This window comes from Anneissia japonica, unplaced genomic scaffold, assembly GCF_011630105.1.
Source record: "Anneissia japonica isolate Jap-2015-1 unplaced genomic scaffold, ASM1163010v1 scaffold1785_len1016330_cov206, whole genome shotgun sequence".
Lineage (NCBI taxonomy): Eukaryota > Metazoa > Echinodermata > Crinoidea > Comatulida > Comatulidae > Anneissia > Anneissia japonica.
Genome location: NW_022694363.1, coordinates 543,093 through 606,091, shown reverse-complemented (window position 1 = coordinate 606,091; position 62,999 = coordinate 543,093). Strand labels below are relative to the sequence as shown.

Sequence of the window (62,999 nt, the reverse complement as noted above, 5' to 3'; positions counted from 1 at the left end):
CAATTAATGTTATGTGTGTGTTATGGAGGACCGCCCCCGGGTGTATGTATTCGAAGAGATTGTTTCTAATCATGAACTCATTAGACCTTAACTCATCAAACACTTTTTTGTAACTTACCAACACAAGAAACTGCGACAAACAGGCAAAATAAAGAGACAACCCGTAACAATAGCCGTGGCTCCATATTGTAACAAGTAAAACACAGATCGTAAAATGGTAGACAAACTGTATTCCCGCCTAGTACGAGATGCAAAACGCCTGTGATAAGAGAAGGACTTTGCTCTCAAACTACTCAAAACAATCGAATACCAATTTACCATGTCAATAAAGGTTCGCGTTACTCACTGAGGTTTTTAATTTCGTATTACAATACTCAATGAAAAGTTGTTTTTTGTTTTATTTTTAAATATATACAGTATTATAAAAGTTGCTTTGGAAAATAACTGAATTCTAAATTAGCATCACACCTTTTCACAAAATTAATTATCAGCAGTCGTCTGTCAAGTTTCGTTTTGCTACTGGTTGTGTTATTTACCGCCCGGAGTAATGACTAATTTTAAACAGGTCTGGACCTATCTAACTAAAAACCACCTCCAAATTAAGACAATTTTCAACATTTAAAAAAAAAAAATAATTATATAGAATATTTAATATAATATGTTCAATTCTAAAATTAAAGGATCATTGAATATCCTTAATCAACTCAACTATCTTATACCCCTGTGTGAATGGAATTGCCTACACGATCAGATTATTAATAACCAAAAAATGTTTACATACACCTGTTAAATATACCAATCCACGGAGTTAAACTTTAATCCCAATCCAAAAACGAGTGTATGCAGAGTTTGATAGTGTGAAGCGCAAACACACCTTGATGCAGAGGACAAGGAAATACCAGTGAGCTTTCGATTGTACGAAGCGGTAGAATCTAGAAAGTAATGACGTCACAAATACGTCTCTAGGCGCGAAAACGTTTTAAGTTCTCCTCGTCGTGTGGATTCTAGGACAGAATTTGGCCAAATCTGCGTTGTGCAGAGAACGTGAGACGGTGCACCCAAGAGTAGCGTCTTCTAGCATTCAGACGAGATGAATTTGGCAGATCCAGTAACAATATGCCATAATATTTTCGAAGGAGATTATATTGTCAATAATTCTATACTTCTATATGCGACTTATTAATTTAGATACGCGATTGCGTTTCTAATTAATGATTTTCAAGACCCAGCTTATCATACACCACTCATAGTTCTTGAATAAAGCGTCGCTCAGACAACCACACCTCTGTGAGGGCGAAGTTCCTATGCGGGCATTCGTATTTAAGCCAAAATAACAACAACAACAACAACAACAACAACAACAACAACAATAATAATTAATAATAATAATAATAATAATAATTATTATTATTATTATTATTATTTTATTATTAATCCTGGCATCAAGTTTTCTTGTTCTGATTGTTTAGTGCCAATGATAAAAAAGGTGTAGTAGCTGTGGCGGCGGTAGAATATATTTTCTGGGGGGGGGGGCGAGCTGTCCGACAGGGGGACTAGAGCTCGTGGGCCGGAGCTTGTGGAAGATTTTGTGAAGGTGTTCCCCTTCAAAATGAGATTATCCTGTCAAGTATCAAGTTTGTTTTTATCAAACCACAACACAATTCTATGCTGTCTGAAGAACGTTATCCAAACCACAGTATCAGTTATAAAATTGAAGCTTTTTGGAGTGTAATGTTTTCTGTCCATACTACCCAGGAAAGTCCCTAGAGTCCAATCCATCACATTAAGACAGTTAGTTGGAAAACAAAGGTAAACATTCCATAAATGTTTTCCTCTTATATAGTTTTCTTGTCTTTTCAAGGGTAGGGGGTATTGTCTTTCATTAGGTATGGCTTTAACATTTGTCAAAATAGAAATTATTCAATAGGGCACGACGCCATATCAAGTTTTGCTTGGGTACGGACGTTCATAACGAACAGATATCTGGAAAGTCACTTTTGCCTGTTTACAAAAAACAGCGTAACATACATGTCACATACATACATAAACACAAAGGGTATCCTAAAGGTTCCTTTGCTTGAAAGCATAGAAACTAAAAACAAATTGCTCGTTTGTGTTGAGCTTGTTTTCCACTAGGCGAATTTATTCGCGTGAATCTCGAAGGCGTCGGTTCAGTTCCTGACCTCCGATTGGTTGCGCACTTTTTTCCGCTTTGCAAAAAGTAGAAACTGTTCGAACTACCGATTTCGCTGATGCGAAAACTCCGATAGAAATGTGAATGCGAGTAAACAGACGCTTTTGACTCGCGCGAATAAATTTGCAAGTGTAAAACAGGCTTAAGGCACTATACAGTACACCCACATCACTGCCTTGCCTCCCCACCCAGCTAGGCCAAGGGAACCTAAGCCTAGGCGATCCCCGCCCACTCACAAGAACCTGTGCACTCATGTTCATCAGCACATCATGATTTGATCTTAGTATTAATCCATGATTTGATGTTGCTAAGAGAAATTGATGAAAAAGTAAAATCAGATTCTTTTCTGATGCTGTTCCTAATGTCATGGTGTTTGGAGTGACAGTAGTTTGAGATGATGACGTTACTTGATATTTTGTAGTAATTGAGACATACATATTGGTGAAAAAAAACACCAACAAAATAAAGAGACTGGATGACAACATACTATTTTTGTTATCTATAATGAAGAACATTGTCTAATTGGCATATCAACATCTGTACAATAAAAGCTAAATACAGAACATCTGTACATAAAGGCTAATAGAGCATTGCTACAAGACTCTTTATAAGAGCATTTCATTAAAGTTTTGGATAGAGGTTGTACATCAGACAAACTCTACTACTCTCACAATAGCCTACATAGGCTCTCCATACATACTCTACCACTCTCATCATTGCCTTATTTAAAAACTATTACAGCAGTATTTTTTTCCCTCATAAACATGACCAATGCCTGTAAATATAATAAATAACATTGAGTTACATATGTGGCAAAAGTCAGCATTGTTAACATGTCCAAAACTTGCTCTCTATCTATTATCTCTATAGCTTTCACATGGCAAACTCTGCAAGTAATAAATGCATTGCTTCAAAATAAAACCCATTGAGCTTTCCTACATACAGTTGCTCATTTTATGATCAAATTATGCAACAAACTTAATCATAACACAGGCTAATCAAATCCAACTTTAGGTCTATGCCAAAGCACCACCCTGCATCAATTACACTCACAGAAATTACAGCTTTACATAATTCAAAGCAATCTGCAGAAACTAATTTGGGGGGGGGGGGATAACAAACGTTGAGTGACAAGGGGCATATATCAATCAAAATCTGTTAGAATACTGTAATCAGTAATACATCATTAATAAGTCATAAATAAACAATGTTACTTCCAACTCTTAACATGTTTCCTACAGTTCTTCACAGTCATGTGTTGTAATGTTATTTGTATTTATATTGACCATCATCAAAGGAGAACATGCAAGCCCAAACCCATTTCCAGTATTTAACAGATTTACATGAAAAGAACCATATAAAGAGGAATTAGCTTGTAGAGAAAACACACAATAACTAATTCTGCTACTCATAATCAAACGTTTATAACACAATAACGTGATACAAAGCACGGCGTTGCATAATTGTCATCAATGATGTCATATGTGACATCAATGATATCATAATTGTCATCAATGATGTATAAAATTGTCATCAATGATGTCTTAAATGTCACCACTGAATTTAGCACTATCATCAATGTCATAATTATTGTTATCAATGATGTCTTAGCTGTCATCAATGATGTATAAAATTGTCATCAAGTCAATGATGTCCTAATTTTCACCACTGATTTCACATGGTCATTAATGATGTCATAATTGTAATCAATGATAATTTCAAGAGCTTACATTCCTGACACTGAAACAGAGAACTGACCAAAATTGTTAAAACAAAACAAAGTGTTAACTAATTAATTAGGGTTTAATTTTAAAACAGCAATATATGTGAAGATTGCACAACTTGCTGACTTATCGTCCAAATGCACTGCCATAAAATCATCAGTTGATCGCAGTACATCATTTAAAATACAAAAATGGCCTTAACTGCAAAACTCTGTACTGCCTAAATAAAATCGGGTTTATTTTTTAAAATAGAAAAGTCACAAAATCTTACACTATAAATATGAGCACCTGAGACCTAGCTTATGGTTTCAATGAACATAGATCAGCATCAAATTCAATAATATGCAATTTTAAATTCTTAGGATTTAATTTGTTGAAATTATTTAGCATTAAAAATTGTCAGTAAAACTGTGTTTTGAGGTGGAATGTAGGGATTGTAACATGCCACACTTAACAATTACAATACATTACAATTGCTTTTATATTGGCAAAACCAAAAATACATGCATTCTGAGTTACCATAAAAAAACAAAAGAAAATCAGAATTAAAAATTGTCTACAGTTTACCATGGTAATGACCTCTTTGTAGGTGTTGATTCTGAAGAGTAAGCATTGCCTGTGTTTGTCTGACACTCTTCGTAATTATCTGGGTTTTTAGAACCAACACAATTACTACTAACAAGGTTACTTTAAATCAGACAACATAAACTTTAAAGTAGAATTAGGAATACAACATTAACCAAGTACAGAAGGCAAAAAATACTGGTGATATTTTTAAGACCGGGCACTCACTGATTGTCGGTAGCAGTCTAAATGCATCGTCATTAAAAAATATCCGTTGCACGCGCGCTGTGGTGTTGCATTCTATAGGAAATCAACTCGCCTAATGACTGTTTGAGTCATGCTTTTGAGTACTTTACTGGGTGTGGTGACTTGGTCAAATAAAACAATGATGTTCACAGATTAATCTGTCCATTAAAATAACCCATCAAAATATTGTAATCACAATATCAAAAAAGAAATAATGATAGAATGCAACGACATAAAACCTTGTACACCTTGTTGATGAATGATACATGTGCATATATAACAAATAAAGGAAATGGAATAATGGAAGTGCTTTGACATATAACTTGTTTTATACTGAATCAAGTTAATCAAAATATTCAAATGTTATACTATCTTTCCAATTATAGTATTTAGTGTTAGTGTATAAATTGCTGGGCTGTGTCAATTAAATGGGTTGCATGTAATTACTGTTAATGGCAGGGCTGTACCAGTCTGATGACGATATAGCAAACAAAGCACTGTAAATTGTAGTACTATAAGGTTTTCTTCACTAAAGAGAACTGTGATCGAAAGCCAGTGTCATGTCGAATAATACTAGTACCACAATTTCCAGTATTTCATTTAATATTATTACCAGTTACTGTATGACCAACAACAAGTAGGTAAATGACAGAAAAAGTGTTCAAATAATTACTTGAAACCTTGTACAACATAGAGGGCAGTGCTCAAATATGAATTGAAACCTTCTACAAACTAGAGGGCAGCATTTATGGATGCCAACACCACCATTTTCACATGGTTTTGAAGCAGTGGAAGAGCTGGCAGGAAAGAGTTCTCTAAATTGATGACCATTTTCTGATCAATGACAACAATTTAAATGTTGAATCAAGATGCGAAAGCAATTTGGAGGATTCTTTACTGGCCTCTAACAGAATGGTCACTTCAAAGACTATATATATATAACAAAATTAGGTGGAGAGAACTGCACTTGAGTATTATACCAGCAATTCTACTGTTAAATGAATCACTCTTTTAAGATCAATTTTGAGTACAAGTGATGCTGAAGACCCATTCAGTAAGCACAATACTATTTATACCAACAACTGTTTTACAGTTTATTTCAACTGATTCTTCCCTATGGAAATGTGTGCAAGATGACAAATGGCAAAGGGTGGATCACAGCAGTGGACCAAGGGAAGGGATTAAAAAAGGTTAACATTTGGAAGGGGGGGGGGGGGTTTCACCTGAGATGCGGTGGATTGACCAAACCAGTGCAACATTATTGCATAAGTCGTTTTGACTTTATACAATTTGACTTACAAGTTGCACCCACAATAACATATTTGCACTGAGGTTATCTAAGAAATGACTCGAGGCAATTTCAATTTTTAAATTGGGTAGTAGTCTGTGATTGGTCAGCTTACACCCAAAATACTTTATCTTCAGATTAAAACAAAATTATGGTTAATTTTAACCAAATCTGACCAATAATAACCAACATGAACAAGGTCATGTGATATCCATTGACCAGCGCTAAATATACCAATAAAGCCAGTGTTGTTGGTACTCCCCAACTAAATCAGAGTTAAAATTCACTGGCCAATCGGAGCAGAGCCAGATAACGTGTCTACATTTACTGACCAATCAGAGCAGATGCAGGTCATGGCTTGCCATTCACTGACCAATCAGAGCATAGCAAGGTCATAGGTCAGCATTCACTGACTAATCAGAGAAAATGAGATGACGTATTACTTGTGGATTTTATGGACATGTAGTTATCACATTCTCAACACCTATTTATATTCCTATACACATTGTTTATTACCACCACCATCTTCATTACCATCTGTTTTTATAAAACATTTAACACGCCAATAAGTTGCCATGGATTAAGATAGATATGATGATGTTTGGCATGTAGTGGAAGTCAAGAGCGACGAATAGGTTAGCTTCATCTTGCTGCTCATCAGGAATTTCTCACCCCTTAAAGGCACAAAGCCACCTCACACCTCATGAGGGCGCTGCTCATATATATTCGGCTGTTGAGCAAGTTTAAGTAGCAATGAAGATGAGTTGCTTGTGGCATCCTGTGACAATATGACAATCATTGCGCCTCAATTATTAAAATGTGTTGCCACTTGTCATCCAGTCAATACTTGCTTACTTATGTACTTGCAACATGTTACTACACATCAACAACAAACCAACCCTGCAACTCATCTGGGCTCATGTCGTGCGACTGCCACAATCATTTAACCAAGCTAGTTTATGTAACGATCAATGACTAGCGACAGGGCTTTGTTGTACACATACTCCCATCATAGGAGAGTCTTCTTTCTGTCTCTGTTGAGATTGTGACACAGAAGTACCGCCACTTAAAGCATACGGATACGCACCAGTAGTTACTGATCCTGCATAATTCAAAGAGTGTGTATGATTGTGCTTGTTTGTACCTATATGTGGCGAACTTGCACTTTGATAGCTATTTAAACTGATGCTCATTGCTGCTGTTTGAGAACACTGTGTCTGAGAGGATAAACCATGTGATCCCACAGTCCTACTTTGTGAGCACATGTTGTAAACGTCTCTAGATGGAGCAGCTGGTGATGGGTAGGCATGGTTTTTGCGTGAGGTGTAAGCAACATGTGAAACAGGTTTAGCTATATCTCCTATTCCACTCCATACATTGTGGGAATTCATTGGATGCCCTTCAAAATCCATTGTTGAGTTCTGTGAACTTTGGCCACCAGGATTACTTGGCCCATACTGGTTGGATGGATCAGACCTTGCACGACCTCCTGACCCAGAGCCCCCTAAATATAACAAAAAGAAATATATACATTTAGTATGACAGTGCTTTAATTCGATTTAAATGGAGATCAGAACTATACGCACATTATATAACACCTTGTTAATACACTATTAACACAAACATGAATAACAAATGAAGGGAGATGGTAAATGAAGGGTGTCATGGTAAATAAAGGGGAAAATGGCAAATACAGATGATAAATGAACAAAATGGCAAATGAAGGAAGTGCCAAATTATGGGGATCACAAATACAGGATGAAAATGGGAGTGAAAAAAATCAGGGTAAATGAAGGGATGAAAATGTAGGGATGACAATTGAAGGGTTAACAATTGATGGAGGGTAAAATGAAATGAATGACAAATGAAGTAGGTGAAGGAGATAACAAGGAGGCAAGAAATGAACGGAATGACAAAGCAGTTAGTGGAGCAAGACCATATACAAGCTACCTGAACTTGAACCTGATGATCCATCAGCTGGTGGGGTATCTGCTTGATCCATTGCTGGACTTGTTGACGTACTATTACTTGTGTTGGTACTTTCATCTGTTGTACGCTTGAAGAACGTATGCTGCAGAGCATAGTATGGCTTTATACGCTCCACTGAGTCGTAATCAAGCATCCTAAAATGTAAACAATCATAATGCAGTGAATATCAACAACATAGGAAAACACAAGTTAAAAATAAAGACTAAGTTGTTAACTGTGTAAGACTAATATGGAATTGTGGAATTAAATATGTATTGTCCCATGCTAAATACCAAAAAAAAATCATAAAAATATTTTTTGAAATTAACTTGCCCATTTTGAAGTAACATAGTTATCAACTTGAACATAGCAATTAGTGTATTTAAAAAATGTCTACCCATCAGTTTACAGTGAAAATGATATAAACACTTCCAGTCACTGGAAGTGTTTTATTATTTTCATTATACTTTTCTGGTTTAAAAATCAGGGTACACATTTTTTAAATTCAATAATTTCAATGCACGAGTTAATAATTTGTATGTTATTGCAAAATGAGCAAGTTGATTTCAAAATAATTTTTAATGATTTTTTAACATTAGCAAGGGACAACACATCTTTAACATAGGAAAGTATTACACACATTAGCATCACTCTCTGCTTATCGATTGTATAGATTTTTAGAAAGATTTAAGTCTATGTGTGTGAAAGACAGTTGATTACAATATCTGTGTAATACAGTATTTAGCATGCATCCATGTACAGCTCAGGCCTTGTCCACACTATCAAAGTTTATTTGACAAAAACATGTAACAAACTAAAATAAGTCATGATGACATCACATCAACACCAAATTATAGGCACATCATGACTATGGGCATACAACAGATTTTTGTCAAAGAAAAGTTTATAGTGTGTATAGAGATTAATATGTTAACGTGTGTGAATGGGGTGCAAGCCGCTACCTGAGGTAAAATAGTGTATAACAGGAAATAAACACAGGCATATTTCATTTATGCATAACAAATGAAATACAAAAGAACCGACATCTAGAGTACTCAATTTGTCAAGGAAGTAAAAATTAACTACTAATATGGAATATGACCCTTGGAATTGCGTAAGGCATGTAAGGATTGCATGTGTTTATATATGTTGAATATTCTATATTATGTAAACATACAATATTTCCTGTCAGAAATTTCATTTAGAAACAAAAAAAAAACACCCACTTCAATCTTGAGTTTAGTATGACTGGCAATAATATGGAATTGAATTGTCCATGTTAAGTCCCTGTGGCTAATAAATATGGAATCTGTATCTTTAATTCTGGAATTGGCCAGGATATTCCCTATGGCTAATGACATGAAGATATCCTTGATTTTGAATTAGCTCAGCCAAATCCCTGTCTCTAATATTTAAAGTCTGCCTCCTGAATTCTGAAATTGGCCTGGGAATTCCTTGTGGATGATTGATACTGTCAGGAATTTTTAAGCGAAATAATTGTTGCCTTTTTTTGCTGCTGCTCTGTGAATCTTGTATGCAGTCACAACCTTTAAAAACTGTTGATATCAACTATTAATGTTATCACTTTAAAAAGCTGATAATATCAACTATTAATGTTATCACTTTAAAAATCTGATAATATCAACTATTAATGTTATCACTTTAAAAAGCTGATAATATCAACTGTTAATGTTATCACTTTAAAAAGCTGATAATATCAAATATTAATGTTATTACTTTAAAAAACACAAGCTGTTAAATCTTACTTTGTTATCAAATCCTTGAATTTGAGATAGTCTTGCTGGGTGTGGCCAGGTTCCCCCGCCCTTCGTCCACCTGGGCCACCTGACTCCACCCCAATTATCTCGTGCAACTTCCTGCTCCCTGGTGCCTTGTACTGCAATGAAAATGGTATTTTTTTTTATCATTAAATGTATATCATCATAAAACTCCCATCACTTTGAGACATTTACCTTTTACTCTTAAGCTTTCTCCACACAATCAAACTTTCTTTGACAAAAAACTGTTGTATGCCCAAATATAGTCATGATGAGCCTATATATGGTGATGATGTGATGTCATCATGACCATATTTAGGCATGTCACATGTTTTTGTCAAATGAAATTTGATAGTCTGGACAGGGCTTTAAGCTCACTATGAAATTTGATGTGACAAATAAATGTAATATACCATATTTAGGTGTAGTATGACATTATCATGCCCATATATGGGCACATCACACAAATTTGTCACATAAAATTTGATAGTGTGGACTGAGCATTATTCACTTTTACTGACAGATCAGCAGCAGCAGCAGCTGTTCTTTTACATTTAAGTGTGCCTTGGTATTTGAATAGTTTGTGACCCAGAACCAGTATATCACCTAAGATCACATATGCCTGGTTCTCACAAGAGCCCTAGTATCCTGATCGGGAGCTAACTGTTAGCACCTGCGTGAAAACGCCCGTTCGGTTAGCGCTAACTGTTAGCAGTATCCGGATACCGGTATCGGTTAGCAAGTTGAGCGCATTTTTTATCATCAACCAATCACGCGTACGCGTTTACAATTTCCAGTTTCTTATTGGGCAGTGGTTCGATCATCATATTTTTGGTATCCAGATCTGGATTTTTTCGTATGGACGCACAGCAGCTAACGGTTAGCAGGATCCGGATCCTGCTAACCGTTAGCAGCCGTGTGAGAACATAGCCATAGCTGATGGGAATCTAGCAAATGGTTTGATGGACTTTTTTTGTAACACTTACCCTTTTGTTGTCCCTGGTCTTCTTTAACACAAATGAGCCATCTGCTAACTTGTCAAAATACTTCCTTGCTTTGGGTGCATTATCTAATAACTTCTTCGGTGGCATTCCTAGTACTTCAATGATCTTATTCATTTGGTCATTCTACAAAAACATTCCAAAAAAAACATTGCTTATGGTTGTATGGCAGTTACTAGTATCAATCAATTCTATTTTGGAAACACATCTATACATAGTGTTTCTATCAGGAAAATACAAAATCGTGGATAATGAGCTGTATTTATGTTCATACTTACCTTTTTTTAAAAGTCATTATTTGAATTAAATATCCTATTTAATATAACAAATTGTTTATAAAAGATAAACAAATAAAGTTATTTAATCACAATGGCTTGTCTCACTATTCTCAAATTTATCTTCTATTACATCAAACTTACTGACATCACCATAGCAAATCGTATGACAAAAAAAGCTTGGTCTGAAATTGCTGATAAATGATGGGATGATGTTTACATCCTCTGCTCTAATTTCTGCGGGTTTTTCCACTTCTTTGGTTGGCTTTAGGATTTATTTGATTTAGGGTGTAGGGCTACTGGTTTCTTGTTATCATGTACTCTTGAAAAAGCACTCCATATGCTTATAGGGTGTTGTAACAAGCATGTATATTAATTATTATTAAGCAGACTGAAGCATTGAATGATAATGATATTGTACCTCGTTAGATCCACTAAACAGTGGTTCTCCAGTGTGCATCTCCACTAATATACAGCCTAGACTCCACATGTCAATTGCAAGATCATACGGAATTCCTAGCAAAACTTCAGGTGAACGGTAAAATCTACTCTGTATATATTGATATATCTGCAGGAAAATAATTACACAAATCAAGTCAAGTTTATGACAATAATTTTAAATAATAAAATTGTTAAACTATCAGTAATACAAATATTTTTCACTCACTTGTAATGTTGTGTTTCATTTAGAAACCAGATACATTTAGTTGACATTTTTATCTTCCTCACAATGCTAAAATACTTTTAATATCATTTTATCAGGTTAGGTCAAGTAAACAAAGAACCTATGTTCCAGAGAAGGCTTTGGTTATATGTCTCATATTTAGGTCTATGTCACACCTTTTTTATTTTTAAAAAATTTGTATTGGTTGTTGTAAATTTTATTGTTCAATTCTGTGATTTGGGAAGTATAGGATGATGAAATCAAATATTAAAAAATAAACCAATTCTAGTAGTATCACACCATATGGAATATTCATAACAGCTGGGTAGCGTTTGCACACGCACCATGTGAGTATGATTATTAATATTATTGAATTTGTCTGTGCTTTTCTCTATCCAGCACAATCTCAGCTCCACCCACTCACATCAAAAAACACACATCATTAAAGTGCACAGTATGCAACTACTGTATCAAATTTAAGCTATTAAAATCTGACAATTTCATGGAGTATGTTTAGCATTTTACTGTATAATAAGGTTATGATTGTAGGTGAACATTTAACATTAGTTTAGGTCGTGAACATACAATTCTATTGTGAAACATGTGTACATGTTTAGTAATTGTGTACTATGTGTTTAAATACACTTATTTCAGGCATTGAATGTTTACATGTGTCTAGGTTTTAAAACATGCACATGTTTTTAATGCATGTCTGGTGTAATGTACTTAATGGGTAGATGGGTTTAACAATTGTAAAATGTATTACATTTTTAGGTAGAAAATGTGTACAAATGTGTTTAGGTTGTAAAGCACGTACATATTTACAAGTGAGCATAGTAATGTTTGTTTCAATGAGGGCTTAGTCTGAGCCAAAATGTCAGGCCATTAAATACTAATACGTCAACTTCCATGCCAAGTTGTTCGAAAGATCAACAGCTTTTCCTTAACTTAGGATGCGAAACATGTACAAATGCATCTAAAAATAAATTCATTTGTATTCACTGGAAGCCATCAAATACTGACACTTACCCTGTGTCCCAGTTGACATGAGCTTCCAAAATCCACAATTTTTATTGCACTTCGCTTGGGATTACACAATAAAATATTCTCTGGCTTAAGGTCACAGTGTATAATATTAACTTCAGGTGTTGCTAAAAATAGCAAAGCTGTACACATTTGCTGCGCAAATTTTCTTGTAAGATTAAGAGACACACCACGAAAGTTTGTGTTGCGTAGCAAGTCATATAGATTGTATGATAAAAGTTCAAAGACTAGACAAAGATGATTGCGCCACATGAAATGCCTCTTCAACCGAACTGTAATATAAGAATAGTAATATTCATAATAGTCGTAAATAATAACCAAAATAATATTGACTTTAGGTTAGCTTCAAGACTTGCTCAATAAATAAAAATTGCAATGGTACGTAAAAAAGAAAGAAAAAAAAAACTGAAATGTAACAATCGTTTACAATACTCAAAACACAATCATTATCAATGAAAATAGTACTATTGGGGAAAATAATATACAAACTTATGAACTACAGTAAATCTTTGACAAAAAAAATGAGACCAAGTTCTTCGTCTGCTGGTTGAGGAGAATAGCATTACCAAAGAGTATACAATTCCAGATTTGTATCACGCAATGGAACGTTAAAAAAAGTCCTACCATGAGATAGGGGTGCCCTGTTTAAGAACATCTTTTACATTCTTTTGAAAGGCGCCCTCTACAGTAGTTCGTGGTAGTAATTTTTTTGTGTCATGATTGCGTTGCAACGAAACCCAGAGAATCGCACCTCTTGCACTTCTACTCTTTATTATTATAATCACTATTATTATTATTATTATTATAATTACTATTATTATTATTATTATAATTACTATTATTATTATTATAATTACTATTATTATTATTATAATCACTATTACTACTATTATTATTATTATAATTACTATTATTATTATTATTATTATAATTACTATTATTATTATTATTATAATTACTACTATTATTATTATTATAATTACTATTATTATTATTATTATAATTACTATTATTATTATATTATAATTACTATTATTACTATTATTATTCTATACCAAGAAAGTACTGTACTTCACTTTTTGGTAGTGAGAGACAATGTGGATAAAGTACTCAAGGGCTTGAACCAGCAACATTTTAATTGAAAGCGTTTCTCAATACAGCACGGTGGAGTTTACAGCCCTTTTTTGATCTTGGGTCACATAGCCTTAAATTCTCTCATTACTGTATACTATATATAAACAATGTTGGTTGCATCATTCAATATTAGTTTATCTTCAGACTTCACTGGCATTTGGAAATCAGCCCAACCTATTCATCCAGTCACTTGATCAGTATGTTGTAGGAGTGAGCAAATTAAATGAACGCACCATTACATGATTATACATCCAAATTATGCATTAGGTTTTGCAGTAGCCAATCAACATGGATTAATAATGAGCAGTGGTCAACGAAGCAGTTCCAACAGCCAGATATGAATATGAACATTAGGCATTTGAGGTCATGTGAAGAAAACATGACAAAATTGTATAAAAAAAAAACCACAATCAATGGCGATAAAAACATATTGTACAGTTATAGATGTCCGATATTGTTTTTAATATGACAGTCACTGCTCTAATCATTTTAGTTGGAGTCATATACAAAAACTACTTTTATTGTTGACATTACTATTCCTGTTTTTTATTTTTATAATTACATTTCCACACTTTACTTGGAAACACACATTCTTTCTTTACTACTGTATTACGTCTAAAATTAAGGAAGCTTATTTCTAGATACAGTAACGATCTTTGAAACAACCATACAGCAAAGACAACTCTTCCTTTACTACTACATCTAAAAACTATTTTACATTAGCAAAGTGAAATTCCAACACATGCTATTTTATGCTACAAAAGAGCAATGAATATAGGTCATGTCAAAATACTTGTAGTTAAGTTTGATTTATGCTAAGAATATGAAAGGTATTATCTAGTCTATAGATTGGAAAGGAAATATTTCCATGTTCCAATTGGCAATTAAAAGTTAATGATCAAACTGAGTTTAATTACTTCAAGAAATACCACTTGATTATCTTTAATATTTTACAATAATTGAACAAATAGAAACTTACCTATATAATATTTATTTTCTGCATCATGTTTATTCATAAGCTCTAGTAATTTGACTTCAATCTGTGCTTGGTTAAGGAAAGGTTTCTTATTCTTGATGATCTTAATTGCTACACATTCTTGTTCTGAGAGGTCATAAGCTTTCACAACCTAAAAATAAAGCCAATTGATTATAAACTTTACATTAAAGCATGCTTTTGAAAATAATTAACATACAGTACACATCAAATGATCAATGTCGGTCTTACAGATATCAGAATGCTGAGGTGTTTATGTGTTTGACACTATTACCTCAGTTATTGAATCAAACACCCATCAACACATTTTTCCACAGAGAGGTAACTATGTGGAAAAGAGTATTGTGGTTATCATTGCTCTGGCATTCAATATACTCTTGGGCAAACTCTAGAGCAATGTGAATAAAGTGCATTTGCCAATAACACAGTAACCAGTGACAGATTCGAACCATAGATTTGTTAATGCCTCTATACAAAACAGATAAATGGTATTACAACACTGCCACTTTCTTGATATATGATATATTACCACAAGCCAAACTAATAAGTAACATATTGTAGATATTAAACTATGTAGAATGCTTTTACTTAGAGTTAAATTTTGTGAATTTCTATCTACATATAAATACCAAATATGCAGAACTTAATAACATGCATTTGGAAGCAGGTATTAAATATTCTTGTGATATTGCTTACCTGACCGAATGAACCCTTTCCTATAAGTGAGTCAATCTCGTAGCGATCCAGGAATTTCTCGCCATTTCGTATAATGTAATCATAATTTTCATCATCGTATCCCTCATTGTATAGCCGCCTCTCTTTTTTATGGCCAGCATCTTCATTCCCAGGTTGGTGGCGTCTTTTCTTCTTAGCGTAATACACCTAAAATCATAATAATATTTAAAAAATTAAACCTACTTAAAGTCTGAAAAAAAACCCCCCAAAATCTGAAAAAGTCCTGCAATGGATTGCAGTATTTATAGGAATTTACCATCTATTATTATATTGGGTATTGTAGTATTTGTTACCGCAGCAACTTAGGAAATATTGAAAATTTCTTCACAAAACAGAAAAAACATGTGTACTATTTAAAAAATTAAAGAACTATAATATATTATATTGGTTATAATGAATTTCATTGACTTTTTTTTCGCATGGCTACATAGGTGAACAGACAACACCCTGCAATATTAACATTAGTCGAAACCATTCATTCTCATATGCAGAACAGCAACATTCATCATTTTGATGTTAGGTTGACGCTGGCTTGTTGCCAATTCTATGATGTTTTGAATTGCAATATGTACAATGCTACTGCCTTCAACAACATGGATCGAAATCTCCAACACCATCACTTGATTAAAAGCAAACCATGCACATAGCACGTACTACATGAATGCATTAGTAATGCAGCATTACTAATGCACAATGTCACTGTGTGGACTTGGTTGTGTCATTATGTTATTAATTCTAAATCTAAATTTTTAAAATAAAATAATTAATTTAATTTCCTCTAACAACACACATTAAAAATAGTATAATTCATGAGCATGTGTTTGATACTTCAATAATAGATACTTTTCAAATTGAAATATAGAATGACTACTATAACCACTATAGTAATGAATACCCACATAGCATTATCCTTTCACTTTTCTCTAAACTACTGTAATACCATTATGCACTGCACCTACACAGGTATATTTACTAGTGTGCCTCTAATTCTAATGCCAATGTTCGTTTCTTATTAAAGCGTGGGGTGACGCAAGGGTCCAAGGAAACTTGATAAAACTCATCATTTGCATACCTTAGATCTTACATCAGAGGTTAATGGTTTTTTGAAAGCCGAGTTCTGCACGAATAGGTAGACCACTCGTCGATACAATACCGGTAAGAGCCCTATATAATTTTTTTTTGTTCTCGTTCGAACACACCAAGTATCGAAATGCACGCCATCGTTTCAGGATTCAATATTTGGACATTAATTATGCCAAGAATGATGATGACATAATGTTGATTCGTGATGATGACATAATTAATGTTGAAATATTGAATCCCGACATGATGGCGTGCATTTCAATACTTGGAGTACGTATTATACTACCATACACTGCACTCCATACACTGCACTCCATACACTGCACTCCATACACTGCACTCATTTTCTGAATATGTTAACATTTTTGTTTACTACTGCAGTACGTTCACCTCTTATTATTTATTGTAGGGCTTACAGTATTTACATAATGATTTACTTCAATGTGATTGTTTATTTCACAAATTTCATGCACTAATTTAATGTTATAGTAGGTCTCTTGACAGTGAATTTGGTGGACTGCACATTCATGATTGTTTATAAATAAAAGAAGATTAATAAGCTACAAAATACTGCATGTTGATGTCCAACTATATCGTCCAATGACAGCTGATGTACATCAGTATTTATTCACAGTTTATTATTCACTTCTAATCTATCTGTGTTTACAGTACTATCGTTTTATTAAGGAACTAGCCCATTGGATAATTTTTCAATAATAAAGGTACTCACTTCATTTATATGCTTGTAAGTTTTAATTAAGTCTATACTTAATTTCCGTAGAGGAGCCTTTGCCGGATCACGAAATGTAGTCGGCAATCGTTTCTGGTTGTCCGTCATGTTATGTGATGACGACGTGGAACTTAGATGCTGTGATGTCATGACAGTTACAGTCCCACACAGAGGTGCATCCTCATCGTACGATGCACACCGCCGTGACGAACCTGTAACAAAGAATTCATGTAAAAAGTAATGAAATAGGCTGAAATTAACATTTATTGAAATATCAATTAGCGATTAAGTACAGGTAGTTACCAATTCTAAGCAACATCATCTGTATGCAATCTCCCACTTACCCTAGGTGCCAAACACTAATATTATCTTATTCAATAACAACAAATACAAACCATCCTCATCTCTTACAAATACCAACATATTCTACAACCCACTTTAATTCCTCTGTCACCTTATTCCATCAACAACAACCTACAGTATTGCACCTTTCCATTGTGATCCATTTTTAATTCCAGCAGCCTCTTGGGAGAATGACTAATTTATAATGTTTGTCAATAAAGAATGATTCATAATTAATCACACTACTGCCAATGACCTTGAATGTGACTCACATATTCCATCTATCACCAATATTATTATAAGAATTCTATTTCTGGTTTAAATTATTCAAATCCAAAGAGTATGTAGCTTAACACTTAGTTTATGATGGGAATAAAGTGTTCTTACTTAAGACATATAAAAAGTAATGAAAGGATATTAGATGAAGAGAACACCCTTTCTTACATTACTGTATGAGAAGGAATATACCAAAAAGTAAAGAAATTATGGATTAATCTTTTTAATTTCTCCTGCTTCAGAAAAAATAGGCTCCCAGCGGGAACGTGTGTCTATGCCCTATACTGCCTTAATAATGTAGGTATTATGTTTACTAACAAAGTATCCACATGGGCATTTGGATATCAGGATATATGTGGTTTACTGTAGTGATTTTTTAGTGAACTTTCTAGGACAGGTCTTATAATCATTTTTATCTTCAGCTCATCTGATGGATGGTGTTTGCAGTGTTTTTTGGAGGTGTGTGGGATTTAGCAATACCCATCTCATGACTCATCCCACCATTTCTCTATACCAGATTTATTCAATTTTACAGGGTTTACCGCTAGACCAAAACACAGTTCCCCTGATGGGGCATAGACATAAAACAAACCCTAAATTAAATAGGATATATTTTATTATGATTTTATATTTAAATATTAAATCAACTTCGAGTATTAAAATACAATAGCTTAGAAGTAACCTCACTGTGGCACCTGACATTCAATATCTTTTAAAATATTCACATTATGCACACCTGACTACATTACTACAGTATATATCCCATATTAAATTATACAGTATTACAATATATACATCATTTGACCCTTGTATGACCTGTTATGCCTCATTGTACAATCTCTAATGAAATCATGTCAACATCACTGCATGCTTTATCATGACTAAACAACCTCTTACAATACTGTATACAGTACTATTGCAGGTCTTGAAAATTCATATTTTGACATATCGATTGAAGATGATATACATGAACTTTCACAAATGTACTTTAAGTTTGTTCTTATTTAATTTTTATAATAGATATTCAGCAAACATTAAATATTCTACTGTAATCTAACTTTTGATATTGAAACAATGCAGTACATGTTTTGAATTATTTTGACTTAGATAAGTACTATTTTACTTGTCATTTTATAATATTTGTTACATAATAAAATTCTTCAAATGTTTATGGTTTTTCATATTTTGTATTCATATTTTACCACTTACGGCCTTGCACGGCCTTGATGAAAAACACCCTTGGGTGATCAAGTTTCCAGTGTTAAAATAAAGTACCTGTAGTTATTATTATTATTTTTATTATTTATTTCTTTTTTTTTCTTCAAATAATTATCCAACAGCAAAAAGCCAATTGTAGAATATCTTAAGTTAATATATTAATAATAATAATGTTATTTATATAGCGCATATTGCACATTGCTCCATGTGCTTTACACAGAAATAATATACGCCAACCAAGAAAACATAAATAACAACAAAATAAAATAATAATAATAATAATAATAATGGTTGCATCTCTCTACCAAGGAGTGCAAGTGGGTACCTGGTAGGTTCGAACACAACTGCGCTGATTACTAGCTGCAATATTATGGAATTCTCCCCAGGGAGCTGAGTGTGTGTTCCATACGTCTTTGATCCAATGACCGGGGTAGTAATGTGAAGCGCTTAGAGACTTTATGCATGAAGTGCTATTTAAGACCAATATATTATTATTATTAACAATAATATCATAATCATGAGAATTTTTCAATTCAATTAAATTCAAAGCAACATCTATGTAATTCCTTTTCAATTCGTACAAAAATATAATACAAGATCATAACAAATTCATGAGAAAAGGAAAAAGGCACAGACCCAGGAAGAAAATCATCTTGTGACGAGTCAGCCTGAAACAACAAAAAGACAAAAGGGAGACAAGAAAAACAAACAGAAAAGAAATTTCTTGAGCTGGATAGAAAATGAGTTTTTATTAATGGAATCGACAACTAGGGGAGGTAGAGAATTCCATAGCTTAGGGCCAGTAAATCTAATATGTTGAAAATAGTTAGTCTTATAATTGGGAATGTATACATCAGCTACCTTGAGTACAGTAATTATGTAGAGAGGAATTATATTTGAAGATATCACAAAGTACTTATGGTAAAATTGAGTGAGAGGATGCATACATAAAAATACCTTATTGGAAAGAGATATCAGGGAGTTTGAGCAAATTTAAAATGGAGAATAAACTAGAGGAATGAGAATAATAACAATGAGGCTAAACTACTTCTATTCCTAATTAATGGTTGGCCATTGACTCCGAGGAGCTCATCCACCCTTTGTTCAGCTTTTGGTTTTCTTGCTGCTGGGTGACCATAAACACCCTCCCCTCAGCAGCCACTAAGACACATCTGAGAGGGTTGTCAGGTTAGTTGCGACATTTCGACCGGATGATGGAGTTTAATGTCATACACAGGATGTTCCTAACTACGCTTACATGTACGCTTAACTACAGTCTTAAATACTGTACTTTACTCTTAACTACAATATGTAAACTACATTATCCTCTGTCAGACACCATCCTGGTTTGGGACTAATTTATCAACCATAACATTAGTCAGTCAAAAAATGAGTTTCAAGAAGCCTAAGTACTAGCCTAAGTACTACTATAACTAGGCCTAGACCTATGGTTAAGCTAGGCCTGCCTGGCTTAGCCTAGCACTGCAGCAGTTAGCCTACGGAAACACAATGCCTATTAAATTAAATATTGTACAAACAAATCTTTTATGTAAAATTTAGTGTCTGTTATGGCCTTTGTCAAAGATTTGGCTTGGCACCAATGCAGTTTTTGAAATCTTTAGGCCTAAGAAGCCTACACAGTAGGGCCTAGGCCAGCAAAAAAAAGAAAAAGAAAAAAGAAAAAGCCTGTGATGTGATGTGGTGCGTTGTTATGCCTGAACTTGTATGTAATTAAAAGAATCTTGAAAATGATCCAAAAAAACACCGCAAACCCCATCCAAACCTTGTGATAGTGATTGAATCAATATAGTAAAGGACTCAACTTGGTATCTTAATAAAAAAAAAATATATAATTTACGTTCATAACAACCTATTTTTTTGGCGTAAAATCTTGATTTTTTGTTAAAAATACCTACTGTAAAAATACACTGCAAACCTCCAAAAACACCTGATGTTAGCATGATGCAAAGTAGCCACAAAATATACAAATACATTACTTGCACCTACAGTTAGGCTGAGACATGGTATGAACCACTTCACAGCCCGTCAACAGTGTTAGAATGGAAAAGTGATTGAAAAATGGAAGATGTTTGCAGGAAGACTATAGGCCTATTTAGAGAAACAGAAGATAAATGCAGAACGATAAAGTAGTAAGATAAATGGATGGATATACTGTAGAAATGGATAACTTTGAGAAACCCACAGTGTAAAGTTCATTTAGGTGATTCTTTCACAACTCTTTTGTTGAAATTATTGTTTACAATTAGGTTCAAGTACAACTTTGTATCCTAATGTTATGATGTAATGAAGGAAATGAAATTCAATTGAAAGGAAGGAAACATTAATGATTGTGGACACACAAAAGGATGTATCTTATCAAAATCAATCAAGATTATAGACTAATAAAATACATGAAATATATTAGAGTAGTTAGTACAGTAATTTTAACAGAGAATTAATTAGTAACATTTCCTCAATCAAAGGATGGATTAATTAGTAACAAATGATTGGATATGATGAACAAATATGGCCTGATTTTACTTTAATTCTGTAGTAGTAGGGAATAAGTAAATACAACACAATATACCTGTATAACCAGATGGGCGATAGAGATATATGCATATATCCGTCTTATATTGCGTCATATTTATAACTCATCAGGAACTGTGAAAGAGTTACAATGTAGGTTGGTGGTACTTGTAAAAAAACATACAGGTGAAAGAACAGGAGGAAGGAAATTGTAGGGAGTGAACAACATTACAGTTGGTCACTTGTGGAACACATAATATAGGTGGGTAACATCTCATATAAGTGGTGAAAATAATATACAGAAGGTAATGAACAAAATGAAAATAAATAATGAAAAAACATACAAGAGGAAATAATAGTACAGTTAAGAAGTAGGTCTACATAGTTAAATATGGGTGTATAACATAGTACGGATAACATAATACAAGGAGCACATAATACAGGTGGTGAACATAATACAAGGAGAACTAATATAGGTGGTGAACATAACAAGTACTCTAGCACATAAAGGCTACGTTCAGACTTGGAGATAAGGTGGGCTTGAGTTAAGCCTGACTCAACATTAAGCCCGGCTTAACCTTGCTGGGCGTTCAAACTAGCAGGATTAGCCAGGCGCGAGAATTTGCATAATAATGAACCGTAACCAGGAAATGTGTTTCAAAACATTGCTCGCGAAACATTCGCTAGCTCACAGCATACGTAATTAAATGCTGATTGGTCATTTTGTTACCCGAAGTCAATGCAAGACCTCCCCCGTAATGATTAAAGCGCGGCTTAGAAAAGTTAAAAACGGTGGCACGCTAGGCCTAGTTACTATAGGAACACAGCCACCTAGTTCAGACTGGCACATGGATAAACCCGGTGAGTTGAGCCGGGTTTATCCACCTAGTCTGAACTAGGTCAATATAGGTTAACATAATACAGGTGGATTACATATTGTAATACAGGTGGTGAACATAATATAATGAGCACATAATACAGGTGGTGAATATAACACAAGCACATAATACAGGTGGTGAGTATAATACAAGAAGCACATAATATAGGTAGTGAATATACAGATGGAGTACATAATACAGGTGGTGACCATAATACAAGGAGCACATAATGCAGGTGGAATACAGTAATCCAGGTGGTGAACATAATACAAGAAGCATATACATACATAGTACATAGGGGTTGAGAATAATAAAGTAAACAACACTGTAAAGCTGCATTCACATTGGACCCAAACCAAAATTCAGACAGCATTTCAGAAGTGCTGAACGCCAGTGTCCCTATTCTTACACACTGATTCAATTTTATAATTGATTCAGCCTTTTGATTCGAAAATTTTGATTGCAGTTTTATACGGTGTCTTTTTCATTAGCAATAAATACTAAATTCAAAATTAAGATCAACTAACGTACTCTTACTATTAATTTATTGGTATATTTCATGCTGTGCTTTTGTGGTGTATTAATCTGATCCTGTTGTTTTTCAGTTGGGCGATAACCGCTTTTGGCCAGCACTGGCCTTTTCAAAATTAAGCTACAGTATGATTAGACTTGATTGTTTATCTGATTGTGGTTATCTGCCCTTCCTAGGTAGCCTATTATACTATATACTGTACCAAAGTTAACGATTTTAAAAATTAAAATGTTAAAAATAATGTTTTTATGTGATATAATGTTTTTCAAGAAAATAAAGATTGTAATGTTTTACTGAAAAAACTGGTCAAGAATTCAAATAGAGAAAATGAAACGGTACCATACAGATACAGAACATAATGCAGGGGTAGAACACAACATATGTGTAGAACATAATATTAATATTATGCAGGTGAAAATACAGTCTATTTACAAATAGTGGTGAAAAAAATATTAGAAAGCAGAGAATTTAATAAACAGGTGGTGAGCATAATGTCATTAGCAGACGAAATTGATAATGACCACAAACAACTCCAATGTCGTCACCAGTGGATGAGATAAATTTCCTAAATGTATTCAAATAACGTCATAGCAAAGTTCCAAGAAAGTTATTTAGCTTAACTGCACACCACTCTCACAGCGTGTAGGATCAGCCTTTGACATTTCCATGTTGGGAAGGAAGCTAGACTATGCTGGATTGTAAGTAGAAAGCAGGCATGCTAGGCATGTACGCAAAGCTAGCTTGGAATGCACGGTATCTGGGTCAGGTAGGAACCTATGAGACCAGGCCTAGACAAACTTATTACATTAGTTAATTAGTAGGCCTACAGATAGTAACCGCATCTGGTTTTAACGTTGGAACAGAATACAAAAAGTAATATTTCATTGTGTACATTTAATTCATATTTGGCATTCTTCAGGATGTATTCAATGACAATGTTATGAGATACAAGCCCATACTTAACTAAATTAAGAAAATGAGTATGACATGATACTTTAAAAAGGATTCTTTTTATAAGTTTACCAATTATTGCACTAGTATAAACTTATTTCCAAAAGGGTAAATGTATCTTTGGATTGTGCTGAGGTTTAAAAAAAAAAAAATTAAAAAATAAAATTCACCCTATAGTAAACATAAATTTTCTGATTTTGAGTACGTGAAATACAGGCATTTCCCTGATAATAATATTTAAATTTAAATAAATTATTTTATAGCAGATAAATGTGTTTAAAAGCGAAAATATGATGGTGTGGTGTACGGACATGTCCGGTACGCCACTGCATGTGGTGTACAGGACATAATTAATAGCCTAATTACTTGGAAATTAATTTATTTAAAAAATCCATAAATTTGCTATAGCATTATTTATAGACTAAATGCAGAGGATCTGAAGTTAAAAGTTTTTGCCTTTTAAAATTTGGTTATAAGGTTAATTTTTACACTTCTATGTGGCGTACGGAACATGACGTAAAATCACCATCTAAAAAACGTAAATTATTGCGCATAAATAAAGTCACATGATCGAGACTAAATGTTGGCGTATATATGTAACAACAACAACATTAACAACTGTGTATAATCAATTTATTGGTAAATAAATAGGAAAATGAATAGTTGTTTTAAAAATAGTAAAATAAAAAAAACATCACTTTTGTATAAAATGGCTAAAAAATATACTTCTAATAATTTTCATGAAAAACTTGATTGTTTTGTATACTAGTGTTATTTGGTTATGCAATTCATTATTTAAAAAAAACATAAAAGAATAGTGCAAGCCATATGTTTACCAATAATTATTATAATTATAATGAACAAAACTAGAGAAAGAATGTTTTTAACTTTATTATTTTTAGAAGTAGTATTACTGTAAACTTGCCACAAAATGATGTACACTGTATCATACGTACAGTCACAGTACACAAGCATTATGTTTTTGTGGGAAATGTTAAATTGTGTGCATGTTAAGTAATAAGGGGCTCGAGTCTTTTGAAGGTGGCAAGACCACCAGTGGAGTGGTTGAGGACCAGTTGATATTGATTTACTGGTCCCTAGTTTTAATAATCTTTGGGCCAAATCATACAATTTACAAGAAAAAAGCCTAATATATAAACCAAACCTGAAATCACTGTAGGATACATTTTTTAATTGCAGTCACAGTTTGACCTACATTTTATGACATCAAACTTTATTTATAATCTTTCTTATCACTTACGTTTGGTATTAATAGTACAATTAATGTTTTTTTAACTAACAACAGGAAGTGATATTCTCATTGTATTTATTTTGCATAATTTGAGAGAAATAAAGAGAAAACATTTTGACATCTGTCAACATGATTTATCATCTTCTTCATCAATGTAATATATGTTTAATCTTAACAATATTTTAAGTTCAATAGGAAGTTTAATTGCCATTTCGTACAATTTTGTTGTTGTGTATTCAGACTAGACACTGTTATGATCATCGCAACCAGTGAGCGCTTTCAGACCAAATCAGACATAAGAAACTTTATATTGGAACTGGAGGTCAAACGGTACTAGGGCTCCGGTGGGTAGACCTATATTGACTGACCTCAGTTAATCAGTGCCAGTGTAATTCATTGCGATTGAATTCCGTGGTAATCAGGAGTAATAAAGATTGTAGCACACAATCGCAACGGATGACAATTGTGATATCGATTACTTATCGACTTTTTTTTATTAGTGACCTTTTACACCCAATTTCGAATTACAATTGGGTGCGATAAGGTGTCGCATTTACTACAACAGATCGCAATGAGGTGCTAGTCTGAATAGGGATTCAAATATGACACAAAGCAGTTACACCGACATTTAAACGGTTGATTGACGTTTGCTGCTGATCAGCCATCCTTGTTGATCCATCAGTTAATATTGCAATATTTGTTGGCTACCAGCATCTTCCACTGGAATCCACAGACAAAGTTTCCATGGTAACCTTAGCTTGTGACTATGATGGAACTGGCTGAAGGCCCAATATACCAGCACAGTTACACAATTACATAAACTGCCTACACAATGTACTGTCAATACAGTATACCGAGGCATACAGTAATTAAGTTTTTCATAAATTATTTATATGTACTTGCTTATTTTAAAAAATGTTTTTTGAAATTTTATTTTCTTTTAACTTATATTTTTTGAATTCTTATACTATAACTCAAAAGTTAGATTTTGTTTCTTGATCTAACACAATGTAAAACTATATGTACATCAAAAATCAAATCGTTCTATTTATATTGCGCCATTCCAACAGTGGACAGGATGTTGCTCTTTTCAATAACGTTTTCCTCCCCTGAGGGTCACTTCATGTCCTCTGCAGCCGGTAAACCGGCGCACCTTTCATCTGTCCTCGACAGGAGCAGAGTGGACCAGTACACCGGGGTACCCCCCTACTTGTCTTGAATTATACATAGGAAATAATTGTACAGTAGTAGTGGTTGTATTTTATTAACGGTGAGTATTTCAAAGCAATGTTATTGTTTACTTTGTATTGTAAGAAGACACAAACCTATAAAACAGAAAGCTTGTAACAAGTACTGTAGCCCTGATGAATGAGAACCCTGATGCAACAAGCAATTAAACAAGTAGGAATACCAAAGTGTACCCCCATTGCACTGATGCAATGAGTACCCCTGATACAACAAAAGCCACAGGTGAAACAAGTGTAAGACAAAATGAACACACTGCTTCAACGAGTATCTTTAAATTTAAGTAGTGCTGTACTCTGATGAACAAGTAATGTACTACAACTAATGGTGGTACCTTGACAAAATGAGTACCTCAGACGAAAACAAGTGTACCCCCAGCCAATATACAGGCAAACAAACAAATAGGCGACACAATTACCACAACCAAGATGAAAAATACAGTAGCTCCTTATGAGCACATGATCCTGTCATTGTACCAGCAAAAATACTCACTACTAAATTCAAAGAAACTTTAAAGATTATTCAACAAAAAATAAAAATCTACAAAATAATTCATACAGAAGCACAATAAGCACCAAACCAAAATATTAATTTATAAGCATTTGTTTTAGAAATTAACTATTTTATATTTGAAGGTCTTGTAACATATTAATAATAATATGCGTTGGATATCTTCCATTTATGCAGGTACCACCTTTGCAACAATGCTGAATAATTCAAACCCAAATTAACTTTTTTTTTAAATTTAATTTTCACTTTGAAGGATGTCCTTGTATATTTTTGGAGAACACAAGCCTATGTAGAGTTTTTGCTGAGAAATATTTCAAGTCAGGTAGTGCACAACTAACAGTTCAAGTTAAAATTAGTGAAAAATGCAAGGCAACCATCCCATGGCAAAACAATGTAACTGCAGTTCAGTTATGTTGTTTTACCTTGGAGCAGCCGAATGTTTCTTGCAACCCACATCATATTCTCATAATAAATTTCGACGTATTGTTCCAATACAGCTTAATCAGCTCATTTTTTTTCCAATTTAACAAAATTAATTACTTAAGTAATACAATTAAATACAGTAAACCTACCATATCGTTATCATTTTTATGAATTTTTTAAAATTAAAAACCATGTTTTTTGTGTAGATTAGATTGGGGCTAAATGGACACAATGTAAATGAACTGCACAGACTTATATTTTCATTTCCTAATATTAATGAGGATATTTTTAATGATCCTGTTGCAATTTAATCAAAATTGTTCTGAATACACACACCAAAAAGGCATGGGAATAGAAAAACTATTTTTCAGGACTAATTTGAATATGGAATTATTATATTAAGGTATACCACCGTAGTTCCTCGTGTATAGTCCCACCTCGGGTATAATTCCACCCCCGACTTTACGCCCAACTCCGCGTAATGGCATTTCCCCGGGCAACATCCCAGGGTATAATTTAGGTGTAGGTCGGCAAATTTAACAAATGATCACAAAATATAAAGGATTTGGCTACGAATTCGTCAGACCTGAAACTCTTCCAATTGATTACAGTAGACCGGACATTTGGTCGCCATAAAATTGAACACAAAGCCCATTCTTGTAAATTCTTGTTGTTTACTGTTGCTAAAATAAACAAGCTCGCTAACTGCAGCCAAAAATAGGCAAAACCGCGGTCCTTCCCTAAAGAGACACGCCCAGTGGGCTAATCGTATCGTTTATTCACAGCATAAAGACTTGCATGTTCCACAGGGACTTTAGCTGCTAAAAATAACTTCATGCATTACAAGTAGGCGGTCTTCACATGTGATGGGTGATTGGTTGGATTTGTTGTTGCTGGGCAAAAATAACCTACGACGTCAAGAAAGTTTATGCAAAGGCTGGCCTAGCTCGAGGTAGCCTCTTTACCTAGCCACTTACAGGTAGGCCTACTAATTAGGGTGCTCCCTTCCCTTTGATGTTCTAGTAAACTCTTATTTCTTCACCAGATCACCGGAATATAGTTTTAGATAGGCCATTAAATCGTAGGGCAGTTGTTCAAATGCTTCTGCCACCTTGCAAAACAATCATCATTTTTGATCTGTTCATGCACACAGTGACCCCCCCGGGTATAATCCCACCCACCAAAATCGGGCAAATTTTGTGTTCATATGGGTGGGGGTGGGGGGGGTGTGGGATTATACCCAGGGGACTACGGTATCATTTTACATTTTAGTTTACTAAAAAAAATTAAAACATAAAATTTACAAACTGATTTCAATGTTGACAACAATCTTCAAAAACATTCACTTTAAATAATAATATCAACATGTTTGTTTAATCATTAATTATCTTAATCTATAACTACTTGGTAACTAATTAACAACAAAAGACATTCAATAGTATGTACAATTATCAATAGCAGTAAGGTGGAACAAAACTGTACAAGTCATAAAACTTCATTCATGGCTTATTACTTAATATAAAAGTATCAAATATAAAAAAAAATCATAGTATTTTGTAGACAGATAGGCACATACAGTATTAACCACAAAGCAAGAGCAGGTCTTATAGCTTGAATTACTCCAATGTATTCATAGGTGTTCACATTTGAAAGAGAATAAGATATTATTAGAGTCCACATAAAAATAAATTTTATTTTATTGAACAATGGCAGGAAATCTGTCCCTGTCAAGGGTAACATTCATTACATTGTTTTACTTTCTTTAATTTAGAGTATTCAGTGACAGGAAACATGAATGTTTATCTTCGTAGTATAAAAATTGTTTAGGTTTAATTGCATTATTATTAGTATTTTATTATCAATATAATATCACGGCCTTGCAGAAGAACACCTTCAGGTGATACAAGTTTTTCCGTGTTTAAATAAAGCCGTTGTTGTTGTTGTTATTATTATAATGAGTAACATTCATTCATGTTTCAACAGCAGTCACTGACAGGAAACCCGTCACTACAATGTTTAACGCCACATTAAAAAAACTTTCAACGTAAAATGTTCAAAATTGTTTAGGGATCAAATACAAATTAGGTACACTGTAGGCTTTTAATATACAAATTATTGATATGTTGAGTACCAAATACTGATCTGGACAACTGTGGTACAGAGCAATCCAATTATCAACCCATTTGACTGTGATTCAGAGCACAATTTACTGATCAGGTTGACGGTGCTGAGCACACACTATTGATCTACTGGCAATGTTGAGAATGAAATACCGACCTGTGGTTCAGAGCACCAATTACTGACCTGGTTTCAAGAGTATGCTGAGCACCAATTACCAATCTAGCTGACAATACTAAGCACCACTTACCAACCATTTACTCTGTGGTGATCAAGGTCTTTTTCGAATTGAAGGACCAACAACCAACGAACCGACCCAACCTAGTTCTGTTTGACAATTCTGATTTACCATTTGCAGACTTAGTTGACTGTGGTTCAGAGCCCCATGGGGTAAAATCTTGTTTTGTTAAAAATACCTAAAAAAAAAAAAACCCTAAAAAAATGGCCTTTTTACTCCAAAAATAGGCTGTGACAAACATAAAATTATGATTTTTTTTACTAAGATACCAAGTGAGTCCAATACTACATGATTCAATCACTATCACAGGGTTTGGATGGGGCTTGCACTGTGTTTTTGTAGGTTTGCCAGGTTTAGCAATTTTTTTATACAAAAAATGGCCTTTATAGGTTGTGACGAACATAAATTTATGATTTTTTTTTTTGAGATACCAAATTGAGTCCTATACTATGTGATTCAATCATTATCACAAGGTTTGAATGGGGTTTGCACTGTGTTTTTGGAGGTTTGCGGGGTTCAGCAATGTTTTTATACAAAAAATGCATTTTTACCCAAAAAGTAGGTTGTTACAAACAGAACATTATAATTTTTTTTTTTACTGAGATACCAAGTGAGTCCTATACTACATGATTCAATCACTATCACAGAGTTTGGATGGGGTTTTGCACTGTGTTTTGGGGGGTTAGCAATTTTTTAATACAAAAAATGGCCTTTTTACCCCAAAAATAGGTTGTGACGAACATAAAATTAAGATTTTTTTTATTGAGATACCAAATTAAGTCCTACAGTATACTATGTGATTCAATCATTATCACATGGTTTGGAAGGGGTTTGCACTGTTTTGGGGGGTTTGCAGGGTTTAGCAATTTTTTAAATAAAAAAAATGGCCTTTTTACCCCAAAAATAGGTTGTGACGAACTAAAATTAAGATTTTTTTAATTGAGATTTATACCAAATTGAGTCCTATACTATGATTCAATCATCACAGGGTTTGGATGGGGTTTTTTTCAGAGGTTTGCAGGATTTAGCAATACCCGTGATTATAAAGGAACCATTACCTAGTTCAGTTTTGGGGTTTAAAAATAGACAATTTAAATGTTATATAATTATCATTGAAAACAAATCCTTGCTCATTGACAAAGATACTTCTTACAAATAAATCACAGTATTAAAAATAATATATCAAGATATGAAAATCTGAATATAAAGTTAATGAAGAATACAAATTGCTACATCTAGATACAACAGCAGCTCAATAAACTTATTATTATTATATTATTATTAATATTATTATTAGTATTTTTTGTCAGTAAAGTAGGCTAACATTTAACAGCAAGTACAAACAAGGATGCAAAAGCTTTAAAGTGTTGTAATATAATTATAATTTTTAGCCAACAATTAGTACATTATTATTACAATAGACCTACTGTACTACTGCATTTAGAATGTGTCATCTATTAAGTATATCACCAGGGGGAACGTACATTTTCCCCAGTATTATAATGCATTTAACTACAATAAGCCATCGGAAGACTTTAATTACAGTATCGCCAAATTATTCAAGGCATCATTTTGTGGGAAAGAAAGTTGTTCAGTTCATTTTTTTTTACTAAACAGGTTACAAATACAATATTGAATGCTTGTAATGGAAAATTTGCAATTGGAACGCAATTGACTTTCTACCTCTTGAATACGGGACTTGATTTTGATGCGCGTTTGCTTCTGGCAGCATTATTATAATGCAGACGAGGTTAGCCACATTAGTCTATCCCTCCGCATATCATTTTGTCTGGTCTAATAGGTCAAAGGTTACTTTCCTGTCTGTCTATGCAGGCAAATCAATAGGGATCATCTCATCTCTCTATCCAAGTTCTGAGAAAATTATAGCAACAATAGGGATCTTCTCATCTCTCCAAAATATTCAGCAAAATTTATTTTAATATTAATCAAATGATGTATTAAAATGAGAGCTTGGAAATTATAACAATAATAACACAAATTTGCTAAAATAAAAAAGGAAATGTATAGTTATTAATTATGGAAAGAAAAAGAAAAACACAAGACATGTGTTAAAGAATATTGATACAGTAAGAAACATGTTTTTATGGAAAGCATTAAGTTGGCCGTACAGTACTAGTATTTTAAATTGTAAACAAGAAATTACAATACCATTTAAATGTAGTGAATTTTATTTCAATGTTATTTACCATATTTGAAGGTAAGCTCCCATTCAAACAGATGTTCAACGAAGGCATTGGATTTCAGTAAACAAAACAATTGTTTATGAAGACCCATGACCTAGTTTTAATCAGTCAAAATGAACAAAACTATACTGTAATTACATAATGTGTATGCTATGCTATGTACAGTATGTGTTCCTTAGTGCAATTTTTAATGAATTTTAATGACTTTTTTGTACTGTATAAGTTCATTGTTTATTAGTAAATTGCAACATTGCTCACGTGTTGAAAGCTGGTAAACTATATTTCAATATTGTTTACGCATTGTTTATCAGCCCGAAGATCCAGCCTACGATCATTGCAAAGCTAATTAAAATAACAATAGCTTTCGTAGTGGTTTGTAGCTACGTTCAAAACGTACCTACAAGCAGATTACGAGAGGTTACGCGCAGATACGAAGCGATAATTTGTGTCTGTACTGAAGGTTGTTACGAATGGAACGATTTTTTTTTTACTGATTTACCAAGTGAGTCCTATACTACATGATTCAATCACTATCACAGGGTTTGGATGGGGTTTGCACTGTGTTTTGGGGATTTTGCAGGGTTTAGCAATTTTTTATACAAAAAAATGGCCTTTTTACCCAAAAAATAGGTTGTGACGAACATAAATTAAGATTTTTTTTTTATTGAGATACCAAATTGAGTCCTATACTTATGTGATTCAATCATTATCACAGGGTTTGAATGGGGTTTGGACTGTGTTTTTGGAGGTTTGCGGGGTTTAGCAATGTTTTATACAAAGAATGGCATTTTTACCCAAAAAGTAAGTTGTTACGAATGGAACATTATAATTTTTTTTTACTGATATACCAAGTGAGACCTATACTACATCATTCAATCACTTTCACAGGGTTTGGATGGGGTTTGCACTCTGTTTTGGGGGGGTTTGCGGGTTTAGCAATTTTTTAATACAAAAAATTGCCTTTTTACCACAAAAATAGGTTGTGACCAACATAAAATTAAGATTTTATTTTATTGAGATACTAATTTGAGTCCTATACTATGTGATTCAATCATTATCACAGAGTTTGGATGGGGTTTGCTGTGTGTTTTTTTTTTTAGGTTTGTGGGGTATGCGGGGTTTACCATATATTCCGGTGTATAAGCCGCACCTGTGTATAAGCCGCCCCCCTCCAAATTAGGACGCGAAATATCACAATTTTTTGTGTCACCTGTGTATAAGCCGCACCTATTTTTAAGCTCCAAACTGTTTCCATAATGTTAAGTTTTTAATTATTTTGAAACATTGACATTATTTATAAATGTTCACATAAAGAAATTTCACCTTTTTCAGCCGATTATTAAACAACAAACAACTGGAAATGCATGTAAACTGCTGGCTACCGCCATGTTAACAACGTATTCTTGCTCTAGGCAGCCGGAACTAGGGAAATCCCCATTTTTTGCTAGACGGTAGTGCTACGTTAAATTTTCAACATCAGTTTAGTTTATTAAAATAAAACACTTACTGAGTATATTTATCTATTTTAAACAATCATTCTATTTTATTATGTTAACCAATAACAGTCGGTATTAGGCTAAAAATATTGGTAATTCTAGGCCTATCACTACTACTCACAGCCCACTGTGCGAAGCATGCACCATCACGCACCACGTTTTATAAACAAAAACAGAAAACTGGAGGAATATCGTGGATACAAAGTTCACACATGCCCAGATGACGTATGCCTTTCTACAGTTAAATTCCAGTAAAATAATTATTACAACTTCAAGAAAACTCATGTTTTTATAGCATAAATTAATTTCACAAGTTTATATTCTAAAATTATAGCGGTAATATTCTCTCTATTACGGTATAAGCCACCGGGAACTAGACGTCGAGCTGCAAGTTTCACCAGCCCACGTGTTTTGTTGTGACATCGAAAATGAAGCTGCTCACGTGACCTCGAGTCAAGGACTCCCGAAAAGTAGTTTAATATTGTTTTGAGCGAAGCGGTTTCTAACAGAAACATCGTGTTTCAAAATTGTTCAAAAAGTGAACATAATTTATGAAAATAATAGGCAACCAAAACTATTGCTTGAATGTCGTAGAAAATGTAGTAGGAATCCTAGTACAGCACTGTAGTGAGTATAATTACAAATACTAGGGCTACAAACCGGTCCTAGCTAGGCTAATTAATTGAGCTAGCACGGGCCTAACCTAGACAGACGGCGCCTGATTTTTGCCGGGGCTCGCGATCTGAACTTTTTTTGGAGTAGGTTAATGGCCAGTGTATAGGCCGCACCACAAACCTTGGGGGGGGGGGGGTTGGGGAAATACATTTGCTGAATAAATGGTCTCTCTCAACATAAATTGTGTATTTCTTTATCAATAATCCTAAATTAAGTAATTTACTGTAATCACTTAATGATTCAAAATGTTTAAAAACTGTCCCATAATTGTTCCATTCTCAAACTCCATTCAGCCGTATTGAGGCCCAGCCTATTATAGGCCTATCCTTGTTTGTATATAAAAATTACATTCCACTCATTACGGAATATAGTTTTTCTAATTATACTATTATATCAACTTTTACCATTCGTGACATTTTTATTTCTTCTTTATGAACTATTTATCCCCATTTTCTTCTGGAAAGATTTAGTACTAAAGTTATTCATAAAAATACAAATAAAAATACAGATACCACAGCTAAACCCTGCAAACCTAAAAAAAAAAACACCGCAAACCATTTTTTTTACCCCAAAAATAGGCTGTGACGAACATAAAATTATGATTTTTACAGAGATACCAAGTGAGTACTATACTACATGATTCAATCACTATCACAGGGTTTGGATGGGCTTTGCACTGTGTTTTTGTAGGTTTGCAGGGTTTAGAAATTTTTTAATACAAAAAATGGCCTTTTTACCCTAAAAATAGATTGTGACGAACATAAAATGAAGACTTTTTTTTTTTTATTGCAAATTGAGTCCTATACTATGTTATTCAATCAATATCACAGGATTTAGATGATTTTTTGGAGGTTTGCGGGGTTTAGCAATACCCGAATAATCAGAGTTAAAAAGAAGCTTTTAAACACATAATTATATTGTAAGCCAAGGGACACGTTTCTTGTATAATAAAAGTAAAAGGTATAAACTCTAGCAAAAAACATATTTAATATTTTAATATCTCCACTAATACTGGTCCGATTTACATAATTTTTGTTTTAAAATGCTTCATTTAGTTATGTCTTTCTTTTAATTTTATGTTTTTAGCTAATCTAGGCTAGCTAGCCAGCCAATGCAGTGGCAGTACAGCAGTAGGCCTATTTTTTTATGGTTTAGCCTTCTTTTAATCTTCTTAATCTTACTTTTTTATTTTATAGGCAGCGTAAGAAGGCTACATGTTGTTTCGTTTAGTTGACATTATTCACACACACCTCAAAATCTTTCTCTCTGCTGCAGCAGAGTCAAAGGTAGGACCTAGCTAGGCCTACCGTACGCGCGAATACAGTAAACAGCCAAGGGTCGCTAGGCCCAACCTACCGCCATAACATACCCATAACACAGCCATGAATCATGATTATGAAAGGTACAAACAGGCAAATCAATTTCAAAATACAAATCAAAATCAAATTAACTTCAAATTCTGATATATCTGTATCAGGTCTAGAGGTGTGTGAAACTTTACAAAAGCATAGTTCATAAGAAAATGATTCATTTTTGACTTGTTTTTGGTAAGCTTTACCGAGTACTTCGTTCAACAAAACGATCAAAACAATTTACGAACGACGGGGCGCCCTCTGCTGTAAAGTAGACCATAAACACGACAAAATAAATGAAAAATAACTCACCTTACGTACTTCAACATATATATTATCATTCCATGTTATTTATGTATTCCCTTTTGTAAACCTTTCCAGTTTTAATATCCGAAATCACACGTGTATAAATGTCGGGTCATTCAGATAATCACAACATCCAAATGGCGCGCGAAATGAATCTTGAAATTAGTTGACTTGCAGTTCAAAAACTTACTGTTTAATCCAAAAAGAGTAGGAAAATGACAGAGAAAGTTATCCAATTAAATATCTTTGTTGACAACACACATATATCAAAAAGGAATATCATCAGAAAACAACATGGTTATTATCCACTTCGTATAAATTCGAAGGACCCGGTTCATGAACTTCGTCGATTGCACAAAAATGGCGGCCAGAGTTCGCGTTGTTCTTTATTCGAATATATGCAAATTACTTCCCATAGAAGAGTGACTGACGCTATGGTATTTTCGTTACCATAACAGTGCCACTCAAGTATCGGCGTCTTTGTTAAGCAAAGTAGCTCCGCCTACCTATTACGTATTTCAACCAATCGCCTTCCAGCTTTGTTGCTTCATGGTGAGCCGTCCATTGAAAATAGCGGGCTCTCACCATTCTAAATCACATGACCCGATCTCTAAGTCATGCAATTCACCGGGAAAAATAAACTGCAAGTTCCTATCTTCAGTTGCAAATTGGAGCTTTACTTTCTGGTACTTTATACAGCATTCCGATACAACACAGGAAACACATATAATTTACAGACTGAAGTATAATTCATGATGAACCGACGTACTTTCTTTATTGTTACAGTATTTATTTCATTTTTGTTTCACTTTTAATAATACAAGTAGGCCTACAAAAAATAAATGTTAATACAGGTAGTTACAATTTTATTACAATACAAAAACGTATAGAAAGAAACACTAAAAATTCACTGGATAAAATGAAATTATACAGCTTTTTTTAAAAGGACCTCATGACTTCAAGATACTCATTTATTCTGGAATAAACGAAAACCACATACCGTATTCAAGACGGGACTGGTCTGCCTAATTATCTTTTGAAGTTTATGGTAGACTACAGTACCTAGCTACCACAAAAGACGACCTAAGAAATTCATGCTCTACTTTTAGATGGTTGATGTTTTCATTTAATTTTATGCATATATTTTTATATATTGAATGTTTGAAAAATATGCCTAGGCCTTTATTTCGAAATTCCAGCAATGTGAATTTCAGTACTGCATGACATTTTAAACCAAGCATGTATTTTCAACAATCAATCAAAAATATTTATATAAAATAGTAAAATTTACAGATGAACAAAAACATTCAGTGTGCTTTTGGCAGGGGAAAGTGGGGTAGTGCAGCCCAAACTTTTCCCCTCTAATTTTTTTTTATAAAAATTCTTAAAATTGAGAAAAAAAAAATTCAAATTCAAAACTGAGAGTATGCCATTTTCGGCCATCAAGAGGTACCATAATCAGAAATTTTCTAGCTAGTGCTAGACTCTGTCTGTGAACTCAGTTTCCTGGGAACCTCTTCGAATTCCTGTTCGAATAGAGTACAGTATTATTTTCCTGTTTAGGAATTTAAGTGTTTTTTTTTTGTTTTTTTTTTTATGGTCAAACACAACAATAAACTAATTTCACGATTACAATCATTATGTCCTAGATATAATCAATGCTCATTTCGTACCAGTTGATTCACTGTATACAAAACTTTATATTCTGCTGAACATCAAGAAGTGTTACTTGCTTGATGTTTTGAGTCGGTTGGTAAGCTTTATAGCTTATGTGACCACTTTAGACCTAAATCAACATTTTCGGACATCCAGTCCAGCCCTGGATTTATATAGCTTAAATTTACATCCCCTGGTCCCTCAAGAATTTTCAGAAAATGTAAAAAACTTACTTATGTTGGTATTGTGGAGAGCATTAATAATTCTAAAAACCTGTGTTCAAAACATAGGAGTGACTACAGAAAATGCTCTGCAGGAAACTAATATATATGGGGCTAGCCATGCTGAAACCAGTATCAGTGACCAAAACAAGAAAACTGACTTTATAATATATTCATATATTCTTATTCTGCATATTAAAAAGCTTTAAAATGATCGGTCATTTACTGGAATTAACTTACAATGCTGAAGTTATGAGTAAAAGTATTATATACAATACTACCACATTATTATGCTAATTACTTTAACATTTAGCAACAGTTCGCCGGTTTTGGGATGGGAAGTTAATCTTTCTTGGGTAAGCAATAAAAAATGACATTCACAGATGCAGTATTGAAATCAAAATGGCTTCCAGAGCCGCAATTGGGTATGAATTCAAAATTGCTCCAGAGACACAGGTAGCTATGTAATCAAGATGCCTCACAAGAATGAGGTAGTTACTTAATCGAAATAGCTACCAGAAACACAGCCACATATTCTTATGCGATTATATTGATCATTTCATAAATGTTACAAATTAGTGGTTGAGTCCGGTTCGATTTGTAGATAAAAAGACCAGGCAAGTTGTGCTACAAATATTTTTCACTTCTTTTTTGGAGGTGGTCTGAAAGACAGAAAAAAATTTAAATTTATAAAATACAAACATAATTGGAAGTTAGCTTACCAAATTCAATTAGAAGCAATACTTACGTACGTGTGCGCATGTCTAAATCAATAGACTGACCACTACGGCATAGCCACTGTCCAATACTTGTACTAACAATGACTACTCATTCAATCAATCAACTGTATACATACATATATATTTAAATTAAAAATTGTATACAATATACATATGTAATATTATTAAATTAGTGTATAATAAATACATTTATATACAGTAAAACGTCCATTTTACGTACCGCTTGGTACCAAGAGGTGTTCGTAGATTGAAAAATTCGTAAACTAGATCGGGTGTCAGTTTCCAATACCTAGGTCTAGCTATCGCTTGCCATTAAGCGCCGATAGGCTGACGGTGGCCAGCCTAGCACAAACCGACAGTGCAGCAGCATGGTCTATCGCGCATGGAGCCTAGCTGAATTTACCTTCGATAAAAACCAAATTATTTTAATCGCTGGTATTCTTCTACTTAACAAAATGTTATTTTAACTCTTATTCAAACATCTGTATGTTTTATGGACCTTTATATCAAGTTCCTTCTAGTTGATAGATTGCCGCATTGTATTGTTTACAGGCATTTCGCGATCATATATCATATCACGATGTCCCCAACACTCTCGTTCATCATCGTAAACATGTGCGCTCAATCCAACAACACTTGTGTTGGTAGTTCGTTGCTCTGGTTATGTTTATTACATAATTATAGTGATCATTATACCAAAAATGGAAGAAAAGATCGAACTATTAATAGATAGATACAACAAACTTGATTTTATCAAGAAAAATATAAATTATCACTTTGTAAAATGTGCGCAATCGGACTTTATGGTAATTAATTGATTGGAGATGACGTCATCAGGGGCAAAGACCATTCATAAAATTGACTATTCGTAAAATAGACATTCGTAAAATGGACGTTTTACTGTAAAAACAATTATATATATTTAAAATATACATTTGAATTAAAAGTTGAAAACAGAATTAAAAGTATACCTGTAGGTACCAACAACAACAGCATGGTCTCTTTCATAGGGTTCAAGGGTCAACTGTTCTTGTGGTTTTAGTCTTTCTGCTTGAAGTTTTTTCACTTCCTCAGCAAAAACTGCCTCTGGCTGCGCTGTTGAGTCGATGCAATTTGCCTAAACATAAGGTAAACTGTAACATTAAATGGCCAAACTGCACTGTAGAATCCATTCAGTACATTAAGGGTAAAATAAATCACCGATATACCGATCCTCTTAAACAGTATCAGTAAATATTATAACAGCTAAATTTAGGATTATATTCAGGAGTTCTTTAAACAAATTTTTATATTGTAAGCATTCGATATTTGTGAAGGGCCCCATTTGACAGTGATTATGTTCACTTTTGGGGTGTCCTGTCTCATATTTTTTTGTGCTTGTTCCTTGCTGTTTCTTTTATTGTAAATTTTAGTGTTTTCAGACAAACAAATAAAATGACATGAAAAGTGTGTTTGAGAAAATGTACCAAGAATAATTATAAAATAACCTTGATAGAGATGACAAAATTGCCTTCATTTTTTAAGAAATGGTGAGAATTAATGGCAACAATTCTAGCTTGGTCTGGCTGTGCAACATCAGCAAACACAGTATCAACCATTCCTAAACAGGAAACACAAGAAATTACATTATATTCAACATCTTATTGTAATATCATTTACAATGAACAAATTATATTATTTACATGATGGAAGTTTGTTGTAGCAGTTCATACAGCTTCTACATACACCGTAATTATCAAATATTGAGGTGTGCTTTAACAAGGTATTTTACTGCCACTTTTATATCTCTCATTGAAAGAGATAATTTTTAGATATTTTCTGTAGATTAAATGTTTTGTATAATAGTTGAGGTTCTAAAATAATCAAAAGAACCGGATGGTCCATCGTCATTTGAGATGGTTTCAAATTAATAATACAGTTGAACTTGCTTAAGTCGAATCCAAAATGGCATTCAAATATCGTTTAACTTTTTAAAATTTGACTTGCAGATCATTAATTAATGGAAAACACAATTTAGCATGTAAAATAGGATCAACTTAAAAATTATTCGAGTCGGGCAAGGTTGACTTAGGCAAATTTAACTGTATACATTATTGCATTTTGTATAGAATTTTAAGGAAAAAAAATGTTTTTCCTACCAACAAGCATGCGGTACTTATGTGGATGGCGGGCATCTTCAATGATTGGAATGACATTTGTGCGTTTCTTTGCAACATTTATTAAATCTCGACCTGATCTGTGAGAGAATTCTACAGCATATACAAGACCATCCTAAAATAAATTGAAAAGAAACATCATTAAATTTGCAATGGTTTTTGTCAAATTTTTCTGTTTAAGAATGTGGGGGGGTCCTTCTGGTGGTGATTGGGCAGTACACTGGGAGACAATCCCCTACTATTTTCCAAAGAGTGTACTGCGTTCTTTATTGTCCACATGGGCCATGAATTCACACGGGACCAACAGCTTAAACATCTCATCTGGTGTGCCATTGTAACTTGTATTTCAGCCATCCAGCTGAAACACTTGTATTTCAGCCATCCAGCTGAAACACAAGGAGAGGCAGCGATGGAAATTGAACCGAGGATCTAGAAATCTCCTCAGTTCAGAGCACACATAGTAGCTACCACCAGATTAACCGACTGAGCTAAGCTGCTATCTCCGACTGAGCTAAGCTAATCCTCTAGGTCAGTATATATTCAGCAGTGATACTTTATAAACTAAAAATGGTAATGACAATGGCTGTGGTAATGGTAATGACAAAGCACATATTATAGACAATCTCTATGCGCTTGAAATGCAGTCTTAAAAAAATAAAAATAAAAAGCCAAGAAATATCCTAAAACTTACAAAGGGAAACAACCGTAGAGACCAAGAGAAAGACAGCAGAAGGAACCAGTGACACTGCTCTGGATTCTCCAGAACCGAGTTCCTAAATAAGGGCTCGCTGGAACATGAATCTCTGGAACTAAGCATCATTACAATACTTAGAGAGTAGAGATGTGTATTTTTGTTATTAGAGAAAAATATGTTGCTAATTACTAATTCTAGTTTTGTTAAATTCAACGACAAATTTCCAACAAAGTACTTACAGGCCCAACAATATCAGACACATGTGAAACTGTTGTACCAGATGCAGCCCCGAGGTACAGCACCTTGCTTCCTGGTTTCATGTGAATCTTATCAATACCGCCCAGGATTGCTGCTGCCAACTTTGATCTGAATGGATTCCATGCTCTGTATTCAATCTTTCCCTCTTCACCAGGTTGCTTAAAAAAGGACAAAAAGCATTGAATTCTCTGTTAGCCTGTGGTAACACAGCCGCTATAACATATTCACAAATAAGTTGCATCCAAGTTAAACAAGCTTTCAATTGAAAGTAATTATTAAATCCTACTTCTTCATACACATCATATTTCTCACCTCCACTGCAATTCTTTTTTCACCGTAGACAGACTCGCCTGTTACCATGTTACGTGTAACTAAGGCATCCTCCTTACCTCGAGCAATAAATACTCCTACAAAATATAAGAAAAAGTGGTGAAATGCAAAACATTTTAACCACATTTACAATGAAACTGTTGTTTGTTCTGAAATATTCAAATTAAATTGGAAGTATGTTAACAGGCCTACTACAGTATTCAAACAAATACTTTTTTTTCAAATTGCTTCTTAAATCATATATGGTTCAATTGACATAATGCCCTTTACCTTCTATCCTATGAGGTTCAATAGACACAGATTTGCCAGCACCAAAACCACCTCGGCCACCACGACCTTAAAAAAAAAAAGAAAAACAATCAGAAACATGGTATATTTAACTAAGCAAGTGATGATTACAGTTTCTTGAAAATCATTTGGGAAACTTATCAATTAGATTCTCGGCAGCACCATACTATAAGAAAATACTCTTACTATATCTGTTTCAGTTATTTGGATATTATTAGCCATTTCATTTCATTTTCATTTCATTTCATTTCTTTAGGCACGAGGGCCAAGGATATGCCAATAAGTGAACTTAATCACTGTCCTACGTGGCATATCCATTTAACAACAGGGGACTTTATGGACCAGTACACCGGGTAACCCCCTACTCTTCTCGAATGATGTACCGGGTTCTTTAAAGTGCACACGAAATGCGTACACTGGGCCTACGGTTTAAAGTCCTTATCCGAGAAGACTTGTTCCACCACCGGAACCATTGGCGAGTGAGCCGTTCGAACCAACGCCGATATTAGAGCTGAAGGTCACGGTGCCCCTGACTTAACCGCTCGGCCAATCAACTCGCCAAAGGAGGATAGGACAATAATAACAAATACTGCACTTGAACCGAAGTAACCATTAAAATATGGACCTTTAAAAACCAGCCAGATTATTTGGGCAACCACATTGCTGTTGACATTATTTGGGCTAGTCTATGTGGATATCAGAGAAAACCACATTGCTGTTGACAAAGTAAAAAAAAAAAACTGTACCCAACCATTTGAAAAATATGACAAAGAGAAATTAAATAAACTTAATTTTATTACTACACTTTTTGAAGCCAATAATAATACAGAATTTGCTAAATATTATTATAATATTTTGTAGTGTTTATGTATGGTAAGAGACAAAAATTGTTTGTTGAATGGAGAGCATTTAAAAGAAAAAAAATTATAAAATGAAATCAGAAACCTCTTCCACGTCCTCCGCGTCCTCTTCCACCGGGACTGAAACCTATAAAATAAACAACAATAATTTAAAATTCTTTTACATATACATATTATTACTTCATGACACAACATAGGAAATCTATACTTCACTAACTTACCACCACGCCCACCTCCTCGTCCCCCTCCTCTACCACCATAACCTCCACCTCGTCCTCCTCTACCACCACGTCCACCTCTGTCACCACCACGACCACGAGGTGAAAATCCAAAACCTGTAAAAGTCAATAGAAAGTTTAAATTAGATTGTGAATACGATTGCTTACACTCTAACACAATGATCATTCTCAATGACCAATATAGGCCTACTGTTGTTACAACTTGCACTGTGTGCTTATTTAACCTGAAAAATACTTAGTTTTCATTTTGAAGTTATGTAAACAAAGATCATAGGGTGTATCTTAGACAGCTAGGCCTATGTAAGGCCAGGAGCCACAGTATAGTAAGGCCTGCACGGGGAATACAGTATATCCTCCGCGCAAAAATTTGGCCTAAAAATCTGTCCGCACATTTGGGAAAATAAGGGCCGTTTTCAAGGCAAACTTTGCGAAAATTTTGGCTTTGATAAAATCTACAGTATATAACCAGTGCAATTATGCAGCAATTACGATTCCTATATTTTTTGAGATATCCCCGCGCAATTAAAAAAAAATTTACAGTATGGGCTAGGGGTGTTAAGCCTAGCCAGGCTTAGTAAGTAGTATTATTATATTATTGTATGAGCCTATTGTCGGCCTAAACATTTTCAACAAAAAAAAAAAAAAAAACGCCTCTCTCACTCTCCACATAAAATGCATGAATTTCCTCCGCTCAGTCAGAGCATATTAACCAACTTAGGCTAGGCCTAGCCGGTGTAGGATATTTCGTTTTATCTATTTGAAACAAATGAATGTACATTATTATGCAATCATATGTTAATAATCGTGTTGTATTATCAGGACTTTATGCTGCAAATTAATTATTGTGGTTTTAAGCAATTTAATGGCATTAATACTGCGATGAGTTTGCGAACAAAACAGTGGATTTTATTAGGTTTGTGTGAGTTAATAAATGTTTTAAGATTCATATATTTCGTTTTATCTATTTGAAACAAACGAACAGTGGATTTTATTAGGTTTGTGTAACTTGGTAAGTTAATAATAATGTTTTAAGATTTAAAATATATTTTGTTTATCTATTTGAAACAAACGAATTTATATGTTGATAATCAAAGCAAAGGAATTTATTATTTTCATATTAAAGTGTCGACGCATATATTGAAGAAGAAGAATGTTGATAATATTAATATACTGCCAAATCAGTGGATTTTTATTATATTTTTCGTAATATTATTAAAGCTTACAGTATTTGATGCTATATTTCTTTGTATATTATGTCTAGGCCTATATGTTCTTAAATGATTGATTGATTGATTTGAAGCAGAAAGTATATTTAACACCACAAAAAATCACATTATTGATGCCCCATCCAGCACTCAAAATTTCTGACCTACGCTGACAGGCTGCCGACCGGCCTGTATTTTTTCAATGATTCTGTGTATTGCATAAAAAAAAACAAAAAAAACTAAATACATCGCCCTAAAATCAAGAACTTTAACTGTAAATGCCCTTCAAAGAGAAGATAATAGAAATACATGTTTCCGTGGTTACGCTTGTATTGGATAGGGCAAAACATGCCTATTCGTGCATAACAAGTGTGCGCAGTGTCTGCCAATTGATGAATCACCTAATGCCAATTCACCAACTGATTAAAAGTTCAACCTGGTTTAACAAGCAATAATACTGTTATAACACACAACAGAGGTTAATGATCATAATCAATGTCTGAGTTAAGCTTATTAAATTAATACACAAGAAAACAACACGTCGTATAAACCATGGCCACAGACCCTAAATTATAGGGTCTGTACAGGCGAACAGCTCAGGAAACAACCACATTCCTGAACCATCGCACATGTTCATACAGTTTCCATGTACAGAGATCAAGCCAGTCGTCTATTTTCAGCATTTGACATTCTTTCCTTGTCTCCGATAACATTCCTGAATTGGCGGCATACAATTTATTTATTTATTTATTTTCATTTTTTTTTTTTCAGAATTTCAATTTCAGAATTGTGGATCAAATGTCATTTGAAAAATTTATGAATTTTCAGGTTGTAGTGTTTAAAGCTACATCATACATGACCAATGTAATTTGCAGTAAAAATTTACAATCAAAATGTACACTATTTTTTATTTTAGCATTTACAAAAATTAACAGAAATAATTGGAAAAAAGTGAAAGAAATATTATTGTTAACATGCAACTTGCTATACACTCACTCAGAAACTTCAAATGTTTATAAAACCATCCAGTGGTTCAATTTTCCTCAAATAAAGTTTTTTGATACTACTGAGAATGAGTAGTTTTTTGTGCTATTTTTTTGTATTTATCATGTGGTGCCTATCTAGCCTAGGCTTACTTTACTTATTAAAGTGTATGGCCAACGCCCTACTAGATGGTCTAGAGCACTTATGGGCCAAAACCTACTGTATCTAGTTAGGGCTAGGTTTAGGCCCAGCAGAGCATGAATTGAATAGGCCAAATTTTTCAGGAAGGACTTCGATATTTCATAGGCCTAGCTAGCCAGTTCATGAGCGAGCCTACCTACTGAGTGTAGAGATAAGATGAGTACTTCTGTCTGGCGGATGGGATAAAACACAAGCTCTTTCATTTACTGACAATTAAGATAGTAAAACATATACACTTGTAAATTTTAATATGATAATTTTTCATAGAAACAAAATGTGATTACTTACCAGGTCTACCCATATTTCTGAGTTTCTGAAACACTAAATCTTCTAACAGCACCCACGTGCATAAAAATGCTTACAGCCAGATGCGTGATTGCTGAAAAAAATACATCGTAGAGGGCGCTAATCAACGATTTCATTACCATCCAACCGTAACTTTGTTTCGCGAAATTTATGTTTTTTTCGTGATCAAAGCGGAAAGCGGAAAAAAGCCTTGTTTTCACATTTAGCAAAATGATTTTGGCAAAACCATCTAGGCGGAGGAAAGAATAAAAATGAAATTTTATTAATGAATTAGACAGTGTAGTATTGAGATTGATAAATGCTTTAAATTTATATTTTTTTGTTTTGTTTTTTGTTTTTTGCGAACTTTGGATGGCTTCTTTTCGAGATGGGCTTCTTTAGAGTCTACTTTACAAAGTAATAAGGGGCCGCTTTTCAAAATTAATGCTGTAAATTTTGGGAATACTATAAAACAAAAAATAACTAAACTAAATAATAAAATAAATAATAAAAAATGAAAGTGAAAATAAAAGTTCGAGGCTTTACGGTATAGCCCTATCTTATTTTTGGATTTTAGAAGAGCAGAGGGGGCATAGTAAAAATAAAATGTTTTTTTTAAATGAATTTTCCATTTTTACAAGTAGATGGTGCGCTAAGTAGCCAAAAATACAATCCATTACAATATTTTATTTGTCAACGTGACATTGACATGAAATTTAGTTTCCCGATGCTTCAACATTGAATAAAAACAATTTTTAAACTAAAACTCATAAAAAGATGCAAAAACAATTAATTACTACAAAGAAAGATACTGCAATACAGAAGCTGTGTGTGTGTGTGTGTGTGTGTGTGTGTGTGTGTGTGTGTGTAATAATTTTACCAGGCCGTCTCATAATCTAATGTAATTTTGTTATAGGCCCTATTCTGTAAGACTTTCATAATATTGTTATTCAATTAATTGTAGAATTAAAAAATTAAATGCAAAAATATCGGGGTTACCTGTAATGACTTGGGTCTATATTTCTATGTGCATTCTAATGTATCAGTCGATAATTCCGGGGTTTTAGTTTTACCATTGAGGAATACTTTAACTCCTTGGTTTTACCAATATACTGTGCTGAAATCTCTTACGGTTAGAATAGCCTCAGTTACTACCTTGCTGTAAAACAAATTTATCTATTTTATCTTAGTTATTACGGTATAAAATAAATATACAAAGCAATAGCTGAGAGCTAAATATGCTTGTATTACAAAATGGGAAAAAATGTAGAAAAATATATAAATATAACAATAGAAAAATATACATCAAATTTACAGTAAAGAACCATTAAAAATTTGCAATTTCAGACATAGGCCTAATAAAAATAAGCCCGTTTCTTGCGCGACTCCAGGGCTGCAATCACTATGCCAAATAAATAAAATAAGCAATAAAAAAAAATGTAATAGCAATAACAATATTGACAATTATTAATCTATTAATCAATAAACAAATTGTAAGAAAAAAAAATTTAGCAGAGCGAGGTTTCGATCCTCGGACCTCTGGGTTATGGGCCCAGCACGCTTCCGCTGCGCCACTCTGCTTCAACAATAAAAATGATGATTGTACCATTATTATTTTGTTAGTACTATTCCGCCCTCTATGATTTTGTCGCGGGACCAGATCGAATTGATCGAATCAGCTGTGTGGCATATCTTTTCAGTAAGGAGGAAAGATTGTTTTAGCTCAGCTATTTATATTGATGATTTTCAAAAGAGGACCTTTGAATACTGCTTAAAAGTGTTTCCGCTGATTATGGTTAGCCTAAGCAATGATAGTACAAGGCAAGGGGTAAGTAGGACTAAAGAAAAAAATAAATTAATTAATGTCAATGAAGATGCCGATTCCTAGGGCTAGGCTGGGCATAGCTAGCGAAAGTGGACCTCATCTTTGTTGGGGTGACAGACGATCGGGCACATCGGACTTTTGAAAAGTCTCGTGTGCCCGATCGTCTGTAATTCCTTTGTTGTCCCCTCATTGATCGAGAGCCTTGTCCTTCCTTCTTTGGCCTTCTGCAGCATAGTAAATCTAGACCAGGGACTTGTTATTTTATAACAACTCCCTGGCTAGACCTAGGTCTTGAATCGTAGTTGTACTGTAGGCCTAGGCCTAGTTGAAGTACTAGCATAGATAGAGAAAGGTACACGGCTGTATAACACGGCAGCTCCAACTGTCCTAGCAGCACCACGCAGCCTAGCAAAGGTGTAGCATTTTTATCACTCACGAATGATAAAAAACATAGGCCCCTAAATAGGCTTTTCTTAAATTTTAAGGCCCCATCATTTTATACTGTAAAGTTTTTTAATTGAGCGGAGCATATCTAAATTGCTAGGAAAATAGGTGCGCGGATTTGTAATTGCTGCATAATTGTTATAATGCCTAGATTTGTTCAAAACCTCATTTTCAGCAAAATGTGTGCGGAAATTAGCCCTTATTTTCCAAAATGCGTGGACGGATTTCTAGGATATTCCTTGTGCAAATCTGGCCCTACATCAATTTTGAACAGAATTTGGACAATTCTTGTTATAAAAGTTTGGTTTTATTGATTATTAAGCAGTTTGATACTCTTGTGTGGAAATCCCTTTTGCATCTGTGTGGTCCTGTGAGGTCCCGTGTTGTTCTGTGTGGATGGTGTTTAGGACCCTTATCATTAGCCATATCCTATCTAAAAAATTCTACACTTGGTTAATACTATAGGTCCCTGGTTCTTAATTTATTTAAAGGACCAAATTATTTTTAGATTTGATGTTTCAAGCAACTTGTTAATGTTGCAATGTTACAACAACTCCCTAGTAGGACAAATCCTGTATGAGTACTTTTAAACTAAACTTGTTACATGCATAATTGTAACAAACATCCAGTAATTTTTTATTCTTATCAGTCATACTATATCCACCAAATACCAGGGATTTAAAGCCTAAAAACTTTTCGCTAATAAATTCTCGGGTCTACAAATAATAAAAACAAGTTTGTGATAAAGTTTTTATTTTTAATCTGCTGCAAATATCATATTTAGCTGAACTAAGACCTATCTTTTGGCATTTGTCGAGTGGTTGGCATTGGATTTAATTCTAGATCTGGGTGGGGTGCATCACCCCTACTTCACATTGGCCCAATGTTGTGTTTTTGCCTTCACTTTATTGAAGGGCTGGTAAAGATTTTTTTGCTGAAAACTCCTAATTTCATCTGAATACAACATTCTGAGAGTAAAAGCAGTGTGCATTTGTTGACCAGGCTTCACTCAAGGTTTGTTTCTTTTTGTTTTTTGTTGATGCACATAGTTTATGATTATATTTGATATTCTCTCATTGTCTGTTTTTGCATATTTATGTGTATATATAAATTTAAATCTACTAACCCCTTTTACCACCCTGGATCCACCACTGAGTTCTGATATTTTTTACTCCTGCTGATAGGCCTACTTCTTTGACCAACAAAATGACCAGTTGAACCAATCTCAGGATGATGATGATCTTTTGTTGGCCCACAACTGGTCTGGGGATGAAGAGCCCAAGTTTCACAAAGTAAAGACAGTTCCTGTTTCCTATTGTCAAGTCTTCTTACTGGTAAGCTAATTCCATGGTAAAGGTAACATGATGTTGCAGTGCTCTGACTATGATAAATGTTTATCGTGATAAGCATTGGTATGACTACTCAATGTGAAAAATGATAAATAAAATAAAACATAAAAGAATTATTATTATTATTATTATAATTATAATTATTATTATTATTAATCCTGATGATGACATAATTATTGTTGAAATATTGAATCCCAACTCGATGACCTGCATTTGAATATTTGGAGTATGTATTCATTTCATTCATTACTGGTATGTTACTTTTTATTTCAGATGTGCTATGAAATGTTGCTATTTCTTGTTCCATATGGATTAGAAAAGAGATTGAACCTAGATGATAAGAAGAGCTTCTCTATCTTGGTATACAGCCACCTCTTGCTCTGGTTAATTGTTGGTGTAATTACTTACTACTCTCAACATCAACATGAAGTGATGAAGAAAAATGGATATGTTGAATTCTATTCAACTATCAAAACAATACATAAGATACCATTCCACACATTATGTGTAGGTTAGTATGTCATTATTAAGGCAATTACATTGCAAGGCTTTTATTGACAATGGTCATCATTGAGGCATTGATAGCACTATGGCTGCTGCTGGCAATGGTCATCATTGAGGAGTTGATAGTGCAAGACCTGTCACTGACAGTGCCCATCATTTAGCCATTGACAGCACTAGGGCTGCCGCTGGCAATGGTCATCATTGAGGAGTTGATAGTGCAAGACCTGTCACTGACAGTGCCCATCATTGAGCCATTGACAGCACTAGGGCTGCCTCTGGCAATGGTCATCATTGAGGCATTGAATTTGCAAGAACTGCCAATGACAGTGGCCAATATTTGAGGCATTGACAGTGCTAGGCCTAGGTAATAGTAAAACTCAGAATAAAGTGGCATAAAACCAGTGAATGAAGGTTTCTGGAAGTGCACTGGAAACATCAAATTTTAGGTGTGGCCCTCTGTGTTAAAAAAAAAATTCCCAATGGGGCCCCCCCCCCCCGACACATTTTATGCCCAACCCAACTGTACATTGAATTATATTTAGTAATTATAATACGTTAGATTTATATAGAGCTTAATGCCTCTAAGCGCTTCACATTACTAACCCCGGTCATTGGATTAAATGCCTATGGAACACAAACTCAAGCTCCCTGGGGGAGTATTCCATAAGGTTGCAGCAGCTACATCAGCGCATTTTGGCATTTAACCCTACCAGGTACCCATTTATACTCCTGGGTGGAAAGAAGCAATGCAGATAAAGTGCCTTGCCAAAGGACACAAGTGAAATGCACATTGAGGGGATTGAAACCCCGACCTCAAGGTGGGGAAACCAAACCGTTGCCACTGCACCAAACCACTTGTACTAATAGTACTGATGTTTGGAACATAGTGTAATTATTTGTAGCATTGCAATGGAAACATAGTGTAATTATTTGTAGCAGTACCATGGAGACAATGCCTCAACACTCAAACAAATCTTGATTACATTTTCTACAATGATGAATGTTGTAGGTAATGCATTGTCACTTCTACTGGCTATGCTGGCTACTGATCTAGAATTATATAAAAAGAAAGAGGTTCTTGAGCCTGTAATGTTCTTGGAATTGATACTTACATTGGAATGGCTGATTGCTGTCTGTTGCACTATCAAATACATCAGTAAGTCTTAAACTCCAAAATTTCTTGTTGAACCGAACAATAAACTTATTTAAACCTTAACATAACAAAAATTCAACATTATATAAAAAATTAAAAGAATTATTTCCTGGACATTAAATGCATGGCAAAGGGAGTTGAATATTAATATAAAATATGAAATTATTGATTTCTTGTAAGGTATGGTGAGGGCGTTCAACAGGGCTAAGCCTGCACCAGATGTAGAACAAGAGGAGGTTATGACCTTATTAACCCAAGCCCATATGCATCGACATGAGGTTGGCTTTAGGTAATAATACAGTGTACTGTAGACGACTACAATTGTGTGTTTAAAACTGTATCATCATATATTGTTCTTTCTCCTTTATGTTCAATACTTTTTTCAATATGTCATTTTATGTGCCCTTACAAAGTCATAATGAAGTCGTTAAATTTAGATGTTTGATTTTAATGTGGACCAGTGTGGTAAACATATAATGTTACAGAATCAGTATCAAAACTTATGTTTAATTTTTATTTTTGCCAGAGATGGGGATTACCATGACAACCTATTAGAGAAGCAAGGTGATATGATTCGTTACCTGAAGGAACATAATGAATGTTTAAGTAAACGCATCATGACAATAAAAACATCAACTCACGCTGAACTACTTAGCAGTATGTCCAGGTAATTTGTTAGTTTTTAGCATTTTTTATATTCTTTGTTATGCGTGTTATGCCTTCAAAAGGTAATCTTGTTTTTGTAACTACTGTAATCTTTTTAAGAAATATATAGAACTGTACTGTGTCCTGATTAAAGCTGTGAAGCATGATATAAATGATGTTACAGTACTGTATTGGCAATATTATTTTATTACTTGACTGAAATTTCTATCATGAATTTTGAATCTGATGTCCAATTGGATATACAGGTATATCAAGTATTGATGGCCAATGTTCTATCAATGTCTTGTAGGTGAAGGGAATTACTTACTATGGGATATGATGTGAGAGCAAGTGGTTGCTTCAACTGAACCTGTGTACATTTCATTTATCCTGAAATAACAAGGTCAAGCAGATATATGTATAGAACTGTGGTTGCAGAGCTGTATTTATTTTACATTTAATGTTGCCCACCAAGTTTATGTGACTGATGTATAGAAAAATTGACAAAGATCTATAATCTTGAGGAGTGTGCGATTGTAACAGTAGTTGTATTGTTTCTGCTGATGCAGTTGCAGATCTTATTTAAGTTGTCCTCTTCCATGATCCATGGTGTATAATAATAATACACTGCAGGTAATAATAATAATTAGCTATATTTTAACACAGGAAAACTTGTTTCAACTAGAGTTGTTCTTCACGTCTGTGAAGAAGCAAAAAATTAACAAATTGAAATTAACATACATTTAGTTAATTGTACAACTTAAAGAAAACCAAAAGTACAATTAATACAACAATTATTCGATATGGAAATGTCGCCATTCTAAAGGAGTCCGCGTGCATTCCCCAATGGAAATTTGTTGAGCAAATAATTATTGCACTTTAGCTAGGTTGGCTGGCTGGGCTGGGCTCAAATGTTATACTGTAAATCCCTTTCTCCGGCTAGCACTCCCTTTATTTAGCCTCCCTGAAGAGGCTTCTGTGCATTATGAAAACTTTGTAGATTAAATTGTATATTTTTGTTTATGTTAATTTATCTTTTGGCACTTGGCTAACAATAAACTTCCAATAGAGATGGTGTGTTTGTTGTATATGTATTGGATATGACAGTTTGAAAAGAGGCTAAATTTATTATTGATGACTGTATAATATTCAATTTTTGAAGTGAAAATGTAGAATACTTTTGATATAAAATATCAGTGTTTCCAGTCAATTCAAATCACGTTTTATGCCTTCACAGGACTGTACTGAACGAAATTTGCTTTATGATTCTAAATTCTAATCTATGAAAAATAATAGAAACAAAGGAACGTATTGTATATGTTTTATAATTATCTTTATTTTTTTTACATTTTGTAGGTTTTGCTATAAAACAAATTATTAAACATTGACAAAACATATCAGCAACATTTATAATACTGTATTGTAAAAAAAAGCCTTCAGACCCGGCTGAATGGCAACACATTGCAACAAGTCAACAATAAAAGTATATAAAGATAAGCTGCTGATAACTAAGCAAGTACTGGTCACAATATTGGAAATTTTTAGAAGTGCACTTCAGGAGTTATCTACAATAATGGTGCCCTGCCTCTACTCAGCCATTAAGATAAAATAAATCCATATAAAATTTAAAAAAAAAATGATCTTCAAAATTCAAATGTAAAAACTTTAATATTAATTTTATAAGTTACAAATATTAGACAAATCTTCCACTATTAAAAAAAAAGGACACCAGTAAAGGAGATTATATATTCAAAAGGTGGTGAATAATTTTATAGTTCAAAAAATATTCTGGAATATATGAACTGTAATGTACACAATTTAAAATTTACAAAATACAGTATTTAAAACTTTGGCAATCAAATTTGGTCAAGACGTACACCTAGGGACTATGCTACTGCTATTTGTGTGTTGTACACGTTGTGCCAATGATACTGGTCTTGCGCTTGGTACTGGTCTTGTTGATACCGGTTTTGGTTGTATGCTTTGTATTGGTCTTGGTACCGGTATTGGTTGTGTGCTTGGTGCTGGTCTTTTGCTTGGTGTGAGTTATTTACAGGTTGCTTGCTGTATTTGGTATACACATATCCTCCTGCAACTCGTTTCTGTATTCCATTTTGCGACTCATTTGTATTGATATTCGATGTAACATCTTTTTTGGATGACGACACTAAAAATGTTGATCCCCTGTCTCCAAACCTATAAATAAAAATACAGTAGTAAAAATTATGTTCAGAATAAAGAATACTTTTTTATTGTCCATCATCGATCAAACAAATGAACAAAAGAAATGTTTGATAATACAGGTACCTCCTTGGATTAACGATACTTTTACTGCCAAGGCAACAGGAAAACAACATAGCAATTACTACTACTATTTATAATACATTAGCATTACTGTATCTTGTTTTTGAGCACGTACCTGCATGCTACTTCTCCTGGGTCAACCCATAACACCATTTCTTCAGGCAAACAAAGCTGCGTGTATTCGAGATTAGCATTTTTAGCTACTGTTTTCAACATAGGTTCTTGTGGTACGTTGGGGCTGACTCGTAAGCATCTATAAGCTTGACCTCGTGATGGCGATTCCTCGTACCAATGATTACGATACTTTTTCGCTAATGCTACAGTTAACTTGTCTGAAAACGTGTTTAATTGTTCTTTAGTGAGGTTTCCCTTTGATTTTATCATGCGTGTTATAAACACTACTGCTGCCGCTATTTCGTTCTTCATTTTTTTGTTTTTCACGTACTGTCCAAGCCCAATATAATCTATTCACGACGCCACAAATGTTAAGATTCCTTTCAATTTCAAGAGGGCAATATTGTGCTATGAAATACTACAATTCTGTGAAGTACACTGAGTCTTTCCTAGAATGTTCCACAACAATCAACAAAAAATGTTCGCACCTGATACTTATATCATTATCATCAGTATTAATAGCCATACGTCACCGCGTCATACCAAATGAAACGAACCAATGACAGCTCCGTATTCTATATGACTCACGATGTCGTAAATGAATGATTTGTGACGTAAGTACAAACGTCAGGTAACAACCAATGGAAACCGCGTATTTTGTTCTGACGAAATGAAGCAATGAATTTCACTAGGAAATCATCTGGCCAAAAAAGGCACTATTCTATTTATAGATATGACAACATTAGAGGGTGTGGCCGCCGGGGTGGCCCTCGCGACAAGGAAGGACGAAGAGGGCGGTGTTCTTAGTTACCAGACGCGCAGCGCATAGCACCATTGTTCACGACACAGAGACAGAACTGAGGGGGGCAGTGCGCATAGCTGCGGAATCCCTAATCAAAATGCCTCCTAAACAGAAGGGAAAGGGCAAGAAAAAAGGAAAGAAAAAGAAAGATGGTAATACTAAATGTTGTTCACTATAGTATTCGACTATTATTACCGAGGCCCCTAACTAGCTAGACTAGTTACAGTACTACTACTAGGCTAGGCCCCCTACTAGTAGGCTACTACTACTACTAGGCCTAGCCTAGGCCTAGTACTATAATTGTACTAGGCCTATACTATACTCTAGCCTAGGCTAGTCCTGGAGGCCTATTCTGTATTCATCACATGTAGCCTAGGCTACTCTAGGATCCTAGGCTAGCCTACTACTAGGCTAGTAGGCCTAGGTATGTAAGGTAGGCTAGCCTACTATCTACTAATCTAGGGTGGCCCACAACGTGCTACTTGACTAGCTTAGCTGGTTCTGCTAGCCAAACAAAGCAAGATAGCTCAGTCAGCAGCAGCCTAGCCTAACCAGGCCTAACATTAACAATAACATAAGTATCCAGAACATATCATAACTAGGCTATAATAATAATATACACAGTAACTGAATAAACAGTGGCAAACCATCAAAACAAGCAATGCATACCCTGGCTGAAACGAAAAAAAAAAAATATATATATATATATAATAGTAGTACAGTTTCTCCGTTTTATTTAGCATTTCTTAGTCAGAATCTTCTATATAAACCTTAATTTTTCATGTTGATTGCTACAGTTCATTGGAATACCAAGGTTTTTCAATGTTTGGCCTACTTTGGTATCTAGGATAAGTCACACTCAGGCCTTTCGCATCATAGTACACTGCTTAGAGTTTCCGCATGGCTGGTTTTCAACATCTCAGCCAATCACATATTCAGTGAGTCAATGGGAGTCAGAGCATACACTACAACACTTAAATTTGCTATTGTGACAACCGTGTGGTGGCGTCAGAATAGCTAATTTAACACTGGAATGGAAGTGGCGCTTCCAAGAGTATGTGCGCATGCTCCTCTTCTCACAAATCGGGACCTCCACTGCCGATCGGGTACTCTGTGATTAAATTTAAATAAATTGCATACATATGACTGGTATAGAAGAAAATTTGAATTATTATTATTTGAATTGAAATGTGTTAAAATACAGGAATAGGAATTCTTTTGAAGAGAAGATAATTACTTTCACCACCTTGGATTAAATTAAAGGGAATGTTTTCTGTGCCTTTCCATCGACAGAACATCAGGGGAAAGATATATTATTACGGTGTTGTGCTATAAAAAGTACTTTTTAAAGCAGAAACTTAACAAAACCTATTATTAATAATTTGTTATTGAGGAAAGTAATTTTCTTGGCATTTTTTTAACTTTCATTTTAGATGCGGAATTAACTATTGAAGATAAATACAAAAAAACTATCCATGAGATTGAAGCTCTGAAGGACCATCTTGCAAACAGGAAAGAATTAGCCCGAAGGTCACAAGTTCACAGTGAAGAATGGAAGGGCAGAATGCACTCAGCAGAGGAGGCTCTTGTGCAGCAGAAGGTAGACCAGAGGGACGTCACATCAGGTACAGTCACATGAATGTTTTCTGTCCAATTCAATGCAGTTTTATACCCCATGCAATACATAATATGACATTAAATATAACAGTATACTGTACATTAACGAAAATGTGAAAAGGAACATTAAAGTAAGCACTGATGCAGGGCCCTTAAGAAATACAATTGTTTATTTATTCAGCTCCAAACAATAGTAACCAAGATGGAGGAAATCAGTTGAAAGCACACCTATACTAGTTTATCCACCTAAACATAAAAAACATAATATCATAAGCATTACAATAATAACTATTATAACTTTGTATGTTATACTTATAGACATGACGAGGCAGTACAAGACCATGCAGACTGAAATGTCAATGAGAATACACCAGTTGGAGGCTGAACTTGGAAAGGTCAAAGTTCAATTAGGTACAGTAAGTGTATGCTGTAGTAAATTATAGGATCTGTGATAGTACATTATGCTGTATTACCCTGGTTTCTAATAGGCGCCCTGCAGGCCAACTATGGCACGCGGAACAATTTATTCTGGCCCGCGAGAGAAAATAAATTTATAGAAAAATATATTTAAAATTACTAAAAATAATAATCATTTAATAAATATCTTTTACAATAAAGTGAAGACCGAAATGCAACACTCCGTGGGCCATTTTGAAGTAGGGGTGACCCCACTCAGATGTAGAATAAAATACATTTCTACCAATTGGAAAACGTCCAAGATTGTTAAACAAGACATACCAGCTTAAAAAAACTTTATCATAGACTTGTTTATTATGAGACAAACCAGGCCCATAGGCAGGGTGATGCAGAGGGTGCAGACACAAACCATGTCCGTATGTAGGGTGGTGCAGAGGGTGTGGACGCACCACCCCCTCCTACTTTCAAAAGGTCCACTTTCTTTAAACCTTACTATTGCACTAAGATCGTTTTGAAATCCGAAGGCCAAGGATTGGATTGGATTTATTTGGTGTAAACACGAAAGTCTAGAAGAAGACTTATTTCCAGTGGAGTCCTTCTGGTTGGGATTGGGCAGTACCCGGGAGACAATCCCTTATTCTTTTGCAAAGAGTGTAGTGCATTCTTTAACGTGTACATGGGCCATAAATGCACACGGGACCAACGGCTTAAGTGTCTCATCCAAAAGACGATGCGCTATTGTAACTTGTATTTCAGCCTCAGCTGAAACACAAGGAGAGGCAGTGATGGGAGTTAAACCGGGGTCCTAAAGATCTCCACGGTTCCCCGCACATTAAACTTTCCAGTAAAAATTTTTCAATTGGGAGAACACTAGCTTATTAATGGCAAAGTTCAAAGTAGTACACTGACAATCAAGTGGTCAGAAAAGCCTGTGGCGTACTGATATCGACCAAGGATCTTGCCATTACAGGGTCTCAGCCACAGCAGCAAACATAATCACTATTTAAATTTAAACATAATTTAAGTAGTTTTAAAATGTAGTTTAAAGCTTTACTGAGTGTCTTTTTGTCATTGCTAACACAATATAGAGCGGACACAGGTAGAGTTGAAAGAAACTAAAGCAGAGAAAGAAAAAATAACAGAAGAGAAAAATCAGAAGATATCTGAACTGGAAACCAAGATTGATGGAATGGAATTAGCATATGAGGGCGTGCTACATGTAAGTATTATATCTGACATAAGATTAATAATAATATTAGTCACTAAAATGAAATGGAATTAGCATATGAGGGCGTGTTACATGTGTTATATCCAACATAAAAATGTATGTCACTTGATATGTTTTGCTAAAGCCTCATGATATACAGTATAACAAAAAGGACAAGAATATTCAGTGTTTCATTACAGTACTTTCCAGATGGTGTTTATTCCCAAATCATTATTTTCCAAGTTATATATCCTATGTTATGTTTACAACTGGTTTTTGTTTTATACAGGATGCTCTTGACAATATGGTTGCCAAGCTGGACCTTGCTAAAAACCGATGGAAGAATGAAGCAACAGTTATACACGCAGAAAATAAACAAAGACTTCTAGAGTTTGGTCTCAATCCTATTGATCTCTAGAAGGCATTGAATTGGTGGGGGTGGGCAATAGGGCTCCATTTATAAGTCCTATATGCTAGCAAACAGAAACTAAGTACTGTATATGAGATGGTATAATGTTAGACTTACAAATTTCTAATTTATTGATTTTTCATAGTATTAGCTAATTTGGGAGAGCACCACCATTGTTGGTTTATGTTGAGAAACTTGTGTTGAATTTAAATGCGAATTAGAAAATCCCAGAAAAGGTATAGTATGGAATGCTATTGGTGCCAAAATAGCTATAATTTTAATAGTTTCACTGATTAAGACAAAATTAGGGACTGGAACCCAGTCTAATATAATGTATGTTAGCAAACAGTGATTAGGTACATGAAGTGTTATACTTTATGTGGCTGCACTAAGACCCAGTAATGGCGAGATCCTTGGTTGATATCGGTATGCATCGGTACAGGCTTTTTTGACCACTTGACTGCCAGAACTACTTTAAACTATGCCACTGATAAGGTGTTTTATGTAATATATTTTTGTAATTAAAATAAAATCAACTGAAATGTTGATTGATAAATGATGTGTACAGTATTTGTTGTCAAATTGTATTACAGTACTGTATTTTCCAAAAGTGAATTAAAAAAACTTGCAACAGTTCCATTCACACATTCTTCATTCATTCTTTTATTAATCTATTCATCCATCTATCTATGGTAGCATGCAATATTCAGAAGCACTAATAACGATGCATAACGTTCAGATAAGGAAGTAAAAATAAATACATGTCCATTTATTCATTCCTTCATTCATCCATCCATCCATCCATGACTACATGCAATATTGAGTGGCTCTAATGACGTTCACATAAGGAAGTAAAAATAAAAACACAACCGTTTATAAATAGAAATGTTTATTCCCAATGCAGTGTTAAAAATGAAAGTACAGTAATCTTTACAAATATAATATGTTGTATCATAGTGCTATAAAAAAGTTAGAAATATACATGAGAGTGCTAAAAAATATCTGATATCTGGATTTTTGTTAAAAAAAGAAATGCACTTTTTAAATTCTGCATTAAGAACATCAAGGCTTGTTAGATAGCAACTTTCATGTGAACTGATTAAAATTCATCTCAGAGCATAGCAAACTAACATCTAATTTACGGTTGCTTTTGCATACACAAATAATAATTATATCTCTTGCATCATCACACTTTTAGTCATAATGTACAAAAACGTAAACAATAATAGCAGCTTACGTGCTATTTGTTACCATGACTAAAAACGACCTGGAGAAGGGGACCTGGGGGAAATATGGGAACGGCACGAAAGCAATGTATAATATGTATCCACATGCAATTAATTGCGTACAACAGAAGCCTAACGCCTGTGAAGTCTATCAATCACAGCTTAATCACAGCTTAACGAGACAAATCTCGTCTTTTAACACATTGTACTGAATGTATACAAACTAAGATAAGGCACTTAATACAGTATGTTATTGTCAGATAGTGGCGGTAGGAATGTACCTTTCATCTAAGCACCGCTCACTTGATATTGTTACCCCACAAAAAACAGCGTAAAGGTATGTACACACTTGCGTCTGAGAGACAAGCGCGTATCCTTAGCATTCTGCTTGGGTCAGTTTTTTTATTTTGATTGATACTCCGGAAAAGTTCATTGTATGCATAATAGAGTGATGACCAGCTACATTTGATGACATAAAACTCTAGCAATTACACCCAAATGAGCGGCATGGTTCAGAGGGCGCACATGCCCCTTCTTGGCTAGATGCACATCCTCTGATCCAGGAGACCAATAAACTCCAAATTTGCAAGTTAAAAAATCTAATCCAATTTCGCCCCTTTTGACTTAATTTCGTAAACCTATCCTTTATCAACAGACACACTATCTTTTGATCTTGAACTCCACATCTAAAACTATAGCGGGCCCACCCACTTTCATTCCTGGCCCCTTAATAAAAATGAGACTGGGGCCACGGGAACACCACCTGTCGCAAACAGGGGCGGCAACAGGCATTCTCTGACGAGGGGTCCACGGTCCCCCCCCCCACCGCCCGGAACAAAATTGAATTTGGAAAGTCGGGAATTCTTTTTATTATACGATAATAATATTTGTGTTAATTATGGGATTCTTCATTTTAAAAGGATGTCGGAGGTACTGACCCCCTGTGAGATACTATCCCCACTGCAACCCATACAATCGCAATATAGAACACCCCGCACATACGGTAGCGCTGCCTGCACTAAACAGGTTTTAACCACAAAATTCGACAGCTTTGTAAGTACGACCTTGCTGGACCCCCACTAGCGCCGCCCCTGGTCACAAAACAAATTACCTGTGTGTATGTTCATTACAGTATAGATATGAGAAATGCTGGTCAACACTGAGGTAGTTGATAGTTCACAAAGACATTTTAGAATAGATTTCAAATAAATTAAATTTGAAAAACAACTTGTTTTTATCGTGGCAAGATTACTCTGCGACCTTGTTTAGTGGCGGATAAACCTCCTTTGCATCGTTTATTCATGTTCGATTGGCATCTTTGGTGATTACAGGGTTTTGCGCATGGTTTTGCGAAGGATATGGCCTTTTTTTCTTTGATGACGGATGGCCCATGAATCCCCAATCGAATGTACGTTAATAGATAGTGTTTAAATCAAAACTGGAACTCACTATTAACGTTGAGTGATGTTTCGTGCAGCTCCGCGCGCTTCAGACAACTACAGTAACCCATGATAATATGGCAACCATAACCATAATTATTTGAAAACATGAATCAATAATTTCAATAAATATACTGTAATACATATTTTGAAACTTTCCTGTGCCATGCCTATGAGAAGCTCAATATTTCTTTATGAAAATTCAAAATGGTTGCGATGACTTAATTGCATGTTTACAAACAATAATTAGTGTCGCTAAGGAGAAATTCATAAATCAAAGCAAGAATGAACGGTTTGGTTTCCCAACCTCGAAGTAAGGGTTTCAATCCCTTGCTTTGCATTTCACTTGTGTCCTTGAGCAAGGCACTTTATCTGTTATACCTACATACTTCTCTTCACCCAGGAGTATAAGTGGGTACCTAAGGAGGTTCGAGTGCAAAATGCGCCGATATATTTAATGCAGCAAACTATGGAATTTCCCCATGACTGGGGTAATAATGTGGGAAAGCGCTCAGAGACTTAGTTATAGAGCGCTATATAAAAACCTACATATTTTATTATTTTTATTATTATATTTTATTATTAAAATTAATCATTTGCCATGGTATACACGTACCGTTGACTACCAATTCAACTGCAGACGAACTTGATTGTATAATCACCCCTTTGGTGGTTACATTGCACTTATATAACCCAGCATCAGCCAAAACGACATCATTGATTTCTAAATTATTGTCCCCTTGTCGTTTAAATCGACCTTTATATGGATCATGAACCACTGACGTAGACTCATCAGGTATTTCAAGAATAAGTTCATCTCCTTGTGCTTTGACTTTCAGCCAGTAAATACGGATATCTTCTCGCCTTGTGGTTGTGTCGTATGTACACGTCAGTTCAACTGTCCCACCAAGGTTCACTGTTTTTAATGTTTCGGTTATTACAGAGATCGCCTGGGGAGCCACTGTCGAAAGAAGAAAATAAAAACCATAAATAAAAATCCCGCCACAATAAAAACAGAAGTTAAATTTGTCTTCATACGATTATTTTTCCACAAGCTTACGGAGAAAACCGGATTTGGTATGATCGGAGATTTATTCTTGTATGGCCCAATGGGTACGGTACCTAAAGAAGTCATTTGGCAATTGGATAATAATGGGGTTTAGCGTCATGCTATAAACCTATAATTTTTTTTTTGCACCATTGCCACGATCTGGTAATTTTATTAATATTTTCAATTTTTTTTAATATTTTATTGAAACACTAAAAATGCCACAAATGTTTACATAGCATCATAAGATGCAAATTCTGGAACCAGTGGCCCACCGTGATAGAAACTTTGCTATGGTATTACGGTAATCAGTTCCATAATTTGGGAAATGTGCTATAGTATTTATAGCCATGATATACGTGATCCAGAACTGTTACCGTAGGTACGTAATCTTTCTTTACGGTGGGCCCTC

General features: G+C 34.3%; 6 protein-coding genes and 1 non-coding gene across 9 annotated transcripts in view; 2 read left to right on the top strand and 5 right to left on the bottom strand.

Annotated features, from left to right (window-relative positions):
- Nucleotides 1-6,727: 6,727 nt before the first annotated feature.
- LOC117101014 (dual specificity tyrosine-phosphorylation-regulated kinase 1A-like) lies at nt 6,728-36,378 on the bottom strand. 2 transcript variants are annotated; one of them, XM_033240863.1, is made up of 10 exons: nt 35,974-36,378; nt 17,423-17,634; nt 15,571-15,756; nt 14,860-15,007; nt 12,732-13,018; nt 11,460-11,606; nt 10,749-10,889; nt 9,751-9,881; nt 7,964-8,139; nt 6,728-7,520 (listed from the first exon to the last, which is right to left on the bottom strand). In XM_033240863.1, the coding sequence occupies exons 2-10, from the start codon at nt 17,570-17,572 to the stop codon at nt 6,985-6,987; spliced, it is 1,902 nt and encodes a 633-aa protein (XP_033096754.1). In that variant the 5' UTR covers nt 17,573-17,634; nt 35,974-36,378; the 3' UTR covers nt 6,728-6,984. The 2 variants fall into 2 exon arrangements, with proteins under 2 accessions (XP_033096754.1, XP_033096755.1); XM_033240864.1 differs by having other exon boundaries at nt 7,967-8,139.
- A 1,664-nt stretch (nt 36,379-38,042) lies between these two features.
- On the bottom strand, nt 38,043-46,198 carry LOC117101015 (rRNA 2'-O-methyltransferase fibrillarin-like). 2 transcript variants are annotated; one of them, XM_033240866.1, is made up of 10 exons: nt 46,088-46,198; nt 43,392-43,505; nt 43,256-43,297; nt 42,293-42,358; nt 42,005-42,099; nt 41,674-41,850; nt 40,723-40,855; nt 40,072-40,184; nt 39,556-39,701; nt 38,043-38,506 (listed from the first exon to the last, which is right to left on the bottom strand). In XM_033240866.1, exons 1-10 carry the CDS (start codon nt 46,098-46,100, stop codon nt 38,485-38,487), a joined length of 921 nt encoding a protein of 306 aa, XP_033096757.1. In that variant the 5' UTR covers nt 46,101-46,198; the 3' UTR covers nt 38,043-38,484. The 2 variants fall into 2 exon arrangements, with proteins under 2 accessions (XP_033096757.1, XP_033096758.1); XM_033240867.1 differs by having other exon boundaries at nt 43,455-43,505; nt 46,088-46,115.
- A 1,395-nt stretch (nt 46,199-47,593) lies between these two features.
- Trnam-cau lies at nt 47,594-47,665 on the bottom strand. Its single transcript has one exon. It is a non-coding gene; the product is annotated as a tRNA-Met (tRNA).
- A 103-nt stretch (nt 47,666-47,768) lies between these two features.
- Nucleotides 47,769-53,076, top strand: LOC117101011 (transmembrane protein 192-like). Its single transcript, XM_033240860.1, has 7 exons — nt 47,769-47,912; nt 49,538-49,687; nt 49,976-50,213; nt 51,216-51,362; nt 51,540-51,648; nt 51,886-52,026; nt 52,315-53,076. Exons 1-7 carry the CDS (start codon nt 47,877-47,879, stop codon nt 52,316-52,318), a joined length of 825 nt encoding a protein of 274 aa, XP_033096751.1. The 5' UTR covers nt 47,769-47,876; the 3' UTR covers nt 52,319-53,076.
- Nucleotides 53,077-53,337: 261 nt separating this feature from the next.
- Nucleotides 53,338-54,931, bottom strand: LOC117101012 (protein BTG3-like). Its single transcript, XM_033240861.1, has 2 exons — nt 54,424-54,931; nt 53,338-54,200 (listed from the first exon to the last, which is right to left on the bottom strand). The coding sequence occupies exons 1-2, from the start codon at nt 54,732-54,734 to the stop codon at nt 53,891-53,893; spliced, it is 621 nt and encodes a 206-aa protein (XP_033096752.1). The 5' UTR covers nt 54,735-54,931; the 3' UTR covers nt 53,338-53,890.
- Nucleotides 54,932-55,179: 248 nt separating this feature from the next.
- Nucleotides 55,180-59,441, top strand: LOC117101013 (coiled-coil domain-containing protein 153-like). The gene is made up of 5 exons (XM_033240862.1): nt 55,180-55,376; nt 56,658-56,849; nt 57,160-57,252; nt 58,347-58,477; nt 58,755-59,441. Exons 1-5 carry the CDS (start codon nt 55,322-55,324, stop codon nt 58,881-58,883), a joined length of 600 nt encoding a protein of 199 aa, XP_033096753.1. The 5' UTR covers nt 55,180-55,321; the 3' UTR covers nt 58,884-59,441.
- A 2,652-nt stretch (nt 59,442-62,093) lies between these two features.
- Nucleotides 62,094-62,999, bottom strand: part of LOC117101010 — a 4,954-nt gene continuing 4,048 nt past the window's right edge. The window contains exon 2 of the mRNA XM_033240859.1: nt 62,094-62,500. Coding sequence (XP_033096750.1) covers nt 62,109-62,500 — 392 coding nt within the window. The 3' untranslated portion in view covers nt 62,094-62,108. The remainder of the gene's footprint in view (nt 62,501-62,999) is intronic.

Bases quoted from the DNA above. Each gene is read 5' to 3' on its own strand.
- LOC117101013 (XM_033240862.1), top strand. From the start codon at position 55,322: ATGCCTCCTAAACAGAAGGGAAAGGGCAAGAAAAAAGGAAAGAAAAAG. The intron at 55,377-56,657 runs GTAATACTAAAT...CTTTCATTTTAG, and splicing joins AGGAAAGAAAAAGAAAGATG to ATGCGGAATTAACTATTGAA. The intron at 56,850-57,159 runs GTACAGTCACAT...TTATACTTATAG, and splicing joins CCAGAGGGACGTCACATCAG to ACATGACGAGGCAGTACAAG.
- LOC117101015 (XM_033240866.1), bottom strand. The intron at 41,851-42,004 runs GTGAGAAATATG...TCCTTTTTTAAG, and splicing joins AAAAAAGAATTGCAGTGGAG to CAACCTGGTGAAGAGGGAAA. The intron at 38,507-39,555 runs GTATACTTTTAA...TCTGTCTTTCAG, and splicing joins GTTGTTGTTGGTACCTACAG to ACCACCTCCAAAAAAGAAGT.
- LOC117101012 (XM_033240861.1), bottom strand. From the start codon at position 54,734: ATGAAGAACGAAATAGCGGCAGCAGTAGTGTTTATAACACGCATGATA. The intron at 54,201-54,423 runs GTACGTGCTCAA...TTTTATTTATAG, and splicing joins CCAGGAGAAGTAGCATGCAG to GTTTGGAGACAGGGGATCAA.
- LOC117101011 (XM_033240860.1), top strand. From the start codon at position 47,877: ATGGTTAGCCTAAGCAATGATAGTACAAGGCAAGGG. The intron at 47,913-49,537 runs GTAAGTAGGACT...TCCTGCTGATAG, and splicing joins ATGATAGTACAAGGCAAGGG to GCCTACTTCTTTGACCAACA. The intron at 50,214-51,215 runs GTTAGTATGTCA...TGAATGTTGTAG, and splicing joins ATTCCACACATTATGTGTAG to GTAATGCATTGTCACTTCTA.
- LOC117101014 (XM_033240863.1), bottom strand. From the start codon at position 17,572: ATGACATCACAGCATCTAAGTTCCACGTCGTCATCACATAACATGACG. The intron at 10,890-11,459 runs GTACAATATCAT...ATGTTTTTGTAG, and splicing joins TGTTTAGTGGATCTAACGAG to AATGACCAAATGAATAAGAT. The intron at 9,882-10,748 runs GTAAGTGTTACA...TTTTCATTGCAG, and splicing joins AGACCAGGGACAACAAAAGG to TACAAGGCACCAGGGAGCAG.